The 72,089-nt window shown below is 37.7% G+C and overlaps 1 protein-coding gene across 2 annotated transcripts; it reads right to left on the bottom strand.

Moving 5' to 3' along the window:
* Positions 1–20,973: 20,973 nt before the first annotated feature.
* LOC149818693 (transcription initiation factor TFIID subunit 6-like) lies at positions 20,974–69,943 on the bottom strand. Of its 2 annotated transcripts, none has more exons than XM_089984637.1 (12): positions 69,773–69,943; positions 49,467–49,553; positions 47,180–47,281; positions 46,976–47,084; positions 34,484–34,587; positions 34,215–34,352; positions 34,039–34,134; positions 31,962–32,086; positions 22,481–22,613; positions 22,266–22,391; positions 21,948–22,062; positions 20,974–21,463 (listed from the first exon to the last, which is right to left on the bottom strand). In XM_089984637.1, exons 1-12 carry the CDS (start codon positions 69,896–69,898, stop codon positions 21,099–21,101), a joined length of 1,626 nt encoding a protein of 541 aa, XP_089840763.1. In that variant the 5' UTR covers positions 69,899–69,943; the 3' UTR covers positions 20,974–21,098. The 2 variants fall into 2 exon arrangements, with proteins under 2 accessions (XP_089840763.1, XP_089840764.1); XM_089984638.1 differs by having other exon boundaries at positions 49,467–49,549; positions 69,773–69,890.
* Positions 69,944–72,089: the final 2,146 nt, after the last annotated feature.

Here is a 72,089-nt window from a genome sequence, read left to right as displayed (position 1 = left end):
GATTTTTTTGGATCGTGGGACATATGATACATGTGTCAGGGGTGTTGAACCTTACTGAGCACGATCAGAAAGTGGTTTAAGGTTTCTCATGGTTACAGATAAAGGTGAAACAGTAAAAAACATGGTCAAACAACTAATTGAGTAGGTGCAATTTGGGTTTGGTAAGCATGAAAGTAAGGGTTTTCGTTTAGAGCTGAAATGACCTTGCTCAAGAGTTCTATGGTTACCTAGAAATGTGTGTAAGAGTTTTCTATAAGTTTTAAACAGCGAAAAATTATGTTGACAATCAAGGGTTACTTGTTTAAGAAAATAGAGTATTTTTACCCGACAAGATACAATTTTGGATTTCGAGTTCTAGAAAAATAATAAAACTTGTTTCACGGCTATGAGGAGGCTATAGGAATACCTTGGAGGTATATAGCAGGTTGAGAAAGAGTTTTTCATGTTTTAAAACTCAAAGACATGATCTGGCAATATGGAGATGCTGCTAGACTCATAGGAGAAGCAAAAATGCACAATCAAGGGTATTGTAGGAGCTCAAACTCATGAGAGGGTTAAACAACCAACTTTTGAGGGTCTAAACCTTAAGTGAACCAAGAACCTTCAGAGAAAGAGAGATAACATAGAGAATCATGATAGAGAAGAGAGAGAGAGAGGGGATGACTAGAGAGAGAAGGGATAAATAGAAAGAGAGAGAGTTCTGAGAAACCTCAATATAATGCATTGTTCAAAAAAGGGTTTTTCAGACTTCTACTTATAGCATGAATGTATGAAATAAAGTCATAATCCATAATCCATAAAATAATCTCACTATAAAACAAAAACTATATCAGATAGGATTCTAGAGTCATGCATCTATCAAGCAAAGCATGTTATATGTTCTCCCCCGAAGATGGACGTTAGCTACATCTAGTGTTCGGGGGTCCGAATGAACGCCACGTATATAAGCACATGGGGCTCGTATCCCCATGGGTGTCAACATCACTTAGCATCAGAATATGGTGCGGTTGCAAAGACTTAATTATCCTTTCCTACTATGCTCGCCATGAAACAACGGTTCGAGAAAAGGATAAAAATGCCCTCCATCTAGAAAAGTGAAGCATCGGTTTGAGAAAAGGACAAAAATGCCCTTCATCTAGAAAAGTGAAACGTCAGTTTGAGAAAAGGACCAATTTGTTTTTTATTCAGAAAAGAGAGGATGATCTTAACTCTTAAAATAGTCCAAACATTCTGTTTTTGCCCGAAACGGTAAACTTTTGCAACTTCTGTTGTAACAGAAGCTCCCTTTGACGACGCACCTTTTGTCATTGTCTGCTACCACCGGACCCTCCTTTGTCGACGTCTGCTATCATCGAACCTCTTTTGTCGTTGTTTGCTGTCATCGGACCCTCCTTTGTCGTTGTCTTCTGCCACTGGAGCAACCTTTACCTTCGTTTGCTGCCGTCGGAGCACCCTTTGACATCGTCTAATGCCGTCAGAGCATCCTTTGTCGTCGTCTGCATAGTGGCAACATCGTTGCCACCATCGGTTGTGTCTCCTTTCTGGGTGTTTCTCCTCTATTGTCGGATTACCAAAACTTCTATCATTTAAGTAAGTTTCATGTAAGGTTTCGTTATGCAAACAAATTGATTTGTAAATCTGAATGCTAAATCTTACAACTGGGTGGCCGTCTTTATGTTAAATAACACGTATTTTCATACTGAAACAAATTGATTTGTACCTATCCACCTTCTGAGCATCAAAAAACAGTTAGCACGATTTGTTCTTATGAAGGCCAAATATTTCAACGATATGTACTTATGATGGCTAATTTTCTACAAAGATTTGTACGTTTGAAGCATGAATGATTTATACATTTGAAGCAGTAATGATTTAATGAAACTACCACAATTTGTACTTAGTTTTGATAAATTGTTCAACAATGTATACATATGAAGCCAAACGTTACAATGATATGTACGAAGGTTGTGATTTATACAATGATTTGTAAGTTTGAAGCAGCAACTATTTATACATTTAAAGTACTAGCGATGTGTATTTATGAAGTTACCTCGATTTGTACTTAAGTTTGTTAAATCTTATAATGATGTTTACTTATGGAGCCAAATATTGCGATGATTTGTAATGTTGGTGATTGTTTAATGAATGGGATAATTTGTATTATTATATACTTGGGGAGGCGGTTGTAACGTATAATGATGCGGTTGAATTTATGTGTTGTGCAGGTTAGCAATGTCTACAGCTCGTCAAACAAGAAATAACCCTTCGTTCTATGAGATGAATATTGGAGAAGTTATCTGTCAGTCCTATCTATATGAGCGTTATGAAAGGTATCAAAATATAATGAAGATTGAGAATGATAAAGACAGAGAGAAAGCATTGGAATTGTATTATGTGGATAATTATCCATCAGATATTGAGGCTGAAGAGCAAAGGAAGAATAAGGAAGAACTAAAGATGAAGAAGAAGGATGATGAAGAGAAGGAAAAGCAAAGGAAGAAGGAGGTGAATGAAAAGCAAAAACAAAGAAAGAAGGCAGAGGAGAGGAAAAGGCAAAGAAAGAAGAAAAAGGAGAATGAAAGGCAAAAAAAAATAAGGAGGAGGAGGAGAGGGAAAGACAGAAAAAGAATGAGGAGGAGAGGGAAAGGCAATTGAAGAAGAAGAAGGAGGATGAAGAGAAGGAAAGGCAACTGATGAAGTAGGAATATTTTGAAAAGCAAAGGAGGATAAAGCAAATGAAGAAGGAGGCGAAGGAGAGGGAAAGGCAAAAAAAAGAATAAGGAGAAGGAGGAGAGGGAAAGGCAATTGAAGGAGAAAGAAGAGAAGGAAAGGCAAATGATGAAAATGGGAGATGAAAGGCAAAAGAAGAAGCATCATGATGAGGAAGAGAAGGAAAGGCAAAGGAAGGAGAAGGAAGATGAGGAAGAGAAGGAAAGGCAAAGGAATGAGAAGATGGACAAGGAAGAGAATGAAAGGCAAAGGAAGGAGAAAGAGGACGAGGAAGAGAAGGAAAGGGAAAAGAAAAAGCAGGAAGATGAAGAGAAGGAAAGGGAAAGGAAAAAGCAAGAGGAGGAAGAGAATGAAAGAAAAAGGAAGGAAGAAGTAAAGAAGGAGAAGGAGGACGAGGAAGAGAAGGAAAGGCAAAAGAAGGAAAGGGAGGATGGGAAAGATAAGGAAAGAGAAAGGAAGAAGCAGGAGGAGGAAGAGAAGGTAAGGAAAAGGAAAAAACATGAGGAGAAAGATAAGGAAAGGGAAAGGAAGAAAGAAATTAAAAAGCAGAGGAGGGAGGCGATGGAGCGAAGGATGGAAGAAGTAGAAAAGCAGTGGGATATGGCAGAGCAACAAGAAAGGCAGAGGATGAAGGGAGGGGATGAAGAGGAGAAAATTGTGACAAAGGTACGTAAATCGGTCTTGTCTGTCATGATTTACTGTGATAGGTATTACTATGATAGCGATTACTATGAATAGTGATTATTGTTATAGCGATTACTGTGATAGCAATTACTGTGAATGATTTACTGTGATAGGTATTACTATGTATAGCAATTACTGTGATATCAATTACTATGTATAGTGATTACTGTGATAGTGTGTGTGCAACGATTATTATTTGTAGTGATTACTGTCTACAACTAGGTGTATAAGTACAAATGGGACTAATTTATAATTGATACAAATAATATATTATTTTGTGTTATAGGGAGGTTAGAAGAGAAGTAGAGCACCAGGTGAAAAGCTCGGAAGGCGGTGTAAGTGGTTTGTAGTTTTGCCGTGGTATGATCAGCTGAGTGCATATCAGAAGGATCGATTACAAAATATGCACTTTGGTGGCCTTTTGAACTAGCATTATTTTGAAATGTGCTCGAACACCATGACCCACCTGGTAAATAAGTGGAATCATCAAACCAACACATTCCAGTTTGATTCTTTTGAGATCACCATGACCCTAGAAGATGAGGCGCAAATTACTAGCCTTAAGTGTCATGGCAGTGTTGTCCTATTACGAGATTCAAAGTATAATGCAAGGGAGTGCACGACCCTTCTAGGAATGTCGATGGACGACTAGAGTCAATGTATTTCTGGTGGAAGCAATTCCACATCGATGAAAGTTTCTTCTTTTCGTAATAAATGGGAAGGCTGGTCCGCTACATATGCATCTGAAAGAGCTAACCAAGAGTTGCGCCACTTCCTTTTTATTTTTTTGGTCTTACTTTATTTTTTGATTATTATGATTCGAGAATAAGTTACATGTGGCTGCAGTACCTGAAAGACTTAGACGAAGTCGACAACTATGCATGGGGTGTTGCTATGCTCGCACACTTGTACAGTCAACTTTACCGTGCGAGTAAGAGTACGAAAATTGTCTGGAGGTTTTGGTCATCTGTTCAGGTATTTGTTTATTACATATTTAGTACTTGTAGACTAAGCCCATTGAAGGTTGTAGTGTTACTAATATATTATTTTTGTAGGCCTGGGCGTGAGAGCATATTGTCGTGTTACGTCCTTAGTGTGGCCCTGCGATTTGTGGTTTTCCAAAGATCGATCGGTGGGCTAGACTAAATGTCAAGGAGGATAATGCTAAATTCATTTTAGATGGGCTGTAACTAAATGAGGTAAATGGTTTAAAATCATTTACAATCGGTTCAGCATTTATCATTCAGTAGTATAAATCGTTGAAATGTTTAGCATTCTTAAGTAATCATCGCTACAGGATTTTGTCTTCGTTAGTATAAATTATTATTGCTTTAGCATTTATCGTTTAGTATTGTAAATCATAGTAATCGTTTGTATTCTTAGTAACAGTCATTATAATATATTTAGCACTCATTATTATAAATAATTTTAATACAATTATTCATTAGCATGAATAATTGTTTGTACCTAAACCATAATCTCCAATGTACAGGTTGTGTGGAGACCGTATGGAGATGGGGAGGACGAGGACCAAGAGCTTGTTGTTGAGGGTGCGAGACTGTCTGACCGTGATATTTGGCTATTTAGAAATTATGAAGCCGAGTTGCAGCATGGTAGTCGAGTTCTCCTACAATCTGGCTTGGGACAGTCTATCCCAAAGAAGCCTGTGGAAGTGAGAAGGAAGATGAATAGTGGTAGGGTCAGGAACATTATTATAAAGAATGACAATATGATCTCAACTATTTCCAAAAATATTAGGAACCCATGTGTCGAAATCTGGAGATTGAGAATATTGGGAACACATGCCTCCCTCCTGTCCCCCATCATGTTGCATCCCAACATAGAAAACCCGTCCAACGTCTCCCTCTGGCTATAACAACGATTACCTCAATAACAATACACGATGATAAGCGAACAGAGCTCATAAAAGAGAACGTAGTCTTCGGCACAAGGTTCCAGATATTGGATAGGGAGAATAAGGACTTACGGAAGGAGGTGAGCAATTTGGAGAGACAAATCGTCACTGGTAGAGATGATGATCAGTGTTTATAATAAGATTGAGGGAACCAAGAGGCCACCAAGAATAGAGAGTCCACTAAGAAAGAAAGACACGATTTGTATGTCATAGTCCATATGAGTCGTCAAGTGCCACTGAATAAACGATAGTGATTCTTTTTATCCCGATAATTAATTGTTGTGATTCTATAATTCTTTATTGTAATTCTATAATTATTTTTTGTAACGTGACATTCTTTAATTGTTTAATTCTTTTTTTAATAATTGTAACACACAAGTGCCACTAAACAGATCATTGTAATGTTCAACCTTCATAAGTAAAAGTGATCGCATTTGTTTTTTATAAGAGACCACGATTGGCTTGCAATCAATTGTATATAAGAGATCGCGATTTATTTTTTATAGAAGGTGTTCTTTCATGATCTGTACAGCCATCCTACCTAAACCCATTAAATAATCGAGCCAAATCTATTTGAATATGCTATTGTGATTTTCCTTCATGAGCTTTGTCCTAGGGAACGATACCTTCCATCGTGATTTATACAATGACATTCAAAAATGGCGAAAAAGAAAAAATAAACAAATCGACATGATGTTTAGACTTAGTAAATAACAAATCAAGTTAACTTGACCGATACAGACGTCATTGTGTATATCGCTTTGAGCGTGGGAGCATAGTAAAGAAAAAATTATTGAAGGTTATAGTCTTACTAATATATTGATTTTGTAGACCTGGGCGTGGGAGCATATTGTGGCGTTGCGGCATAAGTGTCGCCCTACGATTTATGGTTTTCCAAATATCGGCAGGTGGTCTAGAATTAATGTAAAGCAAGATAATGCTAAGGTCATTTTAGATGGTCTACAATTAAATAAGGTAAATAGTTTACAATCGTTTCAGCATTTATCATATAGTAGTATAAATCGTTGAAATGTCTAGCATTCTTAAGTAATCAACGCTGCAGGATTTTATCTTTGTTCGTACAAATCATTATCGCTTTAGCATTTATCTTTCAGTACTGTAAATCGTTGTAATCGTTTTCATTCGTAAGTAATGATCATTGCAGGATTTTATATTCCTTAGTATAAATCGTTATCGCTTACGCATTTAACTTTCAGTATTGTAAAACATAGTAGTCGTTTACATTCTTAAATAATAATCTTTGCAGGATTTTGTATTCCTTAGTACATATCATTATGCCTTTAGCATTTAACTTTCAGTACTGTAAATTGTTGTAATTGTTTGCATTCATAAGTAATGATCATTGCAGGATATTTGTATTCCTTAGTACAAATCGTTTTCGCTTCATCATTAAACTTTCAGTACTGTAAATCGTAGTAATCGTTTGCATTCTTAAGTAATATTCTTTGAAAGATTTTGTATTCCTTAGTACATATCGTTATCCCTTTAGCATTTAACTTTCAGTATTATAAATCATTGTAATCGTTTGTATTCATAAGAAATGATCGTTGCAGGATTTTGTATTCCTTAGTACATATCGTTATCGCTTTAGCATTTAACTATAATTAGTGTAAGTCATTGTAATCGTTAGCATTCTTAGTAACAGTCGTAAGATATTTAGCATTCGTTATTATAAATACTTTGAATGATACATTACAACCACATTCATTTACATGAGCATTTAGTTATAATACATCATGACCAATGGTTTGGCTTAGATATAATACATGAACATCATCATCATCGAAGAAAATAGACATCATCATCAGCATCAACCCACATTCAAATAGTGATGTGCTTCAAAACAGACATCATCAACATCAACATCAGCACTTTCAGTTTACTCAGTGGCCTTCACTAGTCACTGAGAACGAATGAAAGCAAATCTATCTACCAATGGAGGTCCTTATCTGTTTGAAAGTTTTTTTTCATGATGTATATTGGCAACAGATAAAGGTATGGATCCCAACAGGCAGAGAAGATGCAGCCTGCACGACTAGCATATTTGTTATGAAGTATACCGAAGATTAGACATATATTTTTCTAACTGAAAAGTATGGTTTGCGAACGATTGAGAGTCTGACAGTAGGAATAGATTAAATAGATGGTCATTAGCATCCACCTGTCAATCATGCAGAATATTTGTGCTTGCTCCAGTATGGCGGCAAAGATTAAGGATGATTATGGTCGTTATATACTGCGTAGGCTTCGATATACTTCACGACAAATACAACACAATCGTATGTGTCATGAATATATCGATGTATCCACAGAAGATAACCACTATAATCATCATCAAAGATTATACAAATCTTTTCATACAGCGTGAAACAACTAGGTTATCAGCATCAAACACCATCCATCAAGCAAAGGTAGAAGGAACACAAAAGAACAAAGAAGAAAGAAAAATACAAGGAAGAAGAAGAAGGAAAAGAAGAAGAAGAAGTCGTAAGAGAACAAAAGAAGAAGAAGTTGCTCTGTCGCAGAAAAGAAAAAGGAAGAGAGGTTTAATAGATCAGGGTTTTAGACCTGGACAACAGGTCGGGTCGGGTCACTCCCCCACTTAAACCCATCACACAAATTGAGACATTGTTTAGACTACAAATCTAGGTAACTTAATATATATAAATCTAGGTAACTTAATAAATATAAATCGACTTACAACCACAATACTTTAAGTTTCATAATTTAACAATATTTGTCATATCGCGATTTGTTGTTATGAGCTTTGTCAATGTGAACGATATGTCCTATCACAATTTACACAATGACATGGATTCATAAATGGTGGAAAAAAAATAATAAACATATTGACATGATGTTTAGACTGATACATCATATCGCGTTGACTAGTTTTGTAAAAGGCAATTGAAATGATATTTTTTTTATTTAATTAATGCACAATACAATTAATTTGTGTACAGTTTTTGAAAATGGGTGGTAGGTGAAACAACATTTCCTTTATATATGAATGACACGTCGCATAAGTTCAGGAGGGTGTCGATTCGCTTTGCTTTGTGATTAAGGAACAAACAAACTGACAATTCCTTTAGATCGATGTGTTCATAAAATGAACATATAATCTACTTCATCGCGAACGGGGTATCGATATCGAGGAAGGAGACGATGACAACTACAAGGCCAGTGATGAAGACAAAGAAGAGGACGACAGCTAGATGGTCAACGATGGATACAAAGGAGACAACCACAACTACACAACCAGCGATGATGATTCAGCCGTATATTTTCTAAATCTCGTGACTAGTTTCTGTAATATTTGCCGCTTATATGGCATATATTTGATTTGTGTTGTGTACTGTGGAAAGCAATTTCAATGTCGAATACTGAATATTAGGCTCATGTCAGTGGAACATCCACAAAAATAGGTGTGTGAAAATGCTGCAAAGAGCTCCAAGAGAACATCAATCGAATGCAAGATGAATTTACAGAAGGGAACACTATCAGTAATTTTGTACGTATGAAACCACTATCAATTATATATTTACGCCTGCCATGGGTATGTACGTTAACAAGTTCATATTTGTTGCAAACAGACTATATCCGATTTTGTCATGTATATTAAAAGCAACACAACAAGCAATACTAGACGCATCGTCACCCCTTATTTCATAGTATATCGGTACTCTCATTTGTATATTTTATTTTATGATTTATTGTTGTTGCTTTGTGTTTTAACCTAACTATTATCACTCTTTCGTTCAACAGACGTACATTCGTTGAAAGCCATACACCATTGTATTTCAAGATGCACTACCATACTGGGGTAACGATGATCACTGCGGAGACTTTTGGTCAAGTGAAAAGGTATGTGAACAAACCTCTTGTCCAAGGTTTAGACCTAACATTCCTAACATGATTTGTCTATTGATTTCTAATATATTGTATTGATTCACAGATATTGATTCTTACACTCTGGAAAACTGCTGAGCATTGGGTCTTATACGTGATGGATTTATGGAAAAAACAACTATGGTGCTACAACTCATTGAGCTTTCATACTGGTGTACAACGTGACGTTATGCATGTGGTAAGTTTCTATCTATAAGTGTATCATATCTTTTATGGTGGCCCAGATTTTACTATATTCTGCATTAACCACAGGCGAGATTCCTAAAAGACGTTTTGGGTGTCGACATTGGCGAGTGAAGCTTGCTCTGTGCTGACCATGCTCCTTTATAAAGTAATGACGTCAATTGTGGCGTATTCGTAATGAAGTATATTGAAGCAATATACAATGAACGAGAACCTGGTTTCGACGTTGTATGTTCTTTATTATCCTCTGTTATTGGGGACTCAATTTATATATTGGTTTCACATTACATTTTTGTTGTAGGATGATATACTAAGATTTCGCACTGAACTATGCCAAAAATTGATTGAGTTTGTAAATGTGGAAGAGAAAAAGAATCAGTTGGCAAGAGTACTTACAAGGCAATGAACGACGCGACCCCCCCAGGATTAATATGATGTACAGGGATTACTAACAGATTTTATAGACTGTGTATACCAAATTTTGTATACAAATTTTGTAAGACTGTATACAAATTATGTAAATCTCTCTGGGTTGAAATAAAATTTCAATTTTACTAAACATGCGAATAAGTTGGACTATTATTTGTCACCTCTATAGACGACTACTCTTTGTACATGTATCTCTACTTACAATTTAAGAATGTTTGTTGTAATCGTTGTAATGTTTGAGAAGTTTGTCTATGTGAACAAATCGTTGTAATGTTCTTCCTCGTAAATATTTGCCCTTTGTAAATGAACATCTTATAAGCGATTAGAGATGTGTATTATTCAGAAGTCATAATTTTCACCCTCCGTGAATGAAAATCACAAAAGGGGTTAGCGATGTATGCAGTGAACAAATGCTTGTAATATTCGCCCTTCGTAAATGAACATTCTATAAACAACTAGAGATGTGTACTGTTCAGAAATCGTTGTAATGCTCATCCTCCGTGAATGAAAATTGCAAAATGGATTAGCGATGTATGCGGTGAACAAAGGCTTATAATGTTCGCCCTTCGTAAATGAAAATCTTATAGGCGATTAGAGATGTGTACTGTTCAGAAACCGTTGTAATGCTCACCCTCCGTGAATGAAAATCGCAAAATGGATTAGCGATGTATGTGGTGAACAAAGGCTTGTAATGTTCACCCTTCGTAAATGAACATCGTATAAAAGATTAAAGATGTGTACTATTCAGATTAAGGATTAGTGATGTATGCTGTGAACAAATGCTTGTAATGTTCGCCCTTCGTAAATGAACATCCTATAAAGGATTAGAGATGTGTACTGTTCAAAAATCATTGTATTGCTCACCCTCCATAAATGAAAATCGTAAAAGGGATTAGCGTTTAGTGTTTATGGTTTAGTGTTTAGGTTTTAGGTTTTAGGTTTTGGATAGTAGGGTTTAGGTTTTGGATTTAGGGTTTAGGTAGCAGGGTTTATGGTTTATTTTTTAGGGTTTAGGTATTAGGGTTTATGGTTTGTGGTTTAGGGTTTAGGTAGTACGATTTAGGGTTTAGGCTTCAGTGTTCACAGTTTAGTGTTTAGGGTTTAGGGTTTATGGTGTATGGTTTAGGGTTTAGGGTTTAGATAGTAGGGTTTAGGGTTTAGGGTTTAGGGTTTAGGTTTAGGATTTAGGGTTTAGGGTTTAGATAGTGTGGATTTAGGGTTTAGGTAGTAGAGTTTAGTGTTTAGGGTTTAGATAGTAGAGTTTAGGGTTTAAGATTTTGGGTGTAGGGTTTAGGATTTAGGGTATAGGGTTTAGTGTCTAGGCTTTTGGGATTAGGGTTCAGGGTTTAGTGTTTAGGGTATAGGGTTTTAGGTTTTAAAAAGCGACCGCGACAATGATATATCAATTGTTGTCTTTGCGAACGATAGTGATATATAATATCACGATTTGACGAGCTTTGTGTTTTAAGTTTTGGGTTTAGGTATTGGGGTTTAGTGTTTAAGGTGACGAGCTTTGTCTATGTGAACGATATATCTTATCATAATTTACAACTTCATGCCGATTTAAGTCATAGTTGCAAATCGATATCGCTACAATGATTTGTCCTATCATGATTTTTTTTGACAAGCCTTGTCTAAGTTAACGATTTTTCTATCATGATTTACACAATGACATATAAAAGACCAAAAAGAGGTTGAAAAACAAATCCACACGAGATGTGCTATCATGATTTGACTGCTACGTCCTATAGCGTTGATTAATTTTCTAAAAGGTAGATGAAATGACATTTTTTAATTTAATTAATGTGCAATGCAATTTATTTGTTCACGCTTTTTTAAAACTGGCATTATTTTTTAAAAACTGGCGATATGTGAAACGATGTTTCCTTTATATATGAATGACACGTCGCATAAGTTATGGATGGTGTGGCAACGCTTTGCTTCATTAACAAGGAACAGACAAACCGATGGTTGCTTTATAAACGATGTGTTTGTGAATTGAACATATAACCTGCTTCATCGTAAATGGGGTATCGATATCGATAAAGGAGACGAGGAAGAAGAAGATGACAACTACACGACCAACGATGGTGATTCAGGCGTATATTGTTTAAACATTGTATCGATTTTCTTTAAAATTTGTCTATTTTATGGCGTTTATGTGATTTATATTGTGTATTGTATAACGGAATTTCAATATCGTTTCTTGAATATTCTGCTAATATCAATGAAACATCCACAAAAGGCGGTGCCCGAAAACTCAGCAAAGAGCTCCAAGATAACATCAAACGGATGCAAAATGAATATGCAGAAGGGAACACTATCAGTAATTTTGTATGTATGAAACCACTATCAGTAATATATTTACGTATGCCATGGTATGTATATTAACAAGTTCATATTTTTTGCAAACAGACTATCCAATTTCGTCAAGTATATTCAAAGCAACGCAACAACCAATACTAAACGCATCATCAGCCCTTATTTCATGGTATATCGGTTCTATTTTATGTTTATTTTGTTTTTTTATTTACTCTTATTGATTCGTGTTTTAACATTGTTATTATCATTGTTTCGGTCAACAGAGTATCGTACGTTGATTTCCATACTCCATTGGATTTCAAGATGGACTACCATACTGGGTTAACGATGATCATTGTGGAGACTTTTGGTCAAGTAAAAAAGTAAGTGAACAAACCTCTTGTGTAAGGTTACGACATAACAGTCCTAACACCATTTGTACGATCGATTTGTAGATATTGATTCCTACATTCTGGCAAACTAAAGTGCATTGGGTCTTATACATGATGGATTTAAAAGAAAAACGACTATGGTGCTACAATTCATTGGAGTTATACAGTGGTGTACGTCGTGACATTTTGCATTTCCTAAGTTTCTATCTATAAGGATATTGTATCCTGTACGAAGGTCAAGAATTTACTTTCTTCTGCATGAACCACAGGTGGGATTCGTCAAAGATGCTTTCGGTGTCGACATTGGCGAGTAGATATTTCTCTCAACAGAAGATGCCCATTTACAAAATAATGGCGTCGATTGTGGCATATTTGTAATGAAGTATATTGAAGCAATATACAATTGACGAGAACCTGATTTTGATGTTGTATGTTGATTTTGAGCAATATTACCCTCTATTATTGAAGACTCAATGTATAAATTGGCGTCACATTACATTTTTGTTGTAGGTTGATATGTCTGGATTCCGCATAGAACTATGCAGAAAATTGATGAAGTATCTACTTGCGAAAGAGGAAAAAACTCAGCCGAAAAGAATACCAAAAAGGCAACGAACGACAGGACCCCCCACGCAGGAGTAATTTGATGTGCATCGACTTCCAGTAGATTTTATAGACTGTACAACCAAATGTTGTATAAACAATTCTTGTAGAGTATGTATACAAATTATGTAAATATCACTGGGTTCAAATAAATAAAATCTCAATTTCACTAAACACGACAAATAAGTTGGACTGTTATATAGTAAAAGCAAATCGTTGTTATGTTCGGCCTTCGTAATTGAAAATCGTAAAAGCGATTAGCATTGTGCAAGGTAGAAATGAGCTATTTTATTTAACGTGACTTTCTATAAGTGTATAAACCTATTTTAATCAGTATAGCACACAAATGTCACTGAACAAATAGTTGTAATGATTGGCCTTCGTAAATTAATATCAAATAAGCGTTTATATAAGGCTTAAATGATTTGCACAAACATTCATAAACGGCGATCACGATTTGCAATAAGGTTTGTCTTTAAGACAACGAGCTTTGTCTAAGTGAACCATAAGTATCATCGTGATTTACACAATGACGTATGAAGGCTACGTGATCGCGATTTGCTTTTACGGGCAGTGTCTATGTCAACGCAATTTCCTAATCGCTTTTATGGACGATTGGGGTTCAAGGTTTAAGGATTTTGGGTTTTACTTCAACGATACAACACGAGTTAAATTCTTAAATACAAATTGATTTTGTTCGTAAATACAAACAAAGACATATCATTCTCACTGTAACTTTGTAACTACAAATCCACATAATTTACATGATTTACAACCACATTCATATAGAAAAAATATTAGTATTTAGTTATAATATCAATGGGAGGATAATTCCGTCGAACGCATATCTATCTTTTAGAGACTAAAATTTTTATAGAAGAGATCACCAAAATATTTGTATCGTCATTGTTGCATCCTTCTATGCTGAGAATACATCCTCTGCAAGCAAATGAGCTCGAGAAAAATGGCAGCCCACTGCACCATTTTCCTCGGACTGAGGCCGATTCTTAGAGACTCTAGCATTGGTGCACTCTTGACAATAAACTTCAAAGATTAGGACGTGTTCCCTTGAAGGAGTTGAGGGGCTACATGATAGATCGCTCACCCTACGTATTTTTCATGAAGTATATCGAAGATTAGGCAGAGATTTTTTCAACTATGAAGTATGGTTTGCGAACAATGTAGGGTCTGGCAGTAGGAATAGATCAAATAAATGGACATCTGCATCACCCCCCCCCCCCCCGTGTCTATCAAGCATAGGTAGAAGGAATACAAAAGAACAAAGAAGAAAGAAAAATACAAGGATGAAGAAGAAGAAGAAGAAGATGAAGGCAGAGGAGAAAAAAGATGAAGAAGAAGAAGTTGCGCTACCGCAGAAAAGAAAGAGGAAGAGAGGTTAAATAGATTTACGGTTTTAGACATCGACAATGGGTCGGGTCTGGTAGGGTAGGGTTTTATATATATATCTATATTAGGGTTTTACGATTTGCAGAGTTTTAGGCACGTGTACAGGCATCGACACGATGTGTAGTCTTGGTAAAGTACAAGTTCAATTAACAGTTGCAAAACGTTATGAGTAAATCACTATATTACATATCGATGTCGTTCAAATAGACAAACAAAGACATGTCTTTGTTTAGTGTTTAGTGCTTAATGTTTAGTGTTTAGAGTTTAGGGCTTATTGTTTAGGGTTTAGGGTTTTGTGTTTTGTGTTTAGGGTTTAGGGTTTAAGAAGCTACCGAGACAATGATATATCTTTGTTTGTCTTTGTTAACGATAGCGATATTTAATACCACGATTGACGAGCTTTGTGTTTTAGGTTTATGGATTTTTTGTGGAGGAAATTGGATTTAGGGTTTAGGGTCACGATCTTTGTCTATGTGAGCGATATAGCCTATCACAATTTATAATTTCATGTCGATTTAAGTCATAGTTGAAAATCGATTTCGCTGCTATGATTTGTCTGATCGCGATTTGTGTTGATGAGCTTTGTCTAGTTAACGATTTTCCTATCATGATTTACACAATCACATATAAAAGATGCAAAAGATGATGAAAAAAAATCCAAACAAGACTTGCTATCGTGATTTGACTGATTCATCCTATCTCTTTGATTGGTTTTGTATAAGGAAGATGAAATGACATTTATTAACTTTATTATTGCGCAATGCAATTTATTGGCTCTTGTTTTTTGGTAAATGGCATTATTTGTTTGAATACTGGTGGTCTGTGAAATGATGTTTTCTTCATATATGAATGACACGTCACACAAGTACTTGATGGTGTGATTATCCTCTGCTTCGTGAACGAGTAACAGGCAAACTGACAGTTCCTTTATAAACCTCGTGTTCGTGAATCAAACATATAATCTGCTTCATCGCAAATGGGGTATCGATATCGATAAAGGAGACGACGACAGCTACACGACCAGGGATGGCGATTCAGACGTATATTGTCTAAACATCGTGCCCATTTTCTTCAAAATTCGTCTCTTTTATGTCATTTATGTGATTTGTATGTATTGTATAATAGAATTTCAATATCGCTTATTGAATATTCTACTAATTTCAATATCATTTATTGTAAAATTATTAATAAACGGTGAAATCGATTTGCACAAGCAATGACAGTGCACCTTTACCATGATTTCTGCTCATGAATAGAGCGATTGCCATCCAATTGTGACGATATAGACGTCAATCCGTAAATCGTTATACCATCGAAATTTACAAAATGACACATGTCTTTTAGACAATGAGCTTTGTCTAAGTGAACGATACATACCATCGTGATTTACACAATGACCTATGAAGGCTACATGGTGTAGTGATTTGCTATTACGGGCAATCTCTATGTCATTGATTTTTCCTAATCGCTTTTATAGGCAATTGGGAAAGATGGTTTAAGGATTTTGGGTTTTGCTTCAACGATAAAAAATGAGTTACATTCTTGAATACAAACGATTTCGTTTAGAAATAAAAAAAAAGACATATCGTTGTCGTTGTAACTTCGTAACTATAAATTCATATGATTTAAATGAATTACATGATTTACAACCATATTCGTATATAAAAAAATGTTAGTTGTTGATTATAATATCTATGAGCAGCTGAGGATACATCCTCTCCAAGTAAACGAGCTTAGTAGTAATGGCAACCCATTGTACCTTATTTCTCAATAAACGAGCTTTGTTGTTTTGTTAAACTGTTAACAAATTCGACAATGTAAAAATTGAGTCATGCAAAGAGGCATGACAACTAACTTGATGGTAATACTTAAAAATAGTCCACACGCGATTCATGTGTTCCATAGCTCACTTTTAAATTGATCTGAGCCTATCATAAAATAGAAAATATAAGACACTGCATTAAGTTTCACAAGAAATGCAAACATCCTCCCAACATTGATTACATACCAAAAGACTTATAAAACTGAAGCTATTGTTCCGAAAAATCTGGTCCGGAGGATCGAAGGTTACAACGTTGGAAATTACGTATGTAGGGTATTACTACATGTTGAAAATTACACAAGTTAGATATTGATAAGCTTCACATAATGCAATTTACATGGAAAGCAATATAATGTCTTACATACCTATTCATGCGAAGAGCTTTGTTGCTTTTGATTAGAGGTTGGTTGTTTCTTAGACCTTTTCTTGCCAACCAATTCTAGTGCACCCTCTGCCCTCTGACAACTGAGATCAGAGGAAGGTTTTCTTTTGATACCTTTCGCTTGGTGAATATTTTCATCATAATCAACAACGTTCACTCCTGACTTGTTGAACATGATATTTACGCTTTGACGCAACTTCTCAGGAGTGTCAAGGGAAGCATGATTTTCACCTATGTTGTTCTATCTCATTATCTTGGACTGGCATTCATGAGCTGCAACAGACTGATGGTGAATTAATAACACATTTTCAAGTAACTCCCTTGACGCTTTTCTCATACATACATAGGCTTCTTCACTTTTTTATACCAAATCTGCAACATGCATAAATGACCTACACCGTTGTTAGTAACAGGAGGTTATGTGGTACTTCTCATCAACACCAGATTGACTGACATTATTCATATCCAGCAGTTCAATCTTTTCTTGTCTCCTCCATTTTCGCATTAAATATGACTCAGGTATTTCTTGTATCTTCTCTTGATTAAGTGCCTTTAATGCATGCCGACATAAAATACCTTTGAATTCATATATTTTGAACATACATTCAACTTTTCTGTTATCAACATTGTACGTGACATGTGCTTCTTGCCTTTTCTGATGCTCTTCGCCCTCTCATAAAATATGGTATTTGTGCATATTCTCGGTTTGCACAAGTTCTTCTATGTTGCAATTCATGACATGTATAACATCTTTCTTAATCCATTCAAATACAGTTAGTGTATACAGGATATGCAGGTCTTATCAATATTTCCATGCCCAAAGTTACAGGGCGTGTATTAAAGCATTTCACATCTTGTTCAAGCTCATTTTATCTTAGACCGTCTACAAATAATTCATATTGTTCCATGAAGTGAAACATTATTAAACATGAATACAGGGTTTTCTTTAGCGTGGCATGCATAGATTCAGTGCCTTGTGTACTTATCATACCTGCACAAAAGTATTGTCTTTCATATGTCAATGCCCACTTCTCTTTTTCTGCATATAAATTTTGTAACCACATACAGTCTTTAAGGTCGTATATCTGAATCATTTCCTCCCAATCTGACATAAAGGTGACCTCGTCTACGCTCTCAAGTACACACCGTGTAAACTTTTTGTCAAACCCTATCTTCTGATTAAATATGTGTCATATGTTCTTTGCTGCATTTTGAAAGATATGTCACAAACATAGGCGATGATGTGCATCTAGCCACACATGAAACATTACAGTCGCAATTACGTGATCACCATCTGTAAGTACAGTTTCAGGTTGCTTCATATTCATTGCCTATGTAAATACTCTGAACAACCACTCAAAGTTTTCCTTAATCTAGTCATACAAAAAAGTGTCGCCTAATATACAACTCTGTGAGTGACAGTTCATTCTAACAAACTACGCAAATGGCCATTGTTCAGTATTAATCTTCACTATCGTATAAAAAATAAGCACATCATTGAAGCATTCATAATCTACTCTTGACTTTGAATCTGCCCTAAACATATTCACAGCATATCCATCTTTATCCAGTTGCATTGCACTAAAGAAATCAGGGTTAATGCTTGACTTCTTCTGTAAGTAATCAACCAAAGAACATATTTCTTCATTCTTCCTGTTATTTGTCATCTTCATTCTCAAGTGGTTTCTTAAATCAATAGGTGTGAATGGCACATTCTCGCGACCACCATCTATGTGCACCAACAAATTGTATGTCTTCATTGGTGCAATGTCGGCACTATCAGCTATTTCAGTCATTGCAGCATCGCTAGAGTTACTTTATGATGTGACCTTAACATAAGAGTCATAAATGAAGCAGATAAATCATGATTATGATCACTGATTAAAGTACGAACTACATATTTTTCATTCGAAAGTCTTAACATCATTCTCGCTGGACATCCACATCTTGATTCTGGCATGCTCTTTATTGGATTTTCAATTGATTTCTGTCAACCTTCTTTAAAACAAACATATGTCTTTCTCACCACGACACCCTGTGCATTTTTTGACCAAAAAAATCTTCTAACACTGAAGCCAAATTTTAAGGCATAATCATTGTAACATTTATATGCAGCATCCTCAGTATTAAACTGCATTTCATCTACGAGAACAAAGTCAGGTGTACTATCATGTACATTCTCAGTGCTTGTACCTTTATCAAGTGTATTGTCAGCATCGTCTACCTCATTATCGAATTGCATTTCTTCTGCTGGAACATTCAAGTCAAGAGTGAATACAATGCCTGCACCCTTGTTATCATGTGCATCATTAGTGCACGTGTTCACTTCTTCAGATGCGTCATTAATACATATGTTCACTTCTCCATAATTTTCAAATGATTGAGATAGATCATCTTCATTACAACCAGATGATAAGCTCACCGCTGTTATAAGCAAGATATAAATTTGTGTTAGCAAGCGCATATGTTTACTACGATTTATTCAGGATGCATATAACAACGGATACCAATAAGGTTAAGCAAGTCAAAGAAATAATTTAATGAATCGCATTATAAAAGCAATTGTGGTTTGTTATTTGCTTATACTATGCATCGAGTTGTTACTTATTATGCGATGTGTGTTGACGATAGCGCTTTAATTATATCTATGATGTTGTGAAGCAAGTTCCATAGAAATCGCTTCACAAGCAACGATTTGAATACGAAAAATCGCCACCGCAAGCGCGTAAAAATGTATTTCTACACGCGCACGTTTTAAAAGTCTTTCTACAAATATCTTACAAATATATACTGCAAAACACATAATATCTTACAAATCGATATACATATCACATAATATATTATAAATTGATACATCAATTCAGCATAATACCTTACAAATCGACACTACAAAACACATAATATCTTACAAATTGATAAATATATCACAAAATATATTACAAATTGATACAAAAATTCAGCGTAATAGCAAACAAATCGATATTAAAAAACAAAACAATATCTCACAAATCGATAGTATGTTACTAAAACTGCGATTTGGGATACAATGCATATACTAAGTGAATGGAGGATACCAGATGGGGTAGAAGCCCTTCCTCGCATTTGTAAACATGCATTCTTGTCAACAGGTCTCAACGTCTTACAAATATCGATAAGTTTTCAACCATGAAAAGGACAAGATCCACCTGCAATAACAAAACAACGCTTTAATGGCACTCAAGATGACATACGTTCTTCAACGATAGCATGATGACATGAAAAGGTACTCATGACGCCTTAATGACACTGGTTGGAATGTTTGTGCATCATTGCTTTCTTCCATAATACCTAACGACAACGAAAAAAAAGGAAAGACTGTAAAAAGAGATAGCCGACAAATTCACCTATGACGCCCTCCAATGATCGAACCAATGGATCGCAAACACGAAAATGTTTTGTAACATAAGACAGGAACGAGAAGACGACAATGTGTTGTAAAACAAAAGGAGAACCTCGACTCAAAACGACAACAAAGTTTGCGTTGTCAAATGGAGCTCCTATTACAGGAGATGGTACAAAAGTTTATTGCTTAGGGCAAAAGTGAAACGTTTGGACTTTGAAGAGTTGACATCATACTTTCTTGATGGACTTTTTTTGTCCTTTTCTCAAACCGTCGTTTCCCTTCTTTTGAATGAAAGATATTTTTGTAATTTTCTCGAATCGTTGTTTCATAACAAGCATAGCAGGAAAGGATACTTAAGTCTTTGCAACCGCACCATATTCTGATGCTAAGTGATGCTGACACACACGGGGATACGAGCTTCATAAGCTCTTATACGTGACACTCATTGGAACCTCCGAACACAAGATGTAGCTAATGAACATCTTCGGAAGAGAACGCACACCACCCTCTCTCTACCAAGACACTTTAGTTAAAAAATAAAATTTAATTAGACTCATCCTAATTAACTTGAAAAACATTTAAAAAGGGTCTCAGCTTGTTCCTCATGTTAGATGCCCCCCATGTGAGTCCTAAGAACATGTGTTAAGCTCTCCTATATTAGGACACATCAACTGTCACATCACCCTCCCAGGCCCTTTTTTGAGCACATCTTATTTATTATTTAACGGTCTGTTACGGTGAGTGTTCGGTGCTCCATCAACTTTTCTTGTAAACATTCCCTTCCAACTGAATATTTTACAAAACAGCCCTCAGCATGTTAATACTTTTTCCTTAGTTTCGTCCAAAAAGAACTATTTTACCTGAAAAAAAAACACCTCTTAACCGCTGAAACTGTAAATTACAAAACTTACAAATAAAAGGTGAAGATTGGGTTTCTGTTATAAGAAAATCATCATCTCGGAGGACTGAACAAATGAGATAATGGCTTCACCAAACAACTCGGATAAAGATGATAAAATGTTGCTTGCATCCACATCTTCCTTCATTAGCACCTGTGTTGAGTTCAAAGACCGCTTGTGTACATCCTGGGCAGCATCCACTTTGTCTTGTCTATTCCCAGGAGATAATGTTCCATTTGGTAATGATGATGAACAAGCAACAGCAGATTGCCCTGATGATGCATTTGCAAATGCTTCTTGAGGTGCACGCGACAATGATTCTGCTTGATTACCCATGCTCTCACTTGCAATTTTCTTGACAGGCGGCTGCAGTGATGCATAATCGGTGGTTGCTTTGCGTTTGTCTGGATCAAGGTTTACTTAATTAGAGAAAAGGCAACAATAACACAAAATTCAGCATTTACTCAAGTTTTTAAATTTTATCAGCAAACAGTTTAAACATGAAACAATGGATACAGACATGGATGCAGGACTTGACACTATGTAACACGAACGGCAACTTTTATGAGGACACTGGGAGTAAGCTTACATAGTAGTTATTTAAATGTCATATAGTTATATATATCTCTGACTCAAGCTCTTACAGGCTGAGTAGGGAATGTTAACACAATGCAGTCACAATGACAAATTATGAAAACAGCAGCAAAAACATAGATGAAGTTAGAACTGCAGTAGATCATGCCCAAACATGTATTGACTCTGTACATGAAATATTGCTGCATGTTTGATGTCAGTTGTAGGCACAGGAAGCATGCTCCATGAAGCATCAGTATGGAATAGCTTTGTTATCATAATCACAACATAAAAAGTGGCTAGTTAGAATCTTACTAGGCATAATTGTTGATAACTTCCCTTTGTTTTTTTTCTGGAAGGCAAAAGATGGAGGAGATAGCAGACAAGGAAACAACTTGATCCGTTCAGATAAGCATTGACCAGCAGCTTGCTGCAAAAGGCATCTTATTTTAGTCAATTTGTTAATCAATTGGTACGTGGGTACTCATGCACACATCCATACACATCTGAATCCCACGTTTCAAACAAGGGACGTCTGCTTGACAAGATAAAAACTCTATCACAAGCATAATTTTTGCAGGTAAAAGACATTGTTCCTCATGATCGGTTTGACAAAATGTAAATGAGTTGTACCAGAAGAGCTCCATAAACACGGTAAGCTTCATGTCTCTTCATTTCGTTCTTCTGCCTTTCAAGTAGCATCTCTGGTTCCAGCAGTGGTAGGTAAGCCCCAAGGTTTGGCAATATCAGCAAACGTATCTGCATTACAAACATATGAAGTTAAAGAATTTCAGGTACCCCAAATTTTAACTTTAAAAGGCAAACGAGAAGATGAAAGAATATGATACCACGCCTGTTCCCAAGGCAGCAAGCCCTTGAATTGCTCCATAATGTTGAGTCAATGATTTTGTTGGATCCAAGAAGGCATGAAGAAGGGTTCTGGTTACACGGGGTTGGAGATTGTGATAAGCATGCCCAAATCTGGAAAAAGACCGCAAAACTTCAAGGTCAAGAGCATTATCTCCTCTACTAACATCCGGCAGTGCAATAGATTACTCAAATTTAGCCTTGGTTTGACCAAAAACCAAAGTTGTCAGTCGAGGAAGCGATACGGGAAGCAGAAGCGAGAAGTGAGGCACTTTCAAAATTTTAGGAAGTGGGAAGCTTGGGATGACAAGCGAACCAGGATTCGTCTCGAAAGCGACCTAGGAAGCGAGGGAAAAGCAAAAAAAGAGAAAAAATAAAAATAAAAATACAAAAAAAATGAAAAAAGGGAGGAAGCGAGGGGGAAGTGAACTTCCCCTAAATGGGAAGCGACATTCCCACAAATGAGAAGCGCGCTTCCCAATTTTTTTTTGCGCTTCCCCAAAGCGTATGGTGCTTCCGGTAACTCTGCAAAAAAAACAATCCTTTTGACTAGCACTCTCCATCATTCTTATTGGACAGAAACTGGTAAGTGGGCGGCCATAATTATCAGTGTCGTCCTCTCAGTTTTTGACCAATATGATGCCGGAATGGTGATGGAAAATGCTAGTGTATATCATGCTGTGAAACACTCATGTATGCAAGCATTTTCCTCCTATAACGCCCACCTGATTAGTTAAAAAGGGTTGCTCTTCATCAACAGAATTATTTATGTCAGGATAGCATAGGAACTTTGACATTTAAACCATATAGCACCTCCAAAGACCTGCCTAACCCACCCCTATCAACCTCACATACATTATCAAATGATAAAAGGAAAACAGATAAAGCCAACTCATCCAGCATGATTTAACTTATTGTGTGATTAAAGCGAGCAAATGCATGGCTCAGGCTAAGTTTCATAGTCAAAATTGAATAATCAATCGAGTTTGTTTCAGATTATAACTCACATGCAAAAAATTGTGAACATTATTTTCATTTAAAAATAAAAGGTTAGTAGTGAAGTTGACATGAGAGAAATACTTTATGATGCAACACATACTCGCAGCTTAAAACATCAAATTTTACCACAAACTATAAACAAATTTATTGAATAATAAACAACTATGCAATGCACATAAATGGGCATTGGGCATCGTAATTGCAACTGCAAAACTTGCAAGAACATGGGCTCTGGTGGTTGATTGAACAGTCTACAATATGGTGAATCCATTTAAAAATTTTATAAATATACAAATTATGATGAAAGGAAATGTGTGCAAGGCTTAACACAAAGGTTCTACTCTAATATCATGTCAAATATGAGCACAGTCCATATGCTTGTGTTTCCATTCAGACTTCTGTTTTGCTAGATATAGGCGAAAAACCTCATTGTTAATTCCACCATCTAGGACAAGTTGTATGAAAGAACCTCCACTTTGAAATTTGCACATATCAGGGAAAACTGTTTCTTGATTTAACCATTGAAAAACTTGAACAATGCTACACATCACATTTCTCTTACAAGAAAACATCGTCATTAAAAAGTATAACAGAAACACAAATGGAATAAAGAGTCCCAAGGATAAAGCCCTACAAGTACCTATATTTAAGGGCGGCCATCGGGCTGGGCTTCCTGTTAGGCTTTGGGTACCTGGCCCGAAACAGGTCAGGCTCGGGTCTTATCTTATGAATGCAGCCTGATAAAAGTCGGGTCGGACTCGGGCACTAAGGGTGGCCCGAGTCGGGCCCTAATTATCTACCCATTTAGGGTGTAAAAAAAACTTAAAACAAGTATGTGTAATGGGGGTAATGGTTTTGGATATCTGAGTCGGGCTCAATCAAACCCAAGGCCCAATTCATGTACCCATGGTATGAGTCAAATTGGAAAAGCTTGGCTCTTATTACCAAAGGAAATCCTTCACTCTCTCCCACTGAGCGATATGGGACTACTTTTCTTTGTGGGTTGCACAAAAAACAGAGGTTCTTTTTATAAATGTATTGCATTAATTATTGCTCTCCCTCTCTCTTTCTCTGTTGCATAAAATTAATGTTTACAAAAAGCATCCTTCTAGCCTTTTTTATTGAAGTATATTGCATTTAAGTAGCTGCTTTACAAAAAGCATCTTTCTGCCGTCTTTTCTATCAAAGTATTGAATTTAAGTAGCTGCTTTAGTCCCATATCGATGAGACGAGAGAATGGGAACAGTTTTACTGGTTATAAATAGTTGTAGCCTTCACACACGCTGCCATACATTATCAAGGTCTTGAGGCTTGAGCTTGAGATCCACGGGTCTGTTGTCAGGGGTATTTTGGTCATTTATATGGTGTAATAGGCACAGCCCAATAAGGGCTGAATAGTATTTTATTCTCTTTATGTATTTCTGTATTTTTTTTTATTCCAGTCAATATGACTGTTGGAACAGTCCAACTAGCTGTTGGACTGTTCCAATAGTCATAAATATAACCCTGGGAGGCAGTCCAACACCAAGTTGGACTCCCTCCCTTAATGTCCATCTTGGTTCTATAAATAGAGCTCTTCTCCTCATTGTAAAATATGCTTTTACAAGCATTTTGATGATTATATAAATCCTTCATTTTCATAATGTGATATTTGTGTGATCTATGATCTTGTGTTTGTCTCCTTAGTGAGACTGTATTTGACCCAATAGTGGTCTTTAGCAAGGTTGTTTGTATCGTACCATATAATATAATATGATACGGTACGATATGTATCGTAACTATGAAGAAAAACGATATGATACGCACTCGTATCTTTATCGTATTGTATTGTACGATACGGGTTTGTATCATACCTTATTGTACAATACAAGCTTGTATCATACAGTATCGTACGACACGAGGTGTATCCTACGATATGGGTGTGATGCACTTAAAAAGGGCCGAAAAGTAATTTTTCATTTTTGGGCTTTAAAGAGCTCTTAAGGGTAGGGATGGCAATGGACCGAGGAGGGCCCCGCCCCATCTCAAAATCCTACCCTCCATCCCTGCACGCGTTTTGATTTTAAACTCCATCACCGCCTCCATCCCCGTTTCATGTCCTCAATCCCCGGTCCAAATGGGGGCGAGGTAGGGCGGGGCCCTGTTTTCCCTCGATCCACTACCATCTAAAGAAGGATCGAGGACGGGGCGGTGGAAAGCGTCCATCCCCGCACGGGTTTTGATGTTAACCTCTATCTCCGGTCCAAACGGAGCGAGGCGGGGCCTCATTTTCCCTGGTCCACTACCATCCCTACTTAAGAGTTGACTCCCTCGTTTGTATAGAGGCCATTTAAGCAAACATATGAGATGAGGCAAGGAGTTGCGACTCTAACCTTTTGGAAAGAGTAGAGCAGGAAGAAATTAAACCATTTCAAACCAAATTCAGTTCTCTCCCAACTGATTTTGTTGATGCAATTCAAGTCGCCTCACCTACTATTCAGGTATGTTGCAGTTCTCGTGTTTTGGTTCCTCCCACTTGTTTGGTTTTTTTATGAGACTTTTTCTCAAAAGCATCATTCATTTCTGGTCCTAATTCATTCCTATGTTGAGCCTAGTTCTTATGCAGAGGTAGTTTCCAAAGAAAAATGACAAAGGGCAATGGTTGAAGAGTTGAGTGATTTGGAACAAATGCAAACTTGGGAGCTTGTAAAACTATCACCTTAATAAAATGTAGTGGGATGCAAAGGTACTTATATAAGAGAGATGGTTTAATTGAGAGGTATAAAGTCAAATTAGTAGCCAAGTGATATAGTCAATAATATGACATTGATTTTGCAGAGACATTGCTTCATGTGACACACATGACATCTATTAGAACTTTGCTTGCAATGGTTGCTCTTAAGTCTTGAAGTTTATGGCAGTTAGATGTGAAAAATGCTCTTCAATGGAGATTTAGAAGAAGTCTACATGGAGATTCCTCAAGGATATATTGATCTTGAAGGAAGAGATGCAAGCTAAAGAGAACATTATATGGTCTTAAACAAGCTCTATGGAAGCTATACATCTTCTTAGACAACTTATTGAAAGATATAGAGAGAGGAACAAAGATTTGCATATGGTTTTTATTGATTTAGAGAAGGCATATGATAGAGTACCTAGGGACGTTCTCTGGTGGACAATGATGAAGAAAGGTGTTTCTCTCAAGTACATTAGTATAATTAAAGATATGTATGAAGGAGTAGTAACCAATGTCCGCACTTGTGGAGGGGTGACAACCAATTTTCCGATAACGGTTGGGTTACATCAAGGATATACTTTAAGCCCTTTCCTATTTGTGATAGTGATGGATGAGCTTACGAGATCAATTCAAGAAAATGTACCGTGGTGTATGTTGTTTGCCGATGATATTGTTTTGATTGATGAGTCTAGAGCTGGGGTTAATGCTAAGTTAGAATTATGGAGACAGACATTGGAAGCTAGAGGTTTTAAGTTGAGTAAGAGTAAGACTGAATATATGGGATGTCGGTTTAGTAAGCAACGAAGTAGTGATGGGAGTGTAGTGAAGCTTGGTGAGCAAGAAATACCGGTGAATGATTATTTCAAATATTTGGGATCCATCATTCAAAAGTATGGAGAAATTGATGGAGATGTAAATCATAGGATAAAGGTTGGGTGGATGAAATGGAAAAGTGCAACTGGAGTGTTGTGCGATCGTAGAATGCCATTGCGGTTGAAGGAAAAGTTTTATAGGACGACTATTAGACCCGCTTTACTATATGGTACGGAATGTTGGGCTGCCAAGAGACATCATATTCAAAAAATGAGTGTAGCTGAGATGCGGATACTTAGATGGATGTGTGGAAATACATTAAAAGATAAGATTCGGAACGAGGAGATACGTAAGAAGGTAGGTGTTGCACCCATTGAAAATAAGATGCGAGAGAATCGTTTACGGTGGTTTGGACATATTCGGCGAAGGCCTAATGATGCTCCAGTTAGAAGGTTGGAGAAATGGGAAAATATATTAGTTAAAAGAGGTCGGGGTAGGCCTAGGAAGACTTGGATGGAGATGATAGGTAAGGATATGAATGCTTTGAACCTCACCGAGGACATGGCATTGGATAGAAATGATTGGAGGAAAAGGATTCATGTGGAAGACCCAAAATGAATTTCTTTTTTGGTTCATATCGCTGACCCCAATTGTTTTGGGATGAAGGCGTAGTTGTTGTTGTTGTAATCAAATCATTGGGATTCAAGCAAAGTCGTTATGATCCAAGATTGTTTGTGTCATCATCAAACCAAGGTAAACATATACTTCTTTTATATGTAGATGATATGGATTGTTAAAGAGGATGATGTTCCGAAGATTGAAGTCACAAAATTAAAGTTCGCCAATATATTTGAAACGAAGGATCTAGGAATGTCATACTCAAGATGAGAAATCTATTTGGCCCAGCATAAGTGTGTTACTTGATTAGTGTCAAAAGTAAGACTTGCTGATGATACTAAGAGAGTGGATTCTCCTATGAAATCCAATGCAAAATTAAGAGCACTAGATAGAGAACTAGATGATCCAGTTATATACATGCAATTGGTTGGTAGTCTGATATACCTAACGATAACCAGGCCAAATATTTCTTATGTTCATGCAGTTAGTCAGTTCATGAGTGCACCGAGATTAGTGCATCTTGCTAGTGTATTGAGGATAATCAGATATGTTAAGACACTATGCACTACGTGATGTTCTTTTCTTCTACTTGTGAGATTAAAGCCTATTGTGATGCTGATTTTGGGAGCTCTACTACCATTCTGTGTTTTCTGAGAGCTCATTGATTTCGTGGAAGAGCAAAAAACAACACAGAGTGGCTCTATCCACAACTGAGGCAAAGTATAGAGCTATGGGTCAAGTGATGACAGAACTCATTGGGATTAAATGGCTGTTGAGAGATCTAGGTGTTCTTATTCATGAGAAGAGCCCTCTATATTGTGACAGTGCAATTCATATTGTCAAGAATTTTGAGCTGCATGAGAAAAGAAAGCATATTGAGATTGATTGTCACTTTACAAGGTGTGTTTATGAAGATAGAATTATCTCTCGTGTACACGTGGGGTCCATGGAGCAAATTGCTGATGTGTTCACAAAAGAATCTTCCACCATTTCACTTTAGAGCATCTCTCTAAATTTGGAATGATCCCATTTGCATCATCTCAAGCTTGAGGGGAAGTGTTGAAATATGTATATTTTCTTATCTCATGTGCATACATGTAATTATAAGGGCATTTGTGTACTTTAGTGTAACTGTAGAATAGAAGTCAAAGTAAGAGGTCCATTGGTGTCTAATTTTTATTAATTTGTTAGAGAAAGGGGGTCAACCCTTATATCAGCTATAAGCTCTCATTCTTTCTCAATGATGTTTTCTCTCTAAGAGTTTTCCTCATCTTCTCTTGCATTGTTCCTTCTATAGCTCGAATAGCAAGAAGCTCCAAGTAGGAAGCATTGGACATGTTGAGTTGTTTGGATAACTATATATAATTCACATGTCCTTATTCACCTTCTAATTTTGATTTTAATATAAAAGACCTTGTCCACAACACATATGACCCATCCACAATCTCTTCTACATTGGACCTATCTTATCATACAAATCTCCTTGAAGATGACTATGTCTTTGATGAGATTGTGGTTAATCAAGTATTTAATTGAGTGGAAGGATCGACCTCTTTAAATAATACATAAGTTACACACGAGGAACTCCAGATTTAATCCAAACTTATTCAAGTTCTTCTAGAGTAGATCAGGTTTGGGAATGAAACAATTCAAGCTGGAAAGTTAATGAAAACTATGATCCAACTAGATCCAGGAGAGTCAAGATACATACTTATGACACTACCACACTTGTGCTTTATGGAGACTAGTTTGCAAATATGTTCAAGACATGGTGCGACCCAATTTTGAGTCTTAGTTGTTTTCGGTTCCATTTTAGTTTCAATTCAAAGTCATGGATTTCTAGTTTAACTCAATTATGTATAATTATAATGATTTAGTTCCTTTTTGTGTAGTTTTAATTCTTTTTTTATTTGTTTCAGTTGTACACTGTTCAAGAGTTATTTAGTAGTAACCAAAGCCGAAGGTCCACATAACAAATACAAATAGTTTCATGTTTCAATTTGAGTCAATATAAGTTTGATTATTGGATGAGAATTAAGTTTCTTTTGCTTCTATTTTGAAACAAGAGCATCCTAAGCATGATGCTTACAAATGGTATAGTGTAATGGCATGGTCAACCCTTGGAGTGATACAAAGATTTGTGCATCTCATTTTTGCAGATTTTTACCACAGGTTGATACAATTTGCTTTGACCCATAACTTTGCATTATTTGAAAACCAATAACAAATTATAACATTACTTGTCTTTGATTTGCACATGAAAGTTCCTGATGTGTTTCATCCTAGATTGACTATGTTTATTTTCTTTTCTCATCCTCTCTCCTCTTTTATTTTATCTTGATTTTTGCTTTCTTTCTAAGTTGTTACCCATGTCTAATCCTCAGCAACAGATAATTGTTGATTGCTTTAACACCTATCTTAACATGGATACCAGACTATGTCACATGGACTTTTCCATAGGGTCGCCGCACCCACGTTGACGTGACACGGGTGCGGCACCTGGTGCAGCTACAATGAGAATCAGCCGCACCGAGTGCGGTCAACCTGCACCCAGAGTTTTAAATGTCCACAAATGGACTCGATCAATTATGACCTAGTCCATTTTGGTCCAAGTAAAAAACCCACAAAATAGTGGTTTGGGGGGGAGGTTAGGGCACAATTGCATACCCCCCCCCACACACACACACACTTCTCGATGCCTCCTCCGCCTCCGATCCCCACTCCTCCTCCTCCTCCTCCTCTTACTATGGCAGCGACAGTGTTCTCCTTCTCTTCCAACAGTAGCAACACCGGTAAGCCTCTCTCTCCTCCTCTCTGCTTTCTCCTCTTCCGCCTCCTCTCTTTCTTTTTCTTCTAGTATGCAATCTGCTTGACTTGTACTCCGCAGATAATTTGATTTATTGCATGAATTTATGCATGATGAATTGATGATATGATAATTATTTTTATTCCATTAGTAATGCCAACTTAAAACTGCTAAAGTATATATATACCATCCTCGCACCCCCACACCCAAGTTTTTTTAAAGCCACATCTGCACCCGCACCTATGTGACATAGATACCAGATCATTTTCATGAAGTTTTCCATTAAGAATAGTGTGTGAGGGATATGGTATAATAGAAATGGAGTATCTTTGTAACAGTACTGCCACAACTGGCCGCCAATGCCCGTGACGATTATAGGATTCAGTTTCAGGTGAGCTCTGTAACAAACATTGTACAAGAGAAACTGTACTAGCAGTCTTTTTAATAGGACTACTGGTAGTTTAATATGTGAAAAAGATTGCATAACATGTTTTATATAGTCAAGGTCAGAGTAGTTTTTTTAATAAGACTACTAGCAGTTCAATATATGAAAAAGACTGCTTAACATGTTATATATGGACAAGGTCAGATTCAGCCTCATAAATTCAAGTTCAGATATCGCAGAGGATGTCTTGAGCCGACCTCAATGAAAATCCAAACTTGAATTTAAATCTGAGAGTTTATTAGTTAGATTTGATGGGGATTGACCTTGATCCATACCAATTGTAACCCAATGACAACCATAAACTTTATAAGAACCACCTGACAAAAGGAATGATGAGAAGACACTTAAAAGGCCAATGTGAAGTGGATAAAAGAGATGATCATCATGCACCCTTACACAACAACTCCTTAGGAAAAGGGCTAAGGTGGACAATGATTAGGAGAAATGGAAGTTTGGTCTTTGCTATGGTTACACCTTCAACAGTTGTCATCTAAAACCCAAAGGTAATCCTCAAAGTGGAGACCAAATCAAGCATGCCAAAATTAGCTCTTCTCTTTAAATGATGTGCCAAACAAGTATACAAGGTGGACATTTGTTTTGACAGACTGAGAACGGGGGCATATTTGAAAAGAATCTCACAATGAGATCACTGTTATTGACAAACTGAAGCGAGCAAACATGACATTTTAACATCACAGTTGCATTTTTTACAGCCGAATATTTTTTTCATCATGAATAAATCAAATTGTATCTCTAATATAGACCTTAAGCAAAATCATTGACAAATGCAATGATTGATAATCGAATTACTTAGCCCATCAACACTTTGAATGCAAACAAACTAATAAGACAACTTTTAACTTGTATGCATCCTTTTCAAGAATAAAACTTCTTAGTTAAGGCCCTCTTTTATGGCACTGAATTTCATGAAAGCCCATAAAAATGCCTGAATGAAAACTAGCAGAGTTCCATGAAAAGAATCACTGAAGCACCCAAATATCATGAACCAACATGAAGGCATGAAGTAGCATAAGCCATAGAACTAGGTGTATCGTAAGTTCTAACCTCTTGCATATTGAAGCCACGATACTTGCTGTAAAATCTCTAAGCTCCCAGTGGTTATCAGCAAATCTATTGCCAAGCTTCTTGGCAACCAAGCATGTGATAATAGATGGCATCAACTGGTGCAACTAAACAAAAAGAACACTTTTAAGGTACGACAAATCACATGCTTTTCCATAGACAGGCAAAGTAACAACTTCACACTGAATTGAAAAGCTAAAAATTAACTGATGAGCATATCTTCTCAAAGTGCAGCTTAATTGCTTGGAAAAGAAGATAGAAGATATGTCAAACATGAAAGAAAGAGACAGTCACCCTAAATGATCTCAACGTTCGGAGTGCCACATAAGAACATTAATATATAATATCTTGATTAGGGTTAATGACAATTACACCCTCTTTGTACTTTAATTACAGTAACACCATTATTAGGTGCCATTAAGCATGGTTTTAATATTACACAAGTCCCATCGTTAGTACACACTATGATACCATTTAAGGTTGGAATTAATCTCAGTGGGCATAAAAATTCGCCCTCAAGTTTGTACATTTAAGACCATCATGTACACTTTTTCTAGATAATTAAACTTATTAGCATTTATGCACCTTAACTAGGACTAAGTGAAAATGTTAGACAAGATTTTTAAAACTTGATAGAAGAAGCAATTCAACAAATTCTAGAGAATGAAACCATATTTATCTAAAGAGATTTGAATGAACAAATATAGAAGGTAAAGAATGTATTTGAAAGAATACATGAAGGATATGACTGAAGATAAGCATGAGATAGGAGAAATGAAAATTGATTTTGCAATTGCTTTTGATTTGTGTGGTAGCAAATCCGTACTTCTAAAAAAGAACAGGTGCACATTTGATAACTTTTAAGAGCAGATCTCAGTCGACACATATTGATTACTTTTTTAAGATGAAAAGTAAAAATGTTTAGGAATTGCAAGGTCACTCCAAGACAATGTACTACTACCCAACATAGATTACTAGTTACAGATTCATGCATAAATAGCATGATGATAAGAAAAAGAAAATATCAAGAAAACCCAAGAATTAGATGGTAAATTTTTTTAAAGGTGATAATATAAAAAAAGAAAATATTATTCGAACAAGGTGAATGAAATGAGATGTTAGTAGAGGCGAATGACATGTAGAATATGCATGTTGCCAAGCAAGTACTGGGAAAACAAAAGACAAATCCCACGCTGGAGGGAAGAAATTCAAAAATCAATCCAGGATAAGTATACTTTTAAACAATGGAAAAAGGTAAAAAAACATGATGAATTTGGAAAAATAAAAGCACCAAAGAAAGAGGAAAAAAAAGTCATTAATAAAGCTAAACATAATGCATATGATGAAATATATACAAAAAGGTTTTAGTCAAGGATGATTAAATTATGGAGAGACAAAGAAAATATGTTTGTTACTTGCTATATGAAGAATGAAAAAATGAAGTAGAACACAAAGGAGAGCATAATGAAGGAATGATTGATAGAATTAGTGAGGAGAACATCAAATAGAAACAAATAAGATGAAGAAAAATAAAGCATTTTCTCTGGATAATATGCCTATCCAAATATTAAATGTCAATGGATAAGATTGGGATGAAAAGGTTAACAATTAAAATACCATTTTAATTAAATTGGTAGATATAAGATTGTTTAATAATACTTTATCTACAGGAAAAATGTCAAATGAGTGGAGAGAGTCTTAACATTTAAGGGGCTACATCTTGGGGATCATGGTATCGTGGGATAGAGAGGGATGTGTAGTCAATGATTAGAAGTGAGGAAGAAGTATGGAGAGAGAAGAGAAGAGGCATCAGTCTATCATGGGACAATTGACACCATCCCATCTGAGTCCATGTCCATCATGATAAATTGTAGACTTAAGCAATATATCATGTCAGCAGAAGTAACCATTGAAATTTAAAACTATAAGATAGTTTAACAGTATGACAGACCGATTAAGCCATGTCTAACAAAGATGTATTACAAATGAGAAGGAAAAAGAACTACAAATTGTTGGAATTAGAAGCAGAAAATCTGCAATTAAATTGAAACCAACTTACATAAGGTTCAATGTGTATATGAGGATTCAGCAGAAGACTACGGACTACACGCATCAGAGCAAATAGGAGACGGAAATCATTTAAACTCCTGACAACCTATCACAAGGCTTGAGTGAGCATATGAAGCTCAAACTTGGGAACGGAAATAAAATACCAGATTTTGTATTTTGCATTACCTCATCTGCAATAAAATGTGTAAAATATGGAACTAAAGGATGAAGCCCTGAATCTGTGGCCAGACTCGCTAATGCTTCCTTAAAGAGCCGTGAGTCGGATCCACCAACAATAAGCTCCGTAATTTTATCAAAGTACAGCTGCAGAAGTCCAATAAAGGCTGGGTAAAAACATACAGAACATTCAAGAATTTATACCAAGATACACCAGAGTATTTTGTTTCATGACAAGAAACCTTTAGAACAATAACAGACATAAGTACAAAAAGTACCTGGAGCTCTCTTGATAATATGTGCTTAACAGGAAGCTTAATATCAACAGGAAGTACATCCTCTTTGCTGTGTTCAGGCTTATTTTCTGGAGGAGCTACAAGCACTGATGATAAAACAAAGAATCAATTCCAATATACTAGTAAAAATTAACTGGAAAAAGGCGTCTGTTTGTGAGTATCCTAAAAATTCAGTAGTTTCAAATTGACTGCATATGGTCTACAACGAGGTCCAACTGTAATATATCACTACCTAGTAGTCAAAGAAAAAAAGCATCTTAATTGACTGCATATGGTTTATAATGAGGTCCAAATGCAATATATCAGTATCAAGTAGACAAAGAGAAATACATCTTTGCTTGCAACTATGCTTACCGTATATTTAGACGGAGATACACACAATAGGATTGTGTGTAGAGTACTTCAGGCTTAATTCAGAATGATGACTAATGATTGGTCATGGCTTCACATTTCAGTATTGCATTAAATAGAAAGAAATTACAAAAATGATCTGAATAAGCAACATGGTTACAAACATTTTTTAAAAACATAATTTACAGTAGTGCCACTCATGTCACAACTGAAATATCAAGTCACAACTTCTAATAGCCTCCCCCACTACATAAGCTTTGGTCTGGACTTTTACACCTAGTCAATCAATGGGTAGGTCTTAGTCAGAGTTACTGGAAGCTTCTTAGATAGGTGGGAAGCTCGCTTCCCAAAAACTCGCTTCCGAAACTTGATGAGAACCTCGATTCCCCCACGCTTCTCCTATGCTTTCCACACGCTTCATTTATTCTTATTATATGTTCTCTTACTCAACTTTTCATGATTTTTATGTGTTTTCTCTGACTCTTCTCACTCACTTCCATGTGCTTTCGCTAAATTGGTACTTGGTAGTCATCATTTTTAGATTTTGTTAAATATTTAATTCTTACACTAAAAAATCATGAAATTTAATATTGGTCACTTTTATTTTAGTTTCTCATTCAATTATTATATTTCTTTTTTTATTTCTCGCTTCCCGCTTCCTATATATTTTAAAATGCATCGCTTCTCGCTTCCGCTTCCCGTATCGTTTCCCGCTTCCGCTTCCTAGTCTGGCAACCTTGGTCTTAGTTCCAGGTTTTGTGAAAGCAGTCAAACAAAAATAGGTGACAAACATCTCATGAAAGACATATAGCATCATGGACGCCTTGGATTTCATGACTAACTGATGCAGCGCATCTGGACCAATCCGGATGTACGCAAGAAACACCCAATTTGGGTTCACATGGGGGCTAGGGGTAAAATTGTTTTTTCACATGCATACATTTGTGTTTTATACATCTCAGAAAATTTATTCACACTTGGTTCATATTTTGTGATTTTCGGAACCTAGAACAATATTTTAATGTTTTTATTTTATTTTTTTTATAGGGGCTGAATCTTACAGATCTGGATAGTTCTAGTATCCAGTAAGAGTTTTTTGAAGTACTAGAGGGTGTAGGTCTATTGAATAGGTTTTTTTATTTTTGATTCAGATCTAGATCCATTTTTTTTAGGCCCACATGTCATGTGGTCACTTGTGATCAGATTTTGTATGAAGTGGGCACTTGAGTGACCAACCAGGGTCAGCCACCTCATCTCAAACTCATTAGCTCTTCTAGAGGTACAGTCCATATGGGGTTTTTCTCTCTCTCTTGCAAGCTCTCCATTGGCCAGCCAAGAGGAGAGTAAGACAAAAATTTCAAAAGATGTCCCTTCGTTGGCCTCTTGGGAGATGGCCTCCCAAACAACCAATGGGAGCCACAACCACTTTCTTTCCTCTTTAAAAGAGCTCTAGAAAATTGTGTAGGTGTCTTTTGCTAAATTTGAAAAAAAAAATCTGGAAAATAATGGAAGGAAGAAAATAGAGAGAAAAGCATGAAAAGAAAAACGTGAGTTCTTGTTGAGAGAACTTGTGAGGTTGAGGGAGTGAGTTCGAGATTTGAGAGAGAAGGACGAGTTTGATTCAACTCGCTATTCATTGAACGCCATACCGAGTAGTGTCCTTCCCTTTCAAGCTGTTGTGCGTGTTTGCTTGCTGGACGAGTGGGACACCCTCCATTAATGTGCCTTTGTGCAGGACGTGAAGGGTGCCATCCTCTTGTTGTATTTCATTGCTGCTACATTGTGTTTTGTTGGGTCGTTTGTTTTGGGGACAACCACAATTGGCCATTGCCAAAGGCGAACTTGTGGCTGGGTGTGGAAGCTAAGCTATTTCTTTCCAGATTTCTTGTGATTGCATGTTTAGGACTGATAGGAACCGAATCCAAGTCATATATCAGTCATTTTCCTGGGTTCCTTGACAATTTTTTTGTGCATTGTCACTTGTGAGTTCTAATCCTAAGAAACAAAAGGTTTATGTTGATTAAACTTTAGTATTTCATGTGTGCTCGGAAAATCTACCCCGACTGAATTTGGTGGCACAATACAATCTGATATTTGTGATTCTGTTTAGAGGTTCAATATTAGAAATTGCTGTTTGAAGTTTAGATCCAAAAATCTGCGGGACATAGTTGCATAAACAGTAAAATATTTAATATGTTGTGGCGAATTTTGGATGTCTGGTTCGATTTTCAGAATCATGATTTAGATTTATTGGCTGTTCTGTAGTACAGTCGGTGACTGTGTTAACGCTGCCCCCTGCTTTGGTCGCTCTCGATTGAGAGTGCTGACGGAGACCAGTCCATCTGTTGTTGGAGTAAACTCTGTTTTACTTCATCGGACTGTGCAGCATCAATCGAGACTTGCATGGTTCCCTGTTGACGTCAAGATTGGTTTGTGTTAGATCTGGAATGATCTATCTTGATTCCCTATTTAGCTGAGTTCGAACAATGCATGTGCGTGTGTCGACTTGACTGAACATCTGTCACATCTGATTGGAAATCACTATTCAACTGCTGTATAACATTCCAGTTTGAACATCCTAGATCGAACTGAACTGTGCGTGAACCAAAATGTAATTAGGCACGGTCACAGACTTCCTGAAAATTTAATTACCAGAACTGAAAAGGGTGTTAGAAATTAATTGTATTTTCTGTTTATGAAACATCTAGTATTAGTTCCGTTAGTGGCTGTTTGCCATAAACAGTATTCCTTGTGGTTGCATCAGCATTGGCGTGGGTAGCAACATTGTTCTTCATTGAGAACCAATTCTACCATCCAAACCTATATATATAGTTAAATTTATGAACTTTGGGACAGTTGAATTCCGGCATTCCAAACATATATATATATATATATATTCCGCAAACTGCCCCCAGTTCTTTCAGTTTATGTATCCCTCTCTCTCTCTCTCTCTCTCTCTCTCTCTCTATATATATATATATATATAGTCTTAGTGAGTCTAGCATAGTTAGCGTTTTATTTCCAAAAAAACAACAAAAATATTCCGTTTCAAAAATTATTTTCTCCATTTAGATTTTATCGCTTCTGCATCATACGCTTGGCATGTACTCGTATTCGCGAGACCGACCTCCTGTAGTTGGGTCGTGTCTACATCACTAAGGCTTATGCCCGTAAGTTCCTTTGTGTGCAACTTGGTTTTTTCATCCAATAAATCTTGCCTCCAACTCAATCTTCAATTTTTTTCCTTGTAAAATGTTGATCTATTTCAATGTGATTCAAAGAAATTTTGTCATAATTCATAAAACAACACTATTCAATGCTTTCATCTACTTCACAAAAGGGTGTCAAATCCATGTTATTATTGATGTAACTACTACCATGGATCTGCACTGTCAATACCTACACAAGCAACTGCTCTTTGTTTCTTACTACTGCAAGATATTATTCTTTCAAAGAAACATGACACTTAGAAATGAACTATCTTCCGTTCTTGTGAAATCCAACATCTGAAAATATCATTATAGTAATCACACCCTCGTTTTGAAGATATATTTATATATACCAAGCCATCATTAAATGTAAATTTAGAATTTTAGATACAATAAAATTCTCTTCACAATATCTGCATGAACTTTAGTTAGATACCATAGATCTGCACTGTCAATACCTACACAAGCAACTGCTCTTTGTTTCTTACTACTGCAAGATATTATTCTTACAAAGAAACATATGACACTTAGAAATGAACTATCTTCCATTGTGAAATCCAACATCTGAAAATATCATTATAGTAATCACACCCTCGTTTTGAAGATAGATTTATATATACCAAGCCATCATTAAATGTAAATTTAGAACTTTAGATACAATAAAATTCTCTTAACAATATCTGCAAGAACTTTTCTTGGTTCATCCACGCATTTGTGACACCTGAACCATTGCATACGAGATGTCAGAGTGTCATTCCGGTGGCTTGCAGCTGAATTATGGGAGTGAGGCATGGCTGGAGGAGGCAACCAATGCCTTGACTGCTCAACTCGCTGAGGCAACACTAAGGGCTCTTAAGAAACTTATTTTTGTGAGGGTTTGGAGATCTAAACTCAAGATCATGCTGCTCACTTTGATGCCTGCACGCAGGAGTTGCACGAGGAAGTGCACTCCATGGTTGAGGTGTTCAAGCAACTCCAAGTGTGCACCTAATGGAGGTCAATGAACTGAAACACTTCAATGGAGCCCAAAGCTCAGACGAAGTCAAAATTTCTGAGATATTGATCAAAATTGTTCATACGCTAGAAGACGACCAGGTAACTATGGATAGCATGTATCTACTATTAGAATATAGATCGGATATGGATCCAGTACTGGATCCATATCCATATAGAATAGGTTCGCGTGGTTGATACATTATAATGTATTATACATTACTAACCAGGGGCAATCTTGCCATTGTAAAATATTATTGTAAACCTATTCTATATTAATGATGTTTTAGTGCAGCACGCTGAGATTGAAGTGGCTGCCGATTCCAAGGAAATCCTCTCCTCTCTTCCCCACTCCTCCTTCTCGGTATTCACGATAGAACTGCCAACCCGAGCAGTTTTAACATGGTATCAGAGCAGCGATTAATCTGGGCATAAAAGTGCTCTCCTGAGGGATCGTGAAAGGATCTGTCAAGCCTTCAGCCGAATCTTTTCCTGCCAAGCCTTCAGTCGAGTCTTTTCCCTCATCAGCGATCGTGAAAAGGCCAAGCCTTCAGCCAAGTCTTTTCCCTCATCAGCGATCGTGAAAGTGTCAAGCCTTCAGCCGAGTCTTTTCCCTCATCAGCGATCGTAAAAAGGCCTACTTCACGACCTACCGTGCCTAACCTTCAGTCGAGTTCACAGACGAGCTGAGTCTCCTCTTCCTCCTCTTCAGAACAGCCGAGTTTCTCATCTTCAGAACAGCTGAGTTTCTCCTCTTCAGAACAGCCGAGTTCCCCCTCTTCAGTCGAGTTTCAAACAGGTCACCTCTTCAGCCGAGTCTTCTGCTCTTCATCCCCTTCAGCCGAGTTTGAAACAGCCACTAGAGTTTTCATTTCAGTTTCAGTCACTAATACTTCAAGCAAGCTGTATCTTCTCGTTGTCAACCAGCTACCAATGGATACTTCAAGCAATTCGGGTCTTTATTCCAACTTCCTTGGACAGCTAGTTTCAGAAAAATTGACTGCCAACAACTACCTGACTTGGAAAAGGCAAATTGCTCCTTTTATTCATAGTCAAGACCTTTCAAGCCACTTGGATGGATCTACTCCTATACCTCCAGAATTTATCATAACCGAAACCAAAGAAGATGGAGGATTGTCGAATACTATTCGCAATCCTGCATTTGTTTCTTGGATGAAGCGCGATCAGGCCCTTGTTGCATACATCACTTCCACATTATCTCAAGAGATATTGATTTCCATTCCTGATGATTGCACATCCAAAGTTTTGTGGGAGGTTTTAGCTCAGACATATTCTCAGATATCAGAGGCTAAAGTGTTGTTTCTCAAACGCGAATTTCAAATGTCAAGAAAGGGTGCAATGAGCATTATTAAATTCTTAAATCAAGTTAAAAGCATTATGGACAAGTTAGCCACGGTTGGATATCCAGTATCAGATAAAGAAAAGGTGCAACAAACATTGAATGCCTTGGGATCAGAATATTTGTCCTTGTGACCTCCTTATTGTGCTTACCTACATTACTCAGTTTTGAGGAATTACACGCCTAACTGCTTCAATACGAAATGACTCTGAAGAGCATGTCTGATACTTCAGCTGGACAATCATCTACGCATGAGGTTCTTGCCACAGGAATGATAGTTGATCGAGCACGAGGAGGACGTGGCAGAGGCAGGGGAATTGCCATCCAGGGTGGACGCGGATTACTACCCACACCAAATTTCACAGCCAGTTTTTCAAGGAATGTTCTCACATGCTATTAGTGTAATAAACAGGGTCACATCAAAGCCAACTGTTGGTTCAACCCGCAGAATCGAAACAAAACGCAAAATAATAGAAATATTGCTACACCAGGAACTGCAGGTACCTTTCGGGTCAGTGATGATGCTAAGGAGCATCTCTTATCTGCAATGGCCAACTTGAACTTGAAACGGAATGATGATGGAATATGGTATGTTGACTCTGGGGCAGCGACTCATGTTACTGGCAATGCAGGTAAATTCTCTACTTTGGTTCCCTATTCTGGAAAATCTAATATTGTAACCGGAGATGGGACTCACCACCCTATTTCAAACATAGGCAATGTCCTTATTCCTTTGTCTGAGTCATCTATTTCTTTATTTGATGTCGTTCATGCACCAAATATAAAGAAAAACATTGTCTTTGTATCTAAACTTGTTGACTCTACCAATTCATCTGTGGAATTTACTCCTACTTCTGTCTTTGTCAAAGATCTTCAAACGAAGGAGATGTTCGCTAAAGGAGAGCGACGTGGAAACATGTATGTCTTCAATGAAGATCCAGCCTCCAGTGTCTTGAAGCCCAAGTCTGATCATGTCTCTGAAAACGTCCTAAGTTTATCCAAATGTAATAAGCCAGATCTCTGGCATTCTCGTCTTGGTCATTGTAGTCAAGTCTTTATTGAAAAGTTAGTGTCCAATGGTTTTCTTTCAGAGTCTGTCTTCTATTCCTTTTGAGGTAATATGTTCTGATGTTTGGGGTTCAATTTGACAAATGGATTGAGGCGATGAATGAAGAAATAGAGGCACTTCATGAGTGTCGAACATGGGAGATAGTTGGTCGTCCCCCCGATAAAAATGTTGTTGGCTCAAAATGGGTGTATAAGATTAAATATAAACCCGATGGGAGCATTGAACGATACAAGGCACGTCTTGTTGCCAAAGGGTTCACCCAAGAATATGGTGAAGATTACGATGAGACCTTCAGTCCATTGGTGAAAATGGGAATCATTCGCATTATCCTCGGCCTGACCATTGAGCATGGGTGGAGCCTTAGTCAGCTTGATGTCAAAAATGCATTTCTTCATGGGGACTTAAAAGAAGAGGTCTATATGGAGCAACCTCAAGGTTATGTAGAGGGAGACCCAAAAGCATATGTATGTAAATTAACCAGAGCATTGTATGGTTTAAAGCAAGCCTCCCGGTCATGGTTTGAAAGCTTCTCCTCAGAGATTCAGAACCACGGTTTTATTCGTTCCCAACTAGACCATTCTTTATTCATATACAGGGATGGAACCACAGTAGTTTTCTTACTTATATATGTTGATGATATAGTGGTCACTGGTAATGCTCCAGAGCGTATTCAACAAATTAAAGTTTTGCTGAGTATGCGATTTAAGATGAAAGATCTTGGAAAGCTAAGGTATTTTCTTGGTGTAGAGGTGGACAGACAGGATAGAGAAATGTCATTAACTCAACACAAATACACTCTTGATCTTTTGGCCAAAGCAGGAATGACAAATTGCAAACCTGTGCCTACACCCAGTGTTGTCAATCAAAAACTCAGTATTTGTGATGGCGAGTTGTATCCTGATGCAACCAAGTATCGCAGTTTAGTGGGCATGTTACAGTATCTTACTTTTACTAGACCAGATATTGTATATTCTGTAAATCAAGTATCTCAGTTTATGCATGAACCAAAGACTGGTCATATGGATGTCGTCAAGCGTATTCTCTGATATCTAAAAGGCACGGTGGGTGATGGACTCAAATATGCTCAATCTTCATGGGAAACACCGAAACATGACATATTGGCCTATACAGATGCAGACTGGGCAGGAGACCCAGATGAAAAAAGGTCGGTTTCAGGATATTGTGTTTTCATTGGAAGCAATCTTATCTCATGGAGTAGCAGAAAACAGAAAGCTGTGGCAAGGTCTAGCACGGAGGCAGAATATAGATCTATGGCAGCTACCACAGCAGAAGTAACCTGGGTTAGGCATCTCCTTACAGAAATGGGAGAGAGTATCTCAAGTTCAACCCTCATGTGTGATAATAGAAGTGTTGTACAAATTGCTTTCAATCCTGTTCATCACGATCGGACCAAACATATTGAGATTGACCAACATTTCATCAGACAAAAGATAGCAGACAAAGAGATTGAACCGGTCTATGTGCCTTCAGAAGACCAAGTTGTTGATATGTTCACAAAAGGTCTCACAAGTAACCACTTTTGGTATCTGAAGAACAAGTTGCACATGGTTCAATCCCATGTACAACTTGAAGAAGGGTATTAGAATATAGATCGGATATGGATCCAGTACTGGATCCATATCCATATAGAATAGGTTCACGTGGTTGATACGTTATAATGTATTATACATTACTAACCAGGGGCAATCTTGCCATTGTAAAATATTATTGTAAACCTATTCTATATTAATGATGTTTTAGTGCAGCACGCTGAGATTGAAGTGGCTGCCGATTCCAAGGAAATCCCCTCTCCTCTCTCCTCTCTCCTCTCTCCTCTCTCCTCTCTTCCCCACTCCTCCTCGGTATTCACGATAGAACTGCCAACCCGAGCAGTTTTAACATCTACATGGTGATGCTTACCTATGGTGGCACACCAAATTGGAAGAAGATGCCAATGGTCAACAATCATCAATCTCCATGTAGGAAGAGATGAAGAAGGAACTCATGCATCAGTTCTTGTCAACCAACATTGCATGGTCGGCATGGGAGTCTCCTAGGCACCTGGAATAAACAGGGTTGGAGCGTGATTGCATCAAGTTTTCAATGGTTTGATGCTGGATATCAAGAACATGTTTGAGGACAAATTGTTCTACTTCACGAGTGGTTTGTCGCCAAAGGCACAGACTAAACATTGGTGCCAAGAGGTGAAGGACCTACCTTCGGCTTTGAAGGTGGCTGATTGATTGGTGGATTATTGTGTCAGAGCTCAAAACCACCACTTTGAGGTGCTTCATTTGCAAGGGCCCTCACTGAGCAATGGAATTGCATGCAGTGAAACACCCTGAATTGTTGCAATTAAGGTTCACACTCCTGAGATGGACCAGTCTTTGATGCAGTTCGAGTGAACCGTTGCAGTCAGCAATAGGAGAGTGACACTCTAATGTTTGTGCATGCCAAAGTGAACACAGCATCTGCAAAATATGATGCTTTGATATGGGAGCTACGCATAACTTTGTGGCAACCCAAGGAATGAACAAGTTGGGGTTATCACTGACTACCAACCCGAGTAAGGTAAAGCCAATCAATGCCCTAGCATATTTTGTACATGCCCTACCAAAAAAATGTGTTTAGACTTTTTGCTTCCCTCCAAAAAAAGACTCATTTTACCCCAAAAAATAACCATGTACTTTTAAAAATGTCATTATTTTTAAGGATGTTTTGCTCATTTTGAATGCAATTAATGTTCATTGACAAAATAAAACATGAGTAACTAACATTAAAGTTGATCTATAAATCTCAAAACAAAATCATATGTGCAAGTGCAACCATTTAACAAATGCACCATGTTGCAAGCATTTAATAAATAATACATCAAGAAAAAATCATAATTTACATTCATGTTGCAACCATTTAACAAATGCATCATATTGCAAGCATTTAATAAATAATACATCACAAAAAAATCATAATTCATATTCTTGTTGCAACCATTTAACAAAGAGCCATATAAAGGAACCAAAAAAGATCTGATTGATACCATATCTACTGATTCTACCCAAATGAAAGTACATGGAATGAAATTGGGCAAAACATATAGTTAAAGAATAAAGACTTAAAGTTAAACTAAAAACCAAAGAGAGGGAGAGAGAGGGAGAAAGTGAGAGACAGACTAACATAGCGAGAGAGAGGGAAAGAGAGAATGTAAAACTCAAGGTTTTCGGGAAAAAAAACTTTTGGGTCGGACCCGGGTCAGGTCCAGACCCGACCCAGATCCGAACTGGGTACCCGAAACCCTTCTCCCCTTCTCTTCTCACCGCAGCCTCGCCCCTCTCCGCCCTCGCGCGCTGGTGGCCTCAGCCGACACCCCCCTCTCTCCCGCTCTTTGTTTCATCCCCGAGCACTCCCTCTCTCTTGCTCGTGTTCCGGCAATACCTCCCCCCCCCCAAGAGACACAGAGGGAGCAAGAGGGAGAGGGAGTTGGAGAGAAGAGAGAGAGGGAGAGGGTCAAAGCGATAGAGAGAGAGAGAGGGCATACCTGAGGACACCCATCGCTGGAGGTCGATGGAGGTCACCAGAGGTCGATGGAGGTCACCGAAGGTCGGTGGAGGTCACTGAAGGTCGGTGGAGGTCGCCGAGAGAGATAGGAATGAAAACCACAACACAAATCTTACTCAATTTGGGGCTTTTTCACAAAATTTTAAAAATGACCAATTTTACCTTTAAAAAAACACAGTTTCTTTTATTTTTTTGGTAAAAACAGTTTAATAAGAGGTAAAATTATTCAACCCCAAAATATCAGGAAAAATGATTCCCCAACCTCAAATGGGAAGCGAGCTTCCCATTTTAAAGGCATGCTTCCCAGAGCATTTTAGAAGCATTGTGTTTCAGGGAAGCGCACTTCCCTAATGCTAATAACGTTATTGGTAACTTCCTTGACCTTTCAGAATCGAGCAGGCATCTGCCCCAATACATAGTCTTACAACTTTGCTTCAACCAATGTTTTTGGTAAAAAAATTCTCAAGCCAGGTCACTGCAACCCCTTTTGCAAGGAGGCACCCCTTCTCCTGAAGTTACGAGCTTTTCTTAGGAGTATAGCATGGGTGACTTCCGCACTATAGTGTCCCATACTCAGACATTAGCTTAAGGCATTTCCTCTACCCCTTCTTACCCTGAAAAAATTAAGGTTACCTTAAATCTTTGAACTGATACCATCTTTTGGCTAACTTAGCCTCCTCCGTCCCTCAGAACCAAGACTTCAGAAGATTGCTTAGCCTTGTTAATCTTCGGCACGCAAGAACACTCGATTAGTGAGCTATTGCACACTCTTTCAAGGGTGGCTGGTTCTAGGCAAACCTTTTGATTGTCTTTGCACCCTTACCTCCTTTATAATTGAATAGTCATTTAGAGGCCTTAGCTTGTGATCCGGGTTGTTGCCCTCTCAACACTGAAGCTTATCCTCCATTATCTCACCATCCGACCTTAACCCTTATTATATGGTTTTGGGTCATATCTAGTATTCTATTTTGCCTTAATTTGGTATTGCTCTCGCGGCCTGCACCAAGACAGTGCTTTACCCCTAGATGTATAATCAATTGTCATGCCTCAATGCAGATTCTAATTTTTTTCATCTTCACAACTAGACTGTTTTTTCTAGTCCAATCCACGTCCCTGTATGAAATCTTCAGCCACTAGCTTGACACTATACCTCTCAAAACTTCCATTAGATTAGATTTAACTTTTTATGTCCAGATGCAACCACCCACATTTGGATCTCTTGGTCTCCTTGCAATATAGTGTCACACCCATGAACCCCATTCACTCATTGCTTTTACCAATCTTTGGTCTCGTCTTGGTTCCATCATACTTGGATAAGTACTCTGTTATTTTTTGTTCATCCATTTGGAGTATGACCTGGCCATCCTTATAGAATGCATCAATATGTTCATGTGCTGGTTGTTCTACCTTTTTAGGGTGATCGATGTACTCATCAATAAAAGCTGTCTTCAATCAGCCATGCATACACCAGTGGCTGATATAATTCAACTTTGTGTTCTCCCAAACTATTCTTAAGGTGTTTCTCCCTAACCTATCATGTCTTCTTAATTTTTGATGAAAATTTGATGAAGGTTTTCACTTCAAACAAAAAGGCATCTATCACAACTTCACAATCAGAAATAGCAGCGTGAAACATATCTAAGTCAGCAACCAAGGCAAAAATAATGTTTACAGCCAACATTGCTAGAGGGACTTCAAGGACTTTATTTTATGTAAAGGACCATGAAGCATGTTATTCATCTAAGAGAGATTATTAATGCTAGTCTGGGACAATCTGGCTACTTCAACCTTTCCCTGCATTTAAGAAATGCTTTAAAAAAGGACCTTGCTTTGGATAGAATGGCAGAATGAGAAATCCACAACATTGGACAACAGCAAGTTCCCAGAAAAAAAAAAGACATACAATAAAAAAAGGCATTTAGGTTATTGAAAGAGACCGTCTACAGGAGCATTTTCAGGAATTGCAGGTTGCACTCCTTCAATAGCCAACCAATGAACAGTAACTGCAGTATCAAGTGGTGCTTTTGGTAGTGGTGCTTCAATTACCTCCATAACAAAACCAAAAGTGGAGTTAGAATAAAAAAAGTCACAAAGTATCATTGAGAAACATAGACAATGAAAAAATACCAAGTTTTACTCACATCTTTGAATTCCACATCTTTGTCATCAATGTAAAATAAATCCTTGTGACCCACAGCCTTTTTAAACCGCAATGGATCTCCCGAAGCAAAGCCATAAATTGGCTACCAAAAGGAAATTCAATGTGTGAAGAAAACAAAAAAAGTATCAATCATGAATAACGGAAAGATACAATAAGACCTTACAAACTAATTGACGAGATCTTATAATTCATATAATTAGAATATGCATGACACAGAATACGAAAGAGTTGATATAGATAATTGATAAAGAAATTAGTGTAATTGAGCTGCCAGACATGATGTGAATTTAATTTGAGTTGCAACACCACATGCACTGCCCAACAACTAAATGACCACAGAAGAACAAACCACAAAATTCATATAGCATGATTCTTTTTTTTTTTTTGAGAAAATAAATCATATAGCATGATTCTTTTTTTTTTGAGGAAATAAATCATATAGCATGATTCAAGCAATATCAAGTGGACATGTTAGTGTATGTTTGTTTGGTGTAATGACATTACAGAGGTTATTAAAGGATGTTGCAACTCATTATAAATAAAATAGATAGAAAAAGAAGTTCATCCAACTAAATGATAGTAGATGATACTTAGGTTTTCACTGATCAAACTGTGTAATGACATTACAGAGGTTATTAAAGGATGTTGCAACTCATTATAAATAAAATAGATAGAAAAAGAAGTTTATCTAACTAAATGATAGTAGATGATACTTAGATTTTCACTGATCAAACTATCTTAATACAAAGATAAATCCATGCAATGATCAAGAATTCAAGAGTGAGAAAATCAAGGAGTGAAACATAGACAATAGACAAAAGCATTGCCTGCCACAAACCAAATATATCGAGTCATGAAGGATGTTAATGAAATTATCTGGCTTCAGTTAAATAACAGCTAGGTCAACATCACATGTTATGACAACTGCATTGGATACATCTTTATTCAATTAGACAAATTTTAGAGTTTGAATGAAAAAAGGGAGATTTATTATTGTAAAAAAAAGTCACGAGGATAGGCAGACATGTAGCCCCACGCAATTACAATAATGGGGTTAGGAGGGTTATAATAGAAGCTAGTGGTGAGAAGATAAATGACAACTGGAGTCAACATGAACAATCCAAGAGATCCCATTCTGTGCCATTTTCTGATTGCCCAAATTCTAGTTTGCTGTTGTACATTCCCATGTTTCCAGAAAAAAATTCTAATAGCTAAACTTGCAATTGCATTAGAACAGTGGAACATCTGTTAAACTGCATGATTGCGGTTGGAACGAGTCATGGAAATAGTTGGTTTTAGCAAGCAAAAACTGGAAGGCAAATCAAAAGAAAATAGACAGAGAAGTTCAAGTATCATTGTAAGAGTCACCTTTGATCTACACCAAAACCACACAACAGAATCTGAAATGATAGCATATGCACCATCGTTTCACTGTAAACGGTAAAGGAAGAACCATCGTAATTTGATATGAACAAGGAAAAAAGGGAAAAAAAAAAAGAAACACTGCTTGAATGTTGAAACTCTACAATTCATATCTTCCATGAAGTGGAAATGAGTAAGAGCCCCTATTTTGAAATTAACCTCTAATTATCAAAAGATGTTCATATTAACTGTTACCAGGGAATGCATCTTGCTTAGAACAAACATGACACCCATCACGAGGTTAATCACCAACTATCCAAAAGTTGATTATTTTCTTGGATGAGATGAAGATTAAACCTCCATCACCAATTATTCAAAAGTTGATTATTTTCCCAGATGAGATGAACATTAAGGCATGATTCTCTGGTTTTATCAGGTTCCCTAAAGAGAATGCGACAGCAATTAGAGGGAGATGATTTTTCTGAATTCTAATATTTTTTCTAAATTAATCCAAAGACAGTTTTCTAATATTGCTTGGCAAATTTTTGAAGAGTTCTGACAATGCAAATCATGCAAAACTTAGTCCTTAGGCTGCACTTTTACACCCCAAATAATAGCAAATTGTTCTCATAACAAATCTTACAGAAGTATAATAATGCAGCTGAATGCCAAAAACTGATCCACTGAGTACCAACTAAGATAACGCCAAATAAGATTAAAAAAAAAAGATAACAGAAAAACAGAAATAATGGAGCAAGAATGCAAATCTACATATGTGTGAAAACTAAAAACTTTGTTTTCATTTACTGAACAATTAACTTCTGAATTAAAAGAGTATACATTAGAAATAAAAGTCAAGGGAAAAATAATTCATCAAAGTTACAGTTGAAAAATATTGTAAGTACCTCCACATTTCTTAAACTTAGAGCACTATCAACATCATCTGTTGTCAAAATAGTCCGCTTCGAGTGATGCATACACTTCATAGCTTCCTAAAACAAAAAACAAAGTTAGCACTTCCAATGTAGCCAAATAATATCCCTGGCCAGATTCCCTCAGCTAAAGATGTTCTGGCCCTACTGGTCCTGCTATCACATTTGTGATTTAACCCTTAATGATGAAAGCACACCTCCACATATTTATATACATAGAAACAGAGAAACAAACATTAACGAGCAAAGCAATAATTGACAAAACTCAGAAATTCTAAACTTTTATACCCTTTCTTAACAAGAAATATTTGATTATATGTGATAGACACATGCATCTAAGCTAGAACATAAGTATCCTACCTAACTGCTTATGGAGTGGCCATTCTACATACCATCCTAGTTTGCAGATATCTACCCACTATCGATTCAACATCATAGAAAATAAGACTATTCCTATAATGGCTAGAGACAAGGGTTCTCGTCTACTCCAATATGATGTAAAATTTGCAGCTATATAATGAGAATCATTATATTATTTAGTACCAGTTCTAGGTGAATTAGAAGATTCTGCTTTTCAACCATTTAACCTTCTCCCTCACTGTCACACCCCAAAAGCAGCCCGCTATTGGGCCCGTCTTGGGGTGTGACTTTAGGCTGTTTGTTTCAGTCTTCAGTCTTTAATAACCCAGCAAAGCTTTAAAAAAGCAATAACATGGACATTTACAGAGTATTCGAACAACTCTATCTAATAACTGAGCTTTCATTAAAGTCTCTAATACAAGATAAAATACAACTATGAGATGATTATCATGTCCTCTAACAGATCAAACTAATAACTCCACTGAGATTTAGATGTTTGACTCCATTGCCGAAATACACCATGAGTGTCTCTTTAAGTTCTTGCTACTTTTATCAAAATTCTCACTCTAAAAAATAATAATAACATTCAATGAGCTACATGATCAGTAAACACTAATTACATTTTAATAATTAGATTTCTGAGGATTTTACAAAAAAAGATATTTGAAAAAGACTTTCAAAAAGCAACATAATATATTTGAAATCCCTTTACAAGCTTCATTTGAAGAACAAAACCAGATTTTCAAAATGACATTGTAAACCACTTTGCAAACTCATAAAACTTTCTTTGCAAAAGCAAACATTTCTCATTTCATTAAACTTTTAGAAAACATTTAAAAAAATCTGATTCACAAACCCATCGAAGGTCCGAAGGGCTGATTAATCCCAATTTTAGTCGCACTGATAAAATCCCTTTGTACTTCAAATAGGCCGATAACACTAGCGATGGCAGGTTCCACCACCCATTGGATATCCTATTGGGCCAAAGATCCCTTTCAGAAACTCCAAGGCTTCTTTCGCTACGGGTTGGTTAGGATTCTGGTGGGGGATTCCACCTTTTCCACTGGCTACATCAAAGGGCCACATGACTTTCTCAGGACTAAGTCAATTGGGCCAATAATCCCAATGACAAGCCAAATGGGTTGATTACCCTTTCCAACATGGGTTCATAAACCCTGATAAGGTTGTCAAGAGTCGATATACCATCCAGTCGGTGATCTACTTACACTTGTGTGAACGGATATTTAAATCCAAAAACTTGACATCAATAAAAACAATATAATTTCAAAATAAAACATTTGAAATGGAATTTTCATTAGATTTTCAATGCCAAATCTGATTTTCTAAACAATATGATTTCAAATCAACTCAAGGACGATAAAACAAAACCAAAATAACACTTAAAACAATAATTAAACTCATAAAGTATAGCTAATCACTTTTGAAGTAATTTAGGAAATCTAATGGTTTTTCAAAACAATTTAAGAAAACCAGTTTAACTGAAATCTGATGGCATTTCAAAACAATTTAAAAACATCAGTTTAACTAAAATCTAATGGCTTTTCAAAACAATTTTAGGAAACTAGTTTAACTTAAAAGAGGTTGTAAAACCATATTTAATAACAATAAAACCTTGTAATGTTTGAAAAATAAAGAACTTTTAGAAAACCCAAAAGTTGTCAAATATTTGGATTACGAGATTTACATTCAAATTACATAATTAAGAGGAAAATTGAACTTTTGAACATTTCAAACAAAAGCTATAAATCACCTCATTCAATTGCTTACAATAACTAAATTATCAAAACTATAATCTCATTATCAAGACACTAATTCAGAAAATCTAAATCTAATTACAGAAATATGTGACTAATTACTAACTTAACTAACTTTAATTATAAAAACTAAAACTAATTATTCAAAAAATTAACTTAAGGCAGGCCCAATCCTAATTATCAAAACTATAATTAATTACAAAACTAAATTTCAGAAAATTTAATTACTAAAATTGAAATTAATCACATACCTGATAATGGCAGTCACAAACGTCGTAGGTGGCCCTGGCACCCTCTCGCTTAGGGTGTCAACGGGTCGGGTTTGGTTCGAACCCAGGTGGAACCAGACCTGGCCCTGATTTTCGGGTATGGTATTGGGTCCAGACTCGGCTCTAATTGGACCCCCATAAGAGAAACCATACCTGGACCCGATAAGAAATACATATACCAAACCCGGGCCATACCCGGTAAAATAACATCTTTTATCATTTTTACATTGAAAAATTGTGGGTCTCAATTGGAACTTGGGTCGAGCCCGGGTCTGGTACAAAATTTCACAAACTATACCTGGATCCATGTATTAATCGGACCTTCGGGTCCAGACCCAAGACTTAATCAGGTCTTCTTATTTATCACCACACCCGAACCCTATAAGGTTTGGTACGGGTTGGGTCCAAGTAAACCAAACCCGTTGACACCCGTACTCTCACTCCTTGAGCTCCTCTCCCTTCTTTCCTTCTCCCTTCCTCTTAACCCCAAGGAGTATTTATAGAGGAGGTAAGGCGGCAACAGGGTAGGTAGGTGTGGGCACGAAAGACGTGCAAACACACGATGCAACGAAAGAACATAAAAGCAATCAAGCACACAAGACATCGAATTTATGTAGTTCAGCAAATTTGCCTACATCCACAGGGAGAGGACGAGAGAAATATTGATTGAAATCGGCAAGTACACGATGTTATAAGGCTCTCAAGAACAAGAAGAAATACACTAATATGCAGCTAATATAGATTACCTCGACCTGACAAGTCGAAACCGAAATCTACACCACCTTCCTTCTCCTCGTTGCAATTTGAACAAGTTGCCCTTCACCCTTGTGAACAAGAACCCTCAAAGACCTTCCTTGAAAAATCACAACTTGAAACCACCCTCTATACCTTTTATATATATTCATAGGGGTCTAATACTTAGTTTCCAAAACAAAGAGGGAAACCCCCAATTCGTTGGGGTTTCCTTGGCAACATAGGAGAGGGACTCTACATGAGGTTTCCTTAGTAATATAGGAGAGAGACTCTAAGTGATCTAAGGTCTTATGTAGCAAGACAAAGCCACATATTACCCCAACAATCTCCTCCTTGGGTTTGGCTTGCCATTACCCATGTCAAAAAAAATTATCACCTTCAATGCCCCTTCTCCCTAGGGCCCATTATTCTAACCTGAAGCATTAACCAAGTCCAAGCAATGCCTGAACTATCACTAATAAGGGGCTTAGTCAACATATCAGCTGCATTATCCTTCGTGAAAACATTTACCAAGTCCAACTCCTCATCTTCTATCATATTTTGAATCTTATGATACCGCATATCAATATGCTTTGACCTTGGGCAACTTACCGGATTCTCTGTCAAGTGAATCGCACTCTGACTATCACAATACAGTTGCACCTTCCTTTAATCAATGCAAAGTTCATTAACCAGGCCTTTAAGCCATATGCCTTCTTTTGTTGTTGTTGCTTCTGAAGTTGCTACATATTTTGCCTCAATCGTAGACATAACAATCACTGATTGAAGCATAGACTTCAACTCATTGGCCCACTTGCTAGAGTAAATATATAACCACTAGTGGATCTTCTCTTATCTAAGTCCCTTACAAAGTAGGCATCAACATAACCCATAACATCACATGAAGACTTACCCTGCATAAACATGATATCAATATCTGCAGTGCCCCAAAAAAAATTGAAAAATTCATTTAACTACATTCCAATGCTCCTTTCCTGAATTCCATGTATACTTACTAACTATACCCACAACATGTGCAATATCAGGTCTACTACACACCATGGCATACATAAGACAACTCATTGAATTCACATATGGCACCTTAGACATATATGTTTCTTCCTTTATGCTAGAACACAAGAGATTAGATAACTTGAAATGTGTAGCAAGAGGAGTACTCATAGGTTTCGCTTTTTCCATGTTGAATCTTTCAAGAACCTTTTCAACATACTTCTTTTGTGAAACCCATAACTTCCCGATCTTTATGTCTCTATGAATCTTCATGTCAAGGATCTTCTTTGCAACACCAAGATCCTTCTTATCAAACTCCTAACTCAAGGTGGACTTTAACCAATCAACTTCAATCATGCTTTTGGCAGCAATTAGCATATCATCCATAATATAACATCAGAATAATATATGAATCTATCATCAAGAACTTGAAAGAAAACACAAATGTCATAATCACTGTAAAGCCCGTTAAAAAAATTTGTGTCGGACACATGTCAGACACGTGCCGATGTCGGTCTGCGATAGCGAACCCGGATTGGATTCAGGCCCGACCCAGACCCGCGGCCCGGGTTCTCGAATGATCGAGCCTGCGTCTTTAAAAGACGCAAACTGAGAGGGGCGAGGGGTAAAACCCTTGCCACTCTCTCTCTCCTCCCTTTCGCCTTCGTCGTCTCTTCTCTCATCCGGCCAGCAGCTCGCCGAAACCACAGTCGGTGTTACCCTATGTCCGGCCACCTCTTCCCTTGCGAGCGACCCCCGACTCCTCTTTCCTCCGGTAGCCTAGACGACACCCCCTTCTTCGACTACCCGACGTCGACAGCACTGTCGCTGCTCTCCTCCCTTCTGCTCGTATTCTAGCACTCGACGCTGGCGACCCCGAGAACGTCCTCTCCGTCGCTCACTCCCCTCTCTATGTTCGCCCTGCCCCCACCACAACCTTTCTCCTGCGAGTCTCGGCGACGAGACCCTCCTAGCTCTCCCACTGTTACCCCTGTCGGCAGCCCTGGTGTCTCCTCTCGTCCGACCTCCAGCCGATGGCTCGCCGGAGCATCCTCGACCTTCTCCCTTTTGACTCGGCCCTTGGCCTCCCTGTTGTGTTTTACGGCAGGCCCCGGCAACAATCGCCGCCAGCGACCTCACTGACCTTCTTCCCTTCTTTCCCCTACTACAATCGGTGACCACCATAATCGGCGATAGCAGCCGTCGACGGCAGTGCCGTCGATCTTCTGTTCCTTCTTCTTTGTACCCACCAGAGCTATCCTCGCTGCTTTTGCCAGGATAGCCTTCGCCGAAAGCCCTGCGGATCCTCAGGTAACTCCCTCTCTCCTCTCTCATTGTTTTCTCGTGAGAGGTGTTGAGCACCCCTCATCCTCGTTGTCTTCTTCTTTTTTTCTCCCCGTCTTCGTAGCGAAGGGGTCGGGCCCCTCCCTGCTGTCCTGATTTCATAGGGGAGGGGTCGAACCCCTCTCTGGTGCCTTGTTTCCGCAGGGGAGGGGCTGAGCCCCTCCGTGCCTTTTCGTTTTCACAGGGTAGGGGCCAAGCCCCCTCCCTGGTCCCTCTATTTGCAAGGGAAGAGACCCCCTCTACATCGTCTCTTCCTCTTCACTCTTTCTTTTTTCGGCAGGCAGTCAGGCTGCCGCCTGTGCCTTATGTTGGGTCGACAGGGGGACGTCTCCCCTGTCGCTTGTTGTGTTTTTCTTTGATGGTCGTGGGCATGTGGCAAGGGTCGAGCCTCTGCCACCTCAGGATTTTTCGTGAGTCGACAGGGCCCTGTTGAGCCCTGCTGCCTCCTTGCTCCCCCTCTCCCGCGTTCAGCGTGTCTGCTGCCCCTAGCTTGCTTGCTCACTCGTTCGGTTGTTGTGCCAGCTAGTGGGTAGAGCTTTGGGCATGTTGCTCATGCTTTGGGCATCAGTAGTGTTGGCTCTGATGCCCAGCATCGTCGTGGTTGTGAGCTATGCTAGCTTACCACGAGGTGCTTGGGTGCTTGGCTTCTTCGCATGACCATCGTGCACATGTTCGTATGCACGACTGGTGCTTTTCGGGTCTCTGTGTCTTTTCCCCTTTATCGCAGCGGTATCGGGCAAGGTTGCCAGACTAGGAAGCGAAAGCGGGAAACAATACGGGAAGCGGAAGCGAGAAGCGATGTATTTTAAAATGTATAGGAAGCGGGAAGCGAGAAATATTAAAAAAGAAATATAAGAATTGAATGAGAATCAAAATGAAACACAAATAAAAACTAAAATAAAGTGACTAATATTAAATTTCATGATTTTTTTAGTGTAAGAATTAAAATTTTAACAAAATCTAAAAATGATGACTACCAATTTTAGAGAAAACACATGAAAGTGAGTGAGAAGAGTGAGAGAAAACACATAAAAAAACATGAAAAGTTGAGTAGGAGAACATATAAGAAGAATAGATGAAGAATGTGGAAAGCATAGGAGAAGTGTGGGGGAATCGAGGTTCTCATCAAGTTTCGGAAGAGTGGAGTATCGTGCTTCCCAAGTGAGTTTCTGGGAAGCGAGCTTCCCACCTATCTAAGAAGCTTCTGGTAACGCTGGTATCGGGTCCCTACTCGTTGCTACCAGCCCAGCTGCAAGGTTCCTTGTGCATTCTTGCCAAAGGACTTGGTCTTACGATTTCGGCAAGCCGACAGGGGTTGGAACATGTCACCTGGATCTCAGCAGTCAGGGAGCAGAGCTCCCTGCCCTTGTCGCCTTCTGTCTGCCCCTGCCTTTGTGCCTTTCGCAGGACTGGCATGGGGTGGAGCCCCCTACTCCTCTCTGTTGATCAGGCATGCAGGGAGCATGCCGTCTGCATTCAGCAAGGCCCTGTCCGGGGGCCTTTATGTTCCAACATGCAGGGGACCTAGGGCTCCCTGCCTTAGTTGCCTCTGTTGCTTTTCTGCATGGAGCTGAGCTCCCTGCCTGCCAGGTCTGGTACCACTACTGGTATCATCAGACCCTTCTTGTTTTGGATCATGCCATGCTAACGCTTTTACGACTCGCAGGTTGCATGACGGAGCACGCTCGCACTCTCTGTGGCTTGAGCCCGTTCGCACTTACGCTCGCTAGCGTATGCAGACCCACAACCCCTCAAGGTAAGAGATTATTGCGTAAAAGGACAATAAACAGATGAATGTTAAAATAAGAAAAGATAATTAAAAATGAAAAAGGATGATGATATATGTATATGTATAATATATATGTATGTCCTTTAACTCAAGGACGCGGTTTCGCGATCCTTGTCCTCTCTACTTTCCTTGCACTTTACTTTCCTGTTGTCGTCGCGCTATATGTGCCCAGGCTTTTAATTCATGTCTTTTCATTTGATGTCTTTTAACTCAAGGACGTGGTTTCACAATCTTTGTCCTCTTTACTTTTCTGCACTTTACCATTTTGTTGCTCTGCGCTTTATGCGTTATAGCTTTTTACTTTCTTGTCTTTACTTTGTCGTCGTGCTATATGTGCCCAAGCTTCTGTTTCACATTTACTTTCTGTTGCCCCGCGCTTTATGCGCCACGGCTTTTGTGTTTTGTCTCTTTTAATTTCTGCACTTTCCTTTCTGTTGCCCCGTGCTTTATGCGCCAAGGCCTTCATTTCCTTCCTTTTTGGCTTTTAAGTTATTGATGCTCTTCTACTTTGAGTATTCACTTGCTTGCATGTCTGTTTAGCCAAGGTATGGTTTTGTACCTCGTGCATTGTCTTGTGCACTCACTTGCTTGCGTGTTTGATTGGCCGAGGTGCAGTTTCGTACCTCCTGCATTGCTTTGAGTATTCACGTATTTGCTCGGTTGTTTAGCTGAGATACGGTTTCGTACCTTGTGCACTGCCTACGAGGTTTTGCGCTCGACATGCAGTTTTGCACTTTGGGGATCGATCACACTTTATCGTCGCACTATAGCATGCACGGGCTTGCTCTTTGTTAGCTTGCACTCACTCATTGCAGCTTCAAGCGTATTTCAACTTATTCATTTGTCTTAAAAGACACGATGCACACTTATGCACTTGGTTCTCCAAAAAAGATGAGTTTTAGGCACAAACCTAATTTCGAAATATACAGTTTTGTAAAGCAGATTTTGAAAGCCTTTTGTGTGATAGCAACTGGATCTCCCAAATCAATGTATTTGAGAAAAGTGTTTTACAACTTCAGTTCGCGTATTCGATGCAACTTGGATGACCCTGTTTAAGGGAATGTGCATGGGATGGGCGAAGGTTCTATTGAGGAACCTGCGCCATCGCTAGACCGGTGCTACATCACCTCTGATGCGAGACCTAGTTATTGGGTTTTCTGGCCAAACTAAGATATTTAGCACTTTTTCTTCCTTCACGAGATTATTGCTGATGGATTTCTTTTGAGAAATCCATCTCCCTCTCCTTATAATCGTACTCTTAGTCATGTACGATATGTTTGGATTACGATGAGCAGGATGAGAGGTCTGTGGTAACCTCGAAACGTGTTTTGGTACTTTATGGTAATCATGTAATATCGACGTTCGCCTAACAAGCAAGAAGCTCGTGACAATCTAAAGGACATGAGCATGTCAAGCTGGAACTCGAATTATTACACTGTGGACTTTTGCAAAGCAGATGTGTTGGGGATTTCTTATAAGAAATCTGGAGCCCTCTCATCGAGGTTGTACTTTTGAACAGATACATTGCATACTGCGGTGAGTAGGATGAGAGGTGTGTGGTTGCCTCGAACGTGCAATGGCGGGTGTAATTCACTAAATGGTGACTATGTGCCTTCACAAGTAAGCTGCTTGAGTGGGTCGAAAGACCAAAACATGTAGAACGGGACGGCGGTTAAGAAACTTTCGTCGTGCTCGTTCGAAACGGTTCATCAAGAGAGAGGATGAATGGTACAAAACTCTAATGGACAAGCCATTAATGGCTATTTCGGGCAAATGACTCGACTTCCCCAGTCATCAGAGTTAGGGAAAATGCTACAAAGATAGCTTTCGGGCCACTTTTGTAGAAGTTTGGATGCATCCACGGGCCGCTTATGCCTTTGAGGATTTACTCTCTTGATCACTAGTTGTTTCCTTAGGAGCGGACTCAGTCAGTCATTAATACATAGCATAATAAACCCTCGGATCGATCTCGGTTGTTTCTACGTTTCATGCCTTGTGTGTACCCACAACGGCGAGCTAATAATCAGAACAAAATGTAACCTACTCACATTACTATGAGATGTGTGTGCTGTGACGTGAATTGCTTGTTTGATCTATAGTTCAACGTACTACTCGTTGAACTATGCACGCCTGTTGTGGCGCTGCTCTAGTTGGTTAAACTGCTTATGCAGTTCCTTACTGCTTGTACTAGTTAAATGCTTATGATAATAGCATTATGCTAGATGCAATAGCATGCATGCGACTCACTTTGCTACTTGGTTGAACTATTTATGCTTGTTGTAATGCAACACTTGTTGACTTAAACATCCTATGACTGATGTGATTGCTTACAACTCGTAATATACGAACTGTCTACAACTAGGACCAATATAATTGTTTGTCTTACAAGCTGCCTACACCTTATAGTTAATATATAACTGTTGTCGTGTGATTGCTTAATCGCGTGTAGCTTATAAACTACTTGTTGTGCAATAACTTGCACTTTATGATCAATGTAGTTACTTGTGGGTGAATTGAAGAATTCAGTGATAATTGCATGCATTGTAAGCTCTATCACGAATGCCTATCGTATTCAGTTACTCGGCTTACTATGCTTGATTGCTTGGTGGAGTTAGTTACTCCCTGCCTATAGAATCAGTTTGATTATTATAGATGCTTATTTTGCTTGTTCAGCACTTTGTTCGTTACTACTCTTGTATTTAGCTACTTGCTTTATATGAGTTTTGCTTGCAGTACTCGATAGCATGTATGGCTAGCTCTATTAATTTTGCATCTCCTGTTTAGTTTAATAATTATCTTGCTTATTGCAGTCTTTATTCTTTCTTGTCTTTTGCACCCCTACTAGTTTTTCACGAAACTGACTCATTTCATAAGCAGGTGGTGAATAGGTTAAGGCAGCTTGCGATGGCACGATGACGTGATGAGATCAAGATGAGACCATTTCCTTGACGTTTCGCTCCTGAGGACCTATGTCACACGGACTCGGCTAGGGAGGCGCCGCACCCGAGTCGACACGCCCCGACATGGGTGCGGACACGGGTGCGGCTTCGGACACGGCCCGAACTCGGTCAACGCCGAGTCGGACTCGGTCAACGAGTCGAGGCCGAGTCCGTCCTTGTTTTGGACTCTGTCAACATTGAACGAGTCCAAAAATGTCCATTTTTTTGGGTAAAAAACAAAAAAATTTGATCTTTTTATATATTTTTTTTAAATATATATATATAGCATGAGTCTTAAACATAAGCCCTAGAAAAAAATCCGGGGGGTGTTGCCCTCCTACGCCCGCCCCTGGACCCCCGCCCGCTGACCGCGCATCTGGACCCGCGCCAGGGGAGCCCTCGGACCCCCCTTTCTGCAAGGGCAAAAGTACAAGTTGCAAAGTTTATAAAAACACTCGTGTTGGTGCCAAACTTTAGAGGACAATATCCATATATATGCACACAGGATATATATATATATTAAAATATATATATCGCCGAGTCCCCGTGTCCAAAATTTTTAAAATTGCGCCGCACCCGTCACACCCGCACCCATGTGACATAGCTGAGGATATTTTTGGTAAATATGGTATAGAGTTTCTTTTAAAGCCTCTCTTTTGATTAAACTCTTGATTATTAAAACTGTGTTACCAAAACTCTATTTCTTCTTTTTAGTTCAATAAATATATTTGAGTTGCAAATCAGTTTGTAAAAGGGAAGTTTGCGTTGTAATGTGCCCAAGGTCCAGGGACTTGTTATTTCAAACATGATTTTTCGCTGAACTTCTGTTTCAAACTATGATAAATGACTAATTTTAAAGCTTTCAACCTTTTTCATAAAAGGTTTCAAGTCCAGGATTTTTGGGGCGTTACAATCACTCCAGGTATGCCTAACCTTGATCATATAAGAGTCAAAACACTTAAACCACTACCGAGAAGATTGCTTCAACCCATAAAGTGATTTCTTTAACCTGCAAACAAGACTCTCGTTGCCAATTTCTTTGAAACCCTCAAGTTGTTGCATGTAGATTTTCTCCTCTAGGTCTTCGTGAAGGAATGCGGTCTTCACATCAAGCCACTCTAACTCAAGATCATGCATGGCAACCATCGCCAACAGCACCTGAATCGATGTGTGCTTCACAACCGATGAGAAGACTTCATTATAATCGATCCCTTCTCTCTACGAGAATCCCTTGGCCACCAATCAAGCCTTGGTTTTTGTATCAGCTTGTTTTATAAAACCTCTTTCTTTCTGAACACCCACTTACACCCTATAGCTTTCTTGCCTTTGGAGAATTCCAGAAAGTTCCAAGTTTTATTCTTATGGAGTGACTCCATCTCTTCTGTCATAGCCAGCATCCACTTATTGCTATCACTTGAGTTGATAGCATCTTTATAGCATGATGGATCACCTGCACTAACAATTAGAGCAAAGGAAACTATATCTTCAAAACCATACATTACTGGAGCCTTGTGGGTCCTTCTTTCCCTGTCTCTTGCCAAGCTATAGGGTTGTTCTTGCTTTTGAACCATGCTAGGAGCATCTTGAGAAAAAATCATACATCCGCTTGGTGGTGAATCAATCTCATCCACCACCTATATGGCATTTTTTTTCACCATCTTTTTGTTGCATGTAATCCTTCTTATTTTCTTTCGCCATATGCTCATCATCAAACACAATGTCCCTACTTATGATGACCTTGTGGGAATTAAGATCTCATAACGTGTACCCCTTCACCCCCTTCTCATATCCAAGAAAGATGCATGGTTTAGACTTAACATCTAACTTGGAACGTTGTTCACTATGCACATAAACATAAGTAGGACATTCAAAGTGGCTTACCAGCCATATCTCCTATGGAGTCTTGCAATCAATTCTTTTAGATGGTGATTTGTTAGCAATAAAGCAAGCTATGTTAACCGCCTCTACCCAAAAGCTTTTCTCAAATCCTGCATTCAATCTCAAAAAATGCCCCTAGTATAATTATGCTCTTTAGAGGGAAAAAAGGATAAAGGTCTACTTTAGGAGGAAATAACAAAAAGTAGGGTGGTAATATTAAAATGAGACTTTAAGGGGGAATAAATGTATTGCCTTGGGTATATTTCTTGTCCATCTTTGAATTGATCCAAGGAATATGAAAAATGATTATTAAACTTTCGTGAAAAGTTCATGGCCTGCAGTCATAGAAATAGCTTATAAACCATAGGGTTATGACCATTACCATGATAATGCTAATACCAGTGTTCCCTCTGGGGGGTGGCTAAAAGCCATAGCAATTTTGCCATTGCAAAGTATTCCGTAAGGTAAAAAGGCATTTATTCTTGGTTGAAGTGTCTTAGCAAAGTATTCTGGTATAAGTTAAACCCACCGTTAACTTATAGGTTTAAAACAAATGCTATAGCAAAGTATTCTGAGAGACAAATATGAAAACTTACATCCTGGGTTTCAAAGAAATGATTGGCAAACATAATCTCCACGCAAATCTGCCCTATCCCACGTCCATGCAAATCAGCCTTATCCCAGCTAAATCCTGCAAATGCAAATCTGCCTTATCCCAGCGAAATCCTGCAAATGCAAATCTGCCTTATCCCAGCGAAATCCTGAAAATACCCTTATGCATTTTATGTTTTAACCTTATAATATAAGATGTGTCTTTATGATAAGGGTATTAAATTATGTAATGTTTTAAAAATATGGGAATTTTTATTATGTGAGCCCTTTCCATAAAAGTCATATTCATCTTTTCTGCCAAACCATTCTATTGAGGTATCTCTGGTGTGGTAAAGTGACGAGTGATTCCCTCATTTCTTATGAACTCCATAAGCTCATTAGACTTGTACTCCCGTCTATTATTTGACATCAAGTGTTTTATCCTCTCTTGTTTGTGTCTCTACATTTCACTGTTTGAATTTCAAGAATGCTTCTCCTTTATTCTTTATGAAGTAGACCGAGACTTTCCTTAAGTAGTCATCTACGAAGGTTATGAAATATTCAGCCCCACCATTAGATTTAACTGGTGCAAGCCCGCATACATTTGTATGCACATAGACTAAGATGTCACGGTTCGTATGCTTTGCAGTTTTGAAAGTCACCCTGCATTGCTTTCCTAATACACAATATTTGCATAAATCTAATTTGCATGACTTAACACCATTCAACAAGTTTTTTTATAAAGTTCCATCATACATCTTTCACTCATATGCCATAGCCGCATATGCCAAAGAGCGGTCTAATCTGTATTGACCTCTTCATTAATGGTCAACTTGTACAAGTTTCTTGTCAATTGGTCTTTCATGACTATCAAAGCTCCTTTAGTCACCTTAAGAACTCCACATGTTGTTGCAAACCTGCAACCATTTACATCTAAAGTACCCAAAGAAATTAAACTTTTCTTAAGTTTAGGCAAATATCTAACATCAGTCAAGGTTCTTATCACCCCATCAAACATCTTGATTTTTATTGATCATATTCATGTGATCTTACACACAAACATCAGTACCCATAAGAACAGAACCATTATCATGATCCTGATAGGTATCGAACCAATCTCTTTACGCGTGCATATGGTATGAACATCCAAAATCCAAAATTTAATGATATGAAAATTGATTCATACCTGCAAAAACTGAAAGAAGATTTGTATCATCACCTTCATTTATGTTGGTTGCCACACTTGCTTGTTCTAAGCTCTTGCCCTTCTCTTTCTTATCAATGTCCTCTTTGTGCTTCCTGCAATCCCTTTTCAAGTGTCCCTCCTTGCAGTAATAGCAAGAGTACTTTTTATTCTAGACTTTGGTCAGTTCCTATTTTAAGGACTCCGTGACTTTGATCTACCTCTTTCTTGGCTTGAATCACTTCTTTCCAAAAGTCATTCTCCTTGATGTCGGTCTGTGTCGGACTTTTTCCTTATCTCATTTGATAAAAGAGCCATGGTAACCCCATCCAACTCAAGAGTCTCTTTCCCGAATAAGAGTGGACATCAGGTGATTGTAGGATGGAGAAAGAGAGGCCAAAAGTAACAAAGCTCGATCTTCTTCTTCAATCTTTACTTTAGAACTCAATAAATGAGTCAAGAGACTCAAGATCTTATTGAAGACATTCAAGTGATCATGCAGATTTGAGCCTTCCACCATCTGAAGAGCATATATTTGCTTTTTCAAATAAAACTTATTAGTCAATGATTTTGTCATGTATGAGCTCTCTAATTTCAACCACAGCTTTAGTACAGAGTCTATATTTATGACATTATAGAAGACATCATTCGCAAGATTAAGTCGAATAGCACTAACTGCTCTTTTACATATGTCGTTCCAAACATCATCAGACATATCCTTGGGTTTCTTACTTTCCACATAAAGGGCTTTAACCAGCCCTTGTTGGGACAAGATATCTTTCACTCTACGTTGTCATAACCCAAAGTTTATCTTTTCATTAAACTTTTCAATCTTGTGCTTTATGCTTGATCGTTTCATTGCCATCATGAACAAGCCCTAAGATCGAGTCTTGCTCTGATACCAATTTGTGGGCACAGAAGACATGCAAATGCATGATGTAATGAAAGAACAAGAAAGCAATCAAGCACACGCCCACGGAGAGAGTACAAGAGAAATCTTTATTGAAACTGACAAGTATATGATGTTACAAGACTCTCAAGAACAAAAATAAATACACAAATATGCAGTTAATGCGGATTACCTTGACCCGACAAGTCAAAACTGAAATTTGCACCACCTTTTTTCTCCTCCCTTGTTGAAATATGAGCAAGGTACCCTTCACCCTTGTGAACAAGAACTTCAAAGACCTTTCTTAAAAAATCACACCTTGAAACCACCTTCTATACCTCTTATATAGAGGTCTACCACTTCTTCAACCCACTTTTTGTCTCTCTTTCACTCTCCCCTTTCCTCTGCCTCTTCTTCTTCTTCTCTTTGTCTCTCTCTCTCCCCCCTTCCTTTGCCTCTTCTTCTTCTTCTTCTCTCTCTCTCTCTTTGTCTCTCTTTCTCCCCCGCCCCCTTCCTCTTCATCTTCTTCTTCTCTCCCCCTTCCTCCGCCTCTTCCACCCCCCCCCTCTTCCTTCGCCTCTTCTTCTTTTCTCTTTGTCTCTCTCTCTCCCCCTCTTCCCCCGCCAGTTCTTCTCTTCCACTTCCTACTCCTCCTCCTCCTCCTCTTCTTCTTCTTCTTCTTCTTCTTCTTCTTCTTCTTCTTCTTCTTCTTCTTCTTCTTCTTCTCCCCATTCCTCTGCCTTTTCTTCTTTTTCTCTCCCTATTTTTTGTTGTAAACTTGTAATTGTTGTAATTGCTCCCTAGTTCTTTAATTGTTGTAATTGTTTTGTCCATATTTTTTGTTGTTGATTTTGCGATTGTGTGTTGAACTTGACTTTTAGTTTTAGGTTTACTTAAGTGCATTTGTTGTTTTTCTTTTTTAATTAATTTGTTATTTGTTATGTGTGTTTGTTCATGTAGATGTGACATTGAATTGTTATGTGTGTGGATGTGACATTGAATGAATATACATATGTATATTTTATTTGAAGGTCAATTGGTTGTCTTTTATTTTAGATTTATTGACAGAGCACAATGATGTAGATGTTATTTTAGTATATTTAAGACTTGATATTATGTTTAAATTATATAACTTTTGTTGATATTGGCAGTTGTTTGTTCTGTTTATTCAATTGTTCTTATTATTTGGGCTGATTTTGCAATATAACAGGTTTACTATGATGATAGCGATATCTTATACTTAAGCATTTGTTGATTAACTTTATTTTAAGAATTCATATTATGTTTAAATTGCATAGCTTTTGTTGATATTGGCAATTGTTTGCTTATTTATTCAATTCTTCTTAATTTTTGGGCAGGTTTTGTAATATAACAGGTTTACTATGCAGCTATGCATCACGATAGTGGTATTTTGTACTTTGTGCATTTGTTGATTAATTTTATGTTGGATACATCTTTGTTGTTTTTATTGAAAGATATAGAGAGAGGAACAAAGATTTGCATATGGTTTTTATTGATTTAGAGAAGGCATACGATAGAGTACCTAGGGACGTTCTCTGGTGGACAATGATGAAGAAAGGTGTTTCTCTCAAGTACATTAGTATAATTAAAGATATGTATGAAGGAGTAGTAACCAATGTCCGCACTTGTGGAGGGGTGACAACCAATTTCCCGATAACGGTTGGGTTACATCAAGGATCTGCTTTAAGCCCTTTCCTATTTGCGATAGTGATGGATGAGCTTACGAGATCAATTCAAGAAAATGTACCGTGGTGTATGTTGTTTGCTGATGATATTGTTTTGATTGATGAGTCTAGAGCTGGGGTTAATGCTAAGTTAGAATTATGGAGACAGACATTGGAAGCTAGAGGTTTTAAGTTGAGTAAGAGTAAGACTGAATATATGGAATGTCGGTTTAGTAAGCAACGAAGTAGTGATGGGAGTGTAGTGAAGCTTGGTGAGTAAGATATACCGGTGAATGATTATTTCAAATATTTGGGATCCATCATTCAAAAGTATGGAGAAATTGATGGAGATGTAAATCATAGGATAAAGGTTGGGTGGATGAAATGGAAAAGTGCTACTGGAGTGCTGTGCGATCGTAGAATGCCATTGCGGTTGAAGGGAAAGTTTTATAGGACGACTATTAGACCCGCTTTACTATATGGTACGGAATGTTGGGCTGCCAAGAGACATCATATTCAAAAAATGAGTGTAGCTGAGATGCGGATGCTTAGATGGATGTGTGGAAATACAATAAAAGATAAGATTCGGAACGAAGAGATACGTAAGAAGGTAGGTGTTGCACCCATTGAAAATAAGATGCGAGAGAATCGTTTACGGTGGTTTGGACATATTCGGCGAAGGCCTAATGATGCTCCAGTTAGAAGGTTGGAGAAATGGGAAAATATATTAGTTAAAAGAGGTCGGGGTAGGCCTAGGAAGACTTGGATGGAGATGATAGGAAAGGATATGAATGCTTTGAACCTCACCGAGGACATGGCGTTGGATAGAAATGATTGGAGGAAAAGGATTCATGTGGAAGACCCAAAATGAATTTCTTTTTTGGTTCATATCGCTGACCCCAATTGTTTTGGGATGAAGGCATAGTTGTTGTTGTTGTTGTATACATCTTTGTTGTTGGTCTTAATAATATTTGGTCAGGTTTTGTAATATAACATGTTTACGATGCTTGACGATAGCAATATCTTATGCTTCGTGCATTTGTTGTTGATTAATTTTATGTTGAATACATGTTTGTTGTTAGTTTTAGCACTTTATTTTAAAATTTTGGATTATTTTTAAAATTATTTGGCATTTGTTGATAGTTGTTTGCTTTGCTTATTCAATTGTTTTTAATATTTGAGAAGGTTTTGTAATGTTCGACATGTTTTTTTCTTATCTTTTGCTTATTGTTGATTGGTTTTATGTTGCATACATGTTTGTTACTAATTTTAGCAGTTCATTTGCATATTTTTTATATTTTTTTTTATTAAGGTACCGACTAGTCCACCTAGTCCCGCCTAGTCTCAAACTAGTCTTTTTAGGGGTCCACCGACTAGGCACTGCCTAGCGCTTTTGACTACACAGCGCTTCAATGGTCAGCACCAATTTCTCGGTCAAAATTTTGTACATCATTAAAGACATCAAAAGCATTTGGAAACACGCTTTTATTTGCTTATGTAAGCCATAACATGAATCTGTTCAAAAATCACAAGTGTTGTCATTATCAATAATAATGTAGGTTTGAACTCAACAACTTTACCAACAGACACTAGATGATGAGAAGTAAATATAGACACCTCTGAGTTCGTCTTCTGCATGTCTCATTAGACAATGTTCAACTGAGAAAAAATCCACATTTGACCTAGCATTCAAAAGAAAGGAATTCCTGGGAGCCAAGACAGTTGTTCCTTTTTATTATATGCTCTCTCATCATGCACGTAGCTAAGGTGATCTACCCAGAAGCTTAGAAGAACTTGCATTGTTCCACATGAGATCCAAACTATTGTGTTTGCCCAGGAAATACATAAAGTGCCTCTTTGCATGTGTCCTACCCAGATTTATACCAATACCACAACCACAACCCGCTCTCCTATCTGAAAGGCTTTCAAGAATTCATGACTTACAGTGATCCTTCTCCACTTCTATCTATCATGATTCAAATTCAAATGTTTGTCCCATAGAGACACAAAAGATCCTCATGAAATTCATTAAAACATATTTTCTATTAAATAGGCAGAAAAACTACAAGCAATAACATAATAAAGACAATAATGTTTCCCATCACCATTAATCATGATCATCATTGTCGTTATCAGTGATTTACCAAGTAATGATAAAATTTGTTTGTGTGACCTGCACAAACTTATCATTTTACACTTTATAACATTGAAAATTCACACCATCACTATGAATGATAATAGTTCAGGACGTATCACTCCATTATTATGTTATACATTGGCAAGATCTTAATTTTTGTACCTTTTAATGAGTAATATACTACGGTATTAATAATGAAACCATACAAATAGCTTAAAGACATATCGCTTATATGTATAAATTTAAAAGGATAAAAAGTTAGAGAATTCTAAATGCCCGTCATATTCAATTGAAGCGGTTATTTAGTTAAAGACTCAAAGGAAGTAGATAAAAATGGTTAAGTATATAGTATTGTAGGGATAATGAAGATTAAACTTCTAGCTCATGACAGTGTGATTGATAGTTGATAGTACTAGGAAGAATTTCTGAACATTGCTTTTGTTTGGAAAAAATTTGGAGTCAGATGCCGCTAGTGCCTATTGTTGTTGGCGGTATAATGGTGGAGATAGTGACATCCGCAGTGGTGGTGGTAGTGTTGTGTTGATAAATCGTTTACAAAACAAACTTGGGATACAAAAAAAATGGAGATGGAGCTTCAAGTGATGGTTGCATGATGGTGTTCATGTTGTTGGTCATGCATCATTGAGCTATTTGTTTAACAAGCTTAAGGAATAGGATGGGTGCAAAGATGGAGTTGAAAGAAATTCCGGACAGAATAGCCCTCCACGAAGTAAACTATTTGAGTAGACACCATAGTTTCCACTAAGTACTTTAATTATTTACTCCTAAACTAAGTAACGTCAGACTAGAACCAGAAAGGACAGAAAGGAACAAAAAACCATTAGAAGAATCGAAATGAAGGCTGGCTACAATCAAGGACAATTTTAGGAGCAATTACAAAGAAACCAAAACAATGAGATTACTATACACAAAAAAGAGACTCGTCCAAAAGGAAAAGGAGCTTATTACTAGACACAGAAAACCCTTCATATCATATAAACAAAACTCTTCTGTCTCCCAGTTACACTACAATATACACACCTCATATTTCCCATCGAGATACATTGTTCCCAAAAACACCATTAAGTGAGAAAAAAGAGTAAGCAAATAAAGTAGGACCTAAGATTTGTTTCTTCGTGTGAACAATGGTCCCTTATTCTCGAAAGAAATTAAAAGGAAACGAAAAGCATTTCCAACAAAAAATTCAAAACAAACGGAGCATACCGTTTTCAGATTTTTCTTTTGTTTACTGTATTTTATTCTGGAGAAAATACGGGAACGACGGATCCTGTGAATGGGAGGATTCAAATGGAAAGCGAGTCGTAATGATTCATTGGACAGGATGGTGGGACGTGTACGGAACTGTCAAAGCTATTCCATGAAAAAAATCTCTAGGGTTCCTCAGAAAGATGCGGAACGGATCGAAGGCTCCCAATATTCACAAGAAGGGAGTAAAACCTCGTTCTTAACCGCGCGCGGTTTGTAGAATACTTCTTCAGATGTAATAACCTAACAAACTTGCCAGCAATTACTTCAAGGAACGAGGTAATAACATGAAGCTGCACAATAGCTAGGCCCTCAAGAAGCTCGAACAGAGCGAGAGACTGAAACGCCTATGAATGAGAAACCCAACAAGATCTATCGTCGGAAACTAAAAGCAGAGACAGAGAGAGAGAGAGGGGAAGGGGGAAAACAACCTGCATGATCTCTCTCAGGCGATATTCGACATCGGGGGCGAGGGCGAGAGCGACATCAGGGGAGAGGTTGTTGATTCCGATACTCTGAGCGATCACCTCGATCGTCTCCTTAGGCACGATGCTCATCTCCTCTTCTAGTCTCCTACTCCTTAGAGAGAGAGAGAGAGAGCGAGAAGCAAACCCTTCAAGTGGACTCGGAACTTCAGGCCATCGCAGAAAACTCGGACTCCGGATCCGGAAGCCAAAGCTTGGGTGGGATATCAGACCGACCAGAATCCGGATCTGGTTATGTCTCGGGTTTCAGTATTTTATATTCAAATCCGATTCCGAATCCAACTACAAATCAGCAAACAAAGGTAAACTTTTTTTATCCTTCCATTGGATACGCTCCATGCTGGTGGGAATACAATAAAAAAACAAAACAAAAATGCATAGACATTTTTTTTTTTAAGGCAAGCGGGTTAGGCAGACCCTACCATATATCTGGTAAGCCCCATGTGTCTGAGGGATTCAAAATTGGGCCTTCAGCTTGGCACAGGACCCTGCTTAACACATGTGATAACACCTCGGTCCTGGAAAAAAATGCATATACATACATCTAGGTTTCTAACATTAAATGTACATCTGTTTATGAATCGGAAAATTAGTTGAAACATGTACTTAATCAAACAAGAAATAGAGATTGTTTGGAGGCATGCATATGAGCATTCTCTTTAAAGCAATTGTTGCCCATTTAGGATTGAATCCTTGGTGCAATTGGGTTGACTGCAACTTTTTTTTCATAATACAACAAACCCAAACCTTCTCCGGTTAAACACATCCCCAACTTGCACTATAGAGGTCACATATTACTATACTATCACCTTTGAGTATAGGAAAGGTGAAGGATGAGATACAAGAGAATGAAAAATCACAACGGATTCTAGGCATAGGGTAATTCACTTGCTTCGCACCTATGATGCCAAATGACTTCGACATTTATTGGTCAATCCTTTAGCATTTGTTAGCAAAAGTCGAAAGTCAAAGAGAGGTACATCACTATATTACCTAACATTTTCATTCTCATTAATATATCACATCATTGCCTATGCATATCATTCTCCAACCACCTATGTATACATTGGCATATGAAACATAAAACATCGTGTGTTTCATTCTCCTTCCCAAAATCTAGCACTGTCGAAGCTTATTACAACCCTGAAAAAAAAAAAAAAAAAAAAGATAGGTATACCTTCAAACACATGACGACACAAAAAGAAAGAGATGACACTAGATGCCAAAAAAGCTTCACCAAAGTAAATGAAAGCTGACAAAAAAAATGATAGATACTTTTTAAGGGCCTATAATGTATGTGTGGCGCAACAAGAAGACGGCATGCGGTGATGGAACCCACAGGAAGGGATGTTTGGCTTAAGGCAATGACTACACATGTCATCTAAACCTTAAAAAGTATGAAGCTGCAAAAAATATGCATAAATCAAAGGAAACACAAAGAGTAAAAAATGGGTTGATTGATGTCATTCATTCAGCTATTTGTTGTGCACTTTTAAGATAGATTCTTTGGAATCTCATGCAGGTTGGTACAAGTCATGCACAGATATGTATAGTCAAACAGAGGTAGAGTATAATGAGAGGCATGAGAGAAATAGAGAGATAGAGAAAATTTTGAAATAGCATGATAGGGGAGCTTATAATAAAAAAATATGAAAATTTTTACAACAGATTAATAATTGAGAAGAAATATAAACATACATGAACAAACTAAAGAGATGAATATATTTATATTAAAACATTTATGAGGAAAAGTACATATTACAAAATGATCTAAAGAGTAAAGATTGGGTTGATCGATGCCATTTCGATATCTTTTTTTTTGTGTCTCAATCGTCAATGCAATCTTCTACATTAAAGCTTATATATAACAGTGAAAACCTCCTATTTGACCCCTCATTCCAGATCTCTCTCTGTAGAAACCCTTTCTCTTCTCCTTATTTTTTCTTTATTTTTTCTCTCCCTCTTTTCCTTCTTCCTCTCTTGCCCACGCACCCTAGGAGGCCTAGTCTTGAGCTGGTTAGGATTAGTTTTAAGGGTGCACATGTTAGGATAGGGTGTGCAATGAAGAGGAGACACCTGCTATGGTGTCGAAATTGCATTTTGGTGTTCGGTATTGTAGTTTTCACCTTTTCGAGGTAGGTACATCTACTCTAACATGTGTATATGATATTGAGATGCATGTATATATTGTGAATGGTACACGCATGCTCAACAACACTTGTATATCAGTCAAACATATTGATGGGCTGATATTATCAGATTA

The sequence above is a fragment of the Nuphar pumila genome, chromosome 13, assembly GCF_984573655.1.
Source record: "Nuphar pumila chromosome 13, dmNupPumi1.hap1.1, whole genome shotgun sequence".
In the NCBI taxonomy this organism is placed as follows: Eukaryota; Viridiplantae; Streptophyta; class Magnoliopsida; order Nymphaeales; family Nymphaeaceae; genus Nuphar; species Nuphar pumila.
Note: the sequence above shows the minus strand (reverse complement) of the source record. Positions and strands in the feature narration are given on the sequence as shown.

What these genes read in the sequence shown, in the direction of transcription:
- LOC149818693 (XM_089984637.1), bottom strand. Translation starts at nt 69,898, where the DNA reads ATGAGCATCGTGCCTAAGGAGACGATCGAGGTGATCGCTCAGAGTATC. An exon ending in GCCTGAGAGAGATCATGCAG is followed by an intron (nt 49,554 to 69,772) that starts GTTGTTTTCCCC and finishes TTTTTGTTTTAG; the next exon opens with GAAGCTATGAAGTGTATGCA. An exon ending in TAAGTTTAAGAAATGTGGAG is followed by an intron (nt 47,282 to 49,466) that starts GTACTTACAATA and finishes TCCTTTTGGTAG; the next exon opens with CCAATTTATGGCTTTGCTTC.